The sequence below is a fragment of the Notamacropus eugenii genome, chromosome 4 (assembly GCF_028372415.1).
Source record: "Notamacropus eugenii isolate mMacEug1 chromosome 4, mMacEug1.pri_v2, whole genome shotgun sequence".
Lineage (NCBI taxonomy): Eukaryota > Metazoa > Chordata > Mammalia > Diprotodontia > Macropodidae > Notamacropus > Notamacropus eugenii.
The window spans coordinates 272,231,411-272,303,499 of record NC_092875.1 but is presented as its reverse complement, the minus strand read 5'-3'; the positions used below and the strand labels follow the sequence as shown (position 1 = coordinate 272,303,499).

The 72,089-nt window shown below is 38.8% G+C and overlaps 1 long non-coding RNA gene across 1 annotated transcript; it reads right to left on the bottom strand.

The window, feature by feature from the left end:
* Positions 1–16,643: 16,643 nt before the first annotated feature.
* LOC140501241 (uncharacterized) lies at positions 16,644–46,577 on the bottom strand. The gene is made up of 2 exons (XR_011966106.1): positions 46,273–46,577; positions 16,644–17,738 (listed from the first exon to the last, which is right to left on the bottom strand). It is a non-coding gene; the product is annotated as an uncharacterized lncRNA (long non-coding RNA).
* Between the last annotated feature and the right edge of the window lie 25,512 nt (positions 46,578–72,089).

The following is a 72,089-nucleotide window of genomic DNA, read 5'->3' as shown; positions in this document are numbered from 1 at the left end:
GTCACCCAATCTCTCTCTACATCAGTTCCTCATCTAAAAAAATGAAAGGACAACAAAATTTCTGTATCTCATGATTGTTATGTTGTTTCGGTCATTATAATATCATGATGAAAGTTTTAGTAAGTCAATAAACATTTCTTAAATGTCTAGCTTGTACCAGGCGCAAAGAAAATCAAAAGAGTTCTTGCTCTCAGAGAGGGTGTAGTCTAATGGGAGAGACAACATTTAAGCAACTGTATACAAACAAACTATATGCAGGATAAATTGGAATTATTCAACCAAGAAAAGGCATTAGACTTACAGGGGATAATGAAAGGCTTTGAAAAACTTTAAAGAGCTATCGTCATGGGGGCTCTGCTTAGGACCAGTACTGTGCCAGGCACCAAGGATGCAAAGATAAAAATTAAAGAGGTTCCTGCCCTCAAGGAGTTTTTATTCCACCAGGGAGAACAGATGCACATATTTAAGCATAGACAAAATACATACAAGATCATGTTACAGATCAGAAAACTGAGGCAAATGGTTAAATGACTTGCCCAGAGTCATACAGCTATTAAGTGTGTGAGGCTAGATTTCAACTTACGAAGATGAGGAGGGGAGGAAAATCAGAAAGTGTGGTCACACAGTAAAAGGAGAATCAAGAGAAAGAAGTAATATGAAAACCCAAGAGAAAGGTGGTCAATAGCATCAAACACTTCAGAGGGTTCTAGAAGAATGAGGGCTGACCCCATTTGGGGTTTTCTTGGCAGACACTGGAGTGGTTTGCCATATTCATCTCCAGCTTATTTTCCAGATGAGAAAATTGCCACAAACAGGGTTAAGTGACTTGCCTAGGGTCACATAGTTTTGAACTCAGGTCTTCCTGATTTCATCGTTAAAGTGATTAGAGACAGTGATAGCACTTGAACAACGAGGTCAGAAGGGAGAAAGCAACAGGTGGGGAAGGGCAACAGAGAAAGCTGAGAGATGATAGCTTAAAGAACAAGAAAGAATTACAGCTGAAACCCAAAGCGGGGAAATGTTGCTATCTGTAAAGGAAAGTTTTTTATTTCCACATCCCCTTCATTTCTAATTTATTTCTCCTACTCTCCCCTACCCAGAGAGTCATCCTCTGTAACCAAAGGAACGGGGGAAGGAGAAAGAAAGAAGAGTAGTCCAGCAAAACTACAATTTATCAAGTGAGTCTGACAGTGGATGCCGTGTTCTGCCCCCATAATCTCCCACCAATAAAAGAAAAGAGAGAAGTGCATTTTTTTCTTCTTCAGAGACAAGCACAGTTGATGATGATGATGATGATGATGATGATGATAACAGTAACATTTACATAGTGCTTACTAATGTTATAGAAGGAGCAGCTAGATGGCCCAGTGAATACAGTGCTGGGTCTGGAATCTGGAAGACTCATCTTCCTGAGTTCAAATCCAGCCTCAGACACTTACTAGTTGTGTGACCCTGGGCAAATCACTTAGCCCTGTTTGCCTTAATTCCTCATCTGTAAAAAATGATCTGAGGAAATGGCAGACCACTCTAACATCTTTGCCAAGAAAACCTCAAATGGGGTCACAAAGAGTTGAACACTACTGAAATCAATGAACAACAACGAAATGTTAAGGTAACAGCTAGGTGACTCCCTGAGTTCAAATCCAGTCTCAGATACTAACTAGCCATGTGACCCTGGGCAAGTTTGCCTTAAGACACTGGAGAAAAGAATGGAAAGACACATTATATTTGCCAAGAAAATCCCATGGGTGGTATTGGCATGTTATGGTGCCACTATGGGGTCACAAAGAACTGGACATGACCAAACAACAAATACTAATGTTATAGGTACTATAGTAAACGCTATCTCATTTCATCTTCATAACAATCCTTGGAGGTAGATGCTACCATTATCCCCATCTTAGAGGTGATGAAACTGAAGCAAAGAAATTAAGTGACTTGTCAAGGGTCACACAGCCAGGAAGTATTTGAGGCTGGATTTGAACTCAGGTCTTCTTGACTCTAGGTGTAGCCTACTATCTAGTGCACCACCTAGCTGCATTATTAATTATAATGACCGATGATAATTAAATAGCATTGTTTGAGTTTATTTTTATATAGTTGTATTCATTATTTATATCCTTTTCATGTTTCTGTTTACTTCACTCTGAAATCACTTCAGAGTTTTCTTTAGTTTTCTGATGCCCACTGCCAATATAAGTCTTTCCAGGGTTTTCTGAAAGCATCTAACTTGTCATTTCTTATAGCACATATTCCATCACAATCATAGCACAGCTTGTTCAGTCATTCCCCAGTTGATGGGCATCCCTTTGATTTCCAATTCTCAATCACCACGAAAAGACCTGCTATAAATATTTTTGTACATGTCGGTCCTTTTCCCTTTCTAAAAAAAAAAATCTCTTTGGGATACAGACCTGGCAATAAGGGTATATACAGTTTTATAGCCCTTTGGGCATAATTCCACATTGCTCTGCAGAATGGTTGGGTCACTTCACAACTACACCAACAATGCATAGTGTCCCAGTTTTCCCACATTTGCTCTGATATTTATCATCATCTGATAGGTATAAAGTGCTACCTTAGTGTTGTTTTAATTGGCATTCCCCTAATCAATAGTGATTTAGGGCATTTTTTCATGTGACTATTGATAGTTTAGTTTTCTTCTGAAAAATGCCTGATCATATACTTCGTTGTTATTGTTGTTTTGTAGAGGGCCAGGACTGATGGAGTCCAGAATGTGAGGTACTGTCCAGGTTTTACTTGAGACTTGTACTAGCATTAGGGCTGATGTCCTCAGGACTATCCCACTCCTGATATGCAAGGATGAGAACGTCCTGACCCTGACAGTGTACCCCGAGGTTGTTACACGGAAGGAACTAAGATTAGGAAGTAAAAGATGTAAGCTAAAAGTGTTCTCATGGGAATAACCTTACATGCTTGCTTGCTTAAGAGAGTATATAAATCTTGACCCTCACATCAATAAACCAGTCATGTACAGATAGTACAGGCTAACTTAGCCCGTGCTGCTGTCTCTTTCTTTTCTATCACCGCTGCACCTCTAATCCACCAGTTACTGGCATTGTTTAACCATTTCTGTCATGTCTAACTTTTTCTGACCCCATTTGGGGTTTTCTTAGCAAAGGCACAAGTGTTGTTTGCCATTCCCTTCTCCAGCTCATTTTACAGATGGGGAAACTGAGGTACAGAGTTAAGTAACTTTGCCAGGGATAAGTGACTGAGGCTGGATTTGAACTCAGGTCTTCTGGACTCCAGGTCTAGCACTCTATCCACTACACCACCTACCTACCCTTTATATGCTTTGACCATTTATCAGTTGGAGAACGGCTCTTATTTTTTATAAATTTGGATCACTTCCCTATATATGTGAGAAATAAGGCCTTTGTCAGAGAAATTTGCTATAAACTTTTTCATTCAGTTTCCTGCTTTCCTTCTAATTTTAGCTGCATTCATTGGTTTTGTCTGTACAAAAATCTTTCAATTTCATTTACTCAAAATTATCCATTTTACTTCCTGTGATCCTCTTTGTCTCTTGTTTGATCATAAAGTCTTCCCTTATTTTCCATGTTCCCCTAATTTGCTTGTGATATCAACCTTTGTGCATAAATCATGTATCTATTTTGACCTTATCTTGGTGTATGATTTGAGATGTTGGTCTATGCCTAATTTCTAGCAAATGATTTCCAGTTTTCCCAGCAATTTTTGTCAAATACTTAGTTCTTGTCCCAAATGTTTAGATTTTTGAGTTTAACAAGGACCAGATTATTATGATCATTTAGTGCTGTATATTGTATAATCTATTCCACTGATCCACCATGCTGTTTCTTAGCCGGTACCAAATTGTTTTTTATAATAACGACTTTAAAACATAATTTGAAATCTGGTACTGTTAGGCTGCCTTCCTTCGCATTTTTTCTTACTGATCCCATTAACATTCTTTTTTTAAAATTTTTTTCCAATTACATTTAAAAAAACATTTTTAACCTTTGTTGTTTACAATTTTGAGATCCAAATTCTCTCCTACTTTCTTTTTCCTCTGCCCTCTTGGAGAAGGCAAGCGAATTGATCAAGGTTATATTTGTGCAGTCAAGCAAAACATATTTCCATTTTGGTCATATTGTGAAAGAAAGTATAGGCCAAAAACCCAAAGAAAAAAATAAAGTAAAAAACAAAACAGTATGTTTCAATCTGGATTCAGATTCCATCAGTTCTTTCACTAGAAGTGGATAGCATTTTTAATCATTCCCTTAATATTTCTTACCTTTTTTCCTGATGAATTTTGTTATTATTATTTCTAGCTCTATAAAACAATTTTTGATAGTTTTATTGGTATGGCACTGAACAAGTAAATTAATAGGTAGAACTGACATTTTTTTTTTTTATATTGGCTAAGCCTACCCATGAACAATTAATATTTATCTATTTACTTAGATTTGTCTTCGTGTGAAAAAGTGTTTTGTAATTATGTCCATGTAGTTACTGGATTTGTCTTGGACGGTAGATTCCCAGATATTCTATATTGTCTGCAGTCATTTTAAATGGAATTTCACTTTCTATTTCTTACCACTGGGTTTTTTTTGGTAGTACATAGAAATGCTGATGGTTTGTGTGGGTTTATTTTATATCCTACAATTTTGCGAGCAAAGTTTGCTAATTGTTTCATCTGGTTTTTTAGTTGATTCTCTAGGGTTCTCTAAGTGTACTATCATATTACCTGCAAAGAGTGATTATTTTTGTTTCCTTATTTCCTATTCTTATTCCTTCAATTTATTTTTCTTGTCTTGTTGCTATCACTAGCATTTCTAGTGCAATACTGAGTAACAGTAGAGGTAATAAACATACTTGCTTCAAATCTGATCTTATTGGAGATGGTTATATCTTATCCCCATCATAAATAAGTCTTGCCCTTGGTCTTAAGTAAATACTACTTTCATTTTAGGAACATTTTTATTTATTCTTATCCTGTCTAGTGTTTTCAATAAGAATGGGTGTTATATTTTGTAAGGAAATAAAAACCTTTTTCTGCATCTATTGATATAGCCAGATTTTTAAAAATTATTTTTCTCATTGATATGATAGCTATACTTATAGTTTTCCTAACAGTGAACTAGCCCCATATTCCTGGTATAAATCTCACCTGGTCATAGTGTATGATTTTTGTAATATATTGCACTAATTCACTAACAAGTATTTTATTTAGGGTTTTTGCTTCCATATTCATTAATGAAATTGGTCTACAATTTTCTTTCTATGTTTTTGCTCTCCCTTGTTTAGGAATCATAACCATATTTGTGTCATAGAAGGAATTTGGTAGGACTCTTTGCCTATTTTTTTTTTCAAATAGTTTATATAGTATTGGAATTAATTGTTCTTTAAATGTTTGGTAGGGTTCAACCGTAAATCCATATGACCCTGGGTTTTTTTCCCTTAGGGAGATCTTTTTGACTTGCTCATTTTTTTTTTCTAAAATAGGATTATTTAAATATTCTATTTCCAATTATGATAATCTTGGCAACTTATATTTTTATAAATATCCATCCCTTTCACTTAGATTGTCAGATTTTTTTGGCATGTAATTGGGCAAAAATCTTCCTAATAATTGCTTTGATATCATCATCATTGGTGGTATATTTACCCTTTTAATTTTTATACTGATAATTTGGGTTTATTCTTTCTTTTTAAAAGTCAAATTAATCAATATTTTATCTATTTTTCCCCATAAAACCAGTTCCCTACTCTTATTTATTAGCATAATGGGCTTTATTTAGCTTTCAATTTTATTAATTCTTCAATTTTCAGGATTTAAATTTTGGTCTTTCAGTGGAAATTTTGTACTTGTTCTTTTTCTAGTTTTTCACTTGCACACCAAATTTATTGATCTATTATTTCTCTTTTCATTGATGTAAGTTGTTAAGAAATATAAAATTTCCCCTAAGTACTGCTTTAGCTGCCTTCTACAAATGTTTTCATATTGTCTCATTGTCATCATTATCTTTTGTGAAATAATTATTTCTACGGTTTTTTCTTTGACTTACTCATTCTTCAGGATTATGTTATTTCATATTTAATTAATTTTTAATCTATGCTTCCAAGGTCCTTTATCAAGTGGATTTTCATTGCATTATGGTCCAAAAAAGATATATTCAATATTTCTGCTTTTCTACGCTTGTTTGCGAGGTTTTAAATGCCTGATAGATGGTCAGTTTTTGTGAGAGTCCCATGTACAACTGTGAAAAAGGTATACTCATTTCTATTCCCATTCAGTTTTCTCCAGAGGGCTATCATATTTAATTTCTTTTAAATGCTTTTAATTTCTTTGACTTATTTCCTATTTATTTTGTGATTAGATTTATCTAGTTCTAAGAAGGGTAAGTTGGGGTCTCTCTCTAGTATAATGTTACTGGCTATTTAACTTTCAGATTTTGGAAGCTATGCTATTTCATGCAAACATGTATAGTAGTGATATTATTTTATTGTCTTTGGTATCTTTTAGCAAGCTATAGTTTCCATGGTTATCTCTTTTAATTAGGTTTATTTTTGTTTTTACTTTGTCTGAGATCATGATTGCTATCCCTGTCTTTTTTTACTGTAGTTGAAGCATGATAGATTCTGCACTAGTCTCTGATTTTAATTCTGTGTGTTCTTTTCTGTTTCAAATGTGTTTCTTGTAAACAACGTATTGTTGCATTCTGGTTTATAATCCATTTTGTGATCAGCTTCCATTTTATGGGTGAGTTCATCCCATTCACATTCATAGTTATGATTACCAACTATATATTTTCCCTCCATTCTATTTTCTTCTATTTACTTTCTCTCTCTCTTTTTTAAACTCTGTCCTTTCATGGAAATGTTTTCTTCTGATTATTTATTACCTTTCTTTATTCACCTTCCCTTTTATTACCTTCCCCCTGTTTTTTTCTTATTCCCTTCCCCTCCTATTTCACCTTTTGGATAAGATAGTTTTCTATCCCCAACGGAGTATATGTATACATATGTATGTATGTATACATTCTTCCATCTTTGAACCAATTCAAACAAGAGTAAATTTCAAGCTTTGTCCACTTTCCCCCTCCAATGTAAAAGTTCTTCCTTGTGTGTCCCTTTTTATATGAGATAATTTTCCCCAATATTTCTACCTTCCCCCTTCTTCCAGTTCATCCACCTTTCTCACTCCCCCTTTTTTTTTTTTAGAACATTGTAATATAATTGACTTGCTTCTGTCTGTGTAGACTCCTAACTGCCTTAATAATGATAATGTTCTTAGGAGTTACATGTATCATTTTCCCATATAGGAATGTAAAAAGTTTAACCTTATTAAGTATCTTATAATTTTTCTTTCATGTTTATGATTTTATACTTCTCTTGAGTCTTATGCAAAATTTTCTATTTGGCTCTGTTCTTTTCATTAGGAAAGCTTCAAAGTTCTCTATTTCATTAAATATACATTTCCCCATGATGGATTATATTCAGTTTTGCTGAATGCCAGCTCCTTTGCCTTCTGAAATGTCATATTCCAAGCCCTTTACTCTTTTAGATGGTAGCCACTAAATCTTGTGTGATCATGACTGTAGCTCCATGGTATTTAAATGGTCTCTTTCTGATTTCTTACAGTATTTTCTCCTTGACCGAGGAGCTGTGGAAATTGACTATACTATTCCTGGTAGCTTTCCCTTTGGGGTTATTTTAGGAGATAAAAGTTTGATTCTTTTAATTTCTAATCTCTCATTTGGTTCTAAACTATTTGGAGCAGTTTTGCTTTAATAATTTCTTGAAATATGATGTCTAGTTTCTTTTTTTTATTATGACTTTCAGGTAATCCAATAATTCTTTAATTCTCAATCTATTTTCAGGTGAGTTGTTTTTCCAATGACATATGTCACATTTTCTTGTTTTCTCATTCTTTTAACTTTATTTTTATTTTTTTTCTTCATACCTCAGGGAGTCATTAACTTCCACTAGCCCAATTCCAATTTTGGAGGAATTATTTTCTTTGGTGAGCTTTTGTACTTCTTTTTCTATTTGGTCAATTATGCTTTTTAAGGAAGTATTTTCATTAAAGATGTCTTATACCTCTTTTAGCATTTGACCATTTCTGCTTTTTAAGGAGTTCTGTTAGCTGTATTTTGTGCCTCTTTTACTATTTGTTCAATTCTGGTTTTAAGGTGTTCCTTTTTTCGGCATTTTTTTGTGTGCCTCTTTTGCCAAGCTCTTTGCCAGGCCTAGAGGCCTGTGGGCTACCCGAGTCTTCTTACCTCACCTCCCGAGGTCTTCAGTTGGCCAAACTGGATGCTCGTATGAGAGAAAGGACGTTCCAGAGTCGAACAAGGGTTGAGCTTTATTTCAGGGTCTAGTTACAAGTGCAGGGGAATTCTTCCTTAGGAGGGATAGAAGAATCTCCCAAGGAGGCAAAGATCTTACAATAAGAGATTGGAAGTAGAAGTACAAGCGGGGAGAGAGGGGGAGGGGAGAGAAGGAGAAGAGGAAAAGCGGAGCCTTGTGTCCTCTTTGGCTCCTCACGTGCTAAGAGAGCTTTCAGGCTTCCCTGATCCTACTTAACTCTCCAGTCGCATAGTTTGCATCTGAATACCGTGCTGTTAGATAACAATAGTGTGCCCAGATCCGGGACAATCTCGAGGGCGGGGAGATCTCTCTCCCATCACGTTTCTCACGGGAAGAGGCGGAAATACACAAGATAGCTCGGTTCACCTCGATTCCCAGCCGTTTCCTGGGGGGGTCTCGTGAGAGCTCTAAGATTTAGAAGTTTCCACCTTTACCCGCCCGAGACTGTCCACACGGAATTGAGCTTCCAACCCCAACACTCTTAATTCTCTTTTCATAATTTTTTTGTATCACTCTCATATTTTCTTTGCATTTTTTGGTCTACCATCCTTATTTGATTTTTTAACTCCTCTTTTTGCTTTCTTTAACTTTTCCAGGAATTCTTTTGGGGCTTGTGTTCAATCTGGATTTTTTTTCCTTGAAGCTTTCTTTATAGATGTTTTCAAGTCATTATCTTCTTCCGAGTTTGTATCTTGAGCTTTCCTGTTACAACAGTAGCTTTTTATGGTCAGTTTCTTTTTTGTTGTTTGCTTTCTGTTAAAGTTGGGCTTTGCTCATCTGAGGCAGGGTAGAGTTCTTCAAATTACTAATAATAGCAGAATGCACATCAAAACATCCCTGTGGTTTCACTTTATAATCAGAAAACTGGTAAAAATGACAAAAGAGGAAAATAGCTGATGTTGGAAGGGACGCTGGAAAGATAGGCACAAAAACCTATTTTGACAGAACTGTGAATTAGTATAATCGTTCTGAAAAGCAATTTCAAATTATGTGAATAAAGTGGCTAAAATGCCTATATCCTTTGACCCAGAAGTCATTGTTTCCTAAGCACTGCATATTTCCCTCTGCATTAGTTTATGCAGATCTTTCTATGCTTCTTTGTATTCATTGTAATCATAACACAGTAATACACCATGACATTTATCTATCACATTTTGTGTAGCCATTTCCTAGTTGATGTGCATCTCCTTTGGGGATCTATTCCCTAACCCTCCCAGGAAACCATCCAATATAACAAGATACCTTAATAGAGAAAAGGAAAAGAAGATGAATAAATTCTACAGTACTGAACAATACATGGAAAAATATATTTGGCAATATATTCAATGTGCCACATAAACATGACTGTCCCTTAAAACTAGGGATTCTTGACCTTTTTTTGTGCCATGGACCCCTTTTAAAAATGATGTTTTTAAATGTATAAAATAAACCATAAGGCTAAAAGGGGAACAATTATACAATAAGAGTTATAAAAAACTTAAAAGCAACAAATTTGTGAACCCCAAGCTATGAAAACCTCTTTGAAACTCAAACTTTGCCAAGGATTATGAGAAGTTCGTATCCTCCATTTCTCTGAAGTTCACTGGGTCCTCCTCACATGGAAAGGCAAGGAGGAGGAAATTAGACTGAGGCCAAGACCATAGCTGAGGGGCTCTCTTCTGCCTTCTCCCAGGAATTCCTCTCCAGGAACTTGGCTGGAAGTCTTCCACCCTAAGCTGCAGATACTTCTATTCTAAACTAGTTTTCTGTTTTTAACCAAGTGTCATAGGGCATAACCAAGTCCCTCAACCAATTAGAATAGATTTTCTGTTGCAGGTAGTTACAATTTAGAAGCCATTTCCGCACATAGTTCACATTTCTAGTCGATTTCTGTGTTCTCTCCTTATAGAGATATAAGGCTAAGTGGGTGATCATGGACCCTCACCCTCTCCTCAAAGGACATGGCGATCAACCATACAAAATATTTCCTATCTCATGGCAAAGAGATGATGGATGTGAGATATAGAATAAAATACACATTTTTGGATTTGGCCAATGTGTGGATTAGTTTTACTTGATGACGCTCATTTGACATAAAGTTTTGGCTTGTTTTTAAAATTTAGGGAATGTTTATTCTCCAGGGAAGAGAGGGGATGAGTGATTATAATAAAGTATTTCTCAAAAGCAGAAAAGAATAGAAGGAGCTTTAGAAAGAAATAAGCAGGATAGTATTGAAACCAGTATGCTGAATTTATTACATGCTTCCGAAAAGAACCAAATGATTCTTAGAGATTCAAGGTATTATTGAAAGTTTGCTGTCTCAGTGACTCCACTGCTCTCAGTTCTGCTTGTCAGTCAGTGTTGGGGCAGAGGTCACCCAGCGTGCACCTTGTAGCAGGTTATCCACACCTGTTAGCCAACAGGTACCAGCAATTGGGAAGAAACTGAGATGCAATGTCACATCCCCTGTTACTAATGTGGCCCTATCTGCATTGTCTTCATCTCATGATGAAAGTTATCAATAAAAACTGGCTCCATCTTGAATCCCTTGCTGATCTCTAGTGATCATCCCATAAACATTTTGCTACCTTGATGTATTTTTTAATAAATTCATTTTAATTCTCTTTTTTCCTGAGTTTTGCCTCATTAATCAGGGTGAAGACCTCATCAAGGAATTTTCCTTTTTTTGTAAAATTTTCCCTTTTTTCTAATTACATGTAAAGGTATTCATTTTTTATAAGATTTCAAGTTCCAAATTTTTCTCCCTTCCTCCTTATTTTCCTTTCCACCTCCCCAAGACAGCAAACAATCTGATATAGGTTAAATAGGTGCAGTCATGTTAAACATATTTCCTCATTAGCAATGTTGTAGAAGACGAATCAGAAGGAAAGGGAAAAACCATGAGAAATAAAAATACCCAAAAAGTGAAAATAGCATGCTTCAATCTGCATTCAGAATCCATAGTTCTTTCTCTGGATATGGATAGTAATTTCCACCATAAGTCTTGTGTAAATATCTTGGATCATTGTAGTTTTCCTTTTAACAGTTTCATATGCAATTCTTTTTATGTGCTCTCATTTGTATGTTGAAATGATCGTGTTAACCTTCATTAGTTACATACAGAATAACAAAACCATTTTTTTAAAAGAACATAGGACAAAAAGCAAAGAATTCAAGGGCAGAGAATATTGTAAAGATAAATTAGTCAAGATAGTGAAGGGACAAAAGTTGGGGTGCTAGAAAAAAAGGGAGGGGTGGAGTGGAGTGACTAGAATTCACACTAAGGATGATAGGTTTAGGAGGAGAAATAGAAAGGTTGAGGGGATATCAACAGGTATGCTGAAATCTCCAGGTCTAAGGGCAGCAATTGGGATAGAGAAGAAAATTGAAAAACAGGTGCCAAGTTCCTTGATAAAGGAAGAAACATAACCTGGAGACTGGGGGATGCCAGGAGCCATGACTTGTGCAAGGTAGTATAGACTGATAGAGGATACCTTCAAGGGAGAAACATTGGATGAATAATAACAATAGAAAGAAGATCTGAGTTTTGTGTATGTCAAAATTTTGATAAGTATATCTTAATTGACCCTTATAAAAATGTTAAATAGGTAATGGCCTAGGACAGAGTCCTGGGGCATTTGACTGAAAGTTTTCACAAGCTGATACTGATTTCTTGGTTAATAAAGAAATAGAATTACTTTTTTTTTTAAAGTAAGTCTTTTTGATAATAAAAGGTTTTTGCTTTTGTTTTTAATCAGAAGAAGGAAGATGCAGTTTAATGAAAAGGTGGCTTACCTCTAAAGAGGCAAAGAAAGGAATTGGCAAAGTGCATTTTAGCAAACGCCCTGAGGCAGCAAGGAACATTGCTTCATGGGATATTCGGTCATCAAGTATTAAGGTACTAATGGGTGTTCAGGAAAGACTAACACCTCTGGTGTGAGGGCTTGCTGAGCCCTTTTCAGGGTTGCTCATCTACCTTTGGCCTCTACCTGGCACTCAACTCTTATCTGTGGCTCAAAGAAGCTGTAGCGTATACAGCAACTACAACCCAGTAAACCATTTTGGCAGATGGGCCAGACCAGTTTGAGGTTAATAGACAGGTCTCAGACTCATTCGTGAGTTAAGGAATATGCACCCCAAACATGTAAAGATGTCCCCCAGGGGAATGGGTAGATGAGATGTGTTCCAGTGACTAAGAAGGCTCCATGGAGCTTGGACATTGAAGACACTAAGGTCATCCAGTACATCCTGGACCATCACCAGTCATCTTAATTTTTGTCTTGTCACAGGACTTTCATGACTCTGGAAGGGAGTGAGGCTGATGACTATGCAACTCTGCCTCACTTAAATCCAATTTACCTGAGAGTCAAGATGTCACTTCAGGATGTCTGAAAACAAAGGACAAACAACAAATGATAAGGTGGGAAATCACCATGAAAATGCTGCAGTTGTCAAGGATGAAGTGGCAGAGAAATTCTCTGAAGAACTGGATGAGACTCTCCAGATTAAATCTGATACTTATTAATTCCTGATAATTGATCACTTCAATTCAAAGCCCGGGAAAAAGTAAAGATGGGAAGAAATATGTGGGAAGTGCCACTCAGAAAGAATGAGAGACCAAGGACTTGTAGATTACACCAAAACCTCCAGACTCTATCATGAAAACTTTCTTGGAAAAAAGAATTAGTAAGCACTAGAAATGACTAAATAGCACCATAAAGAATATGATAAAATAAAAGACTTGGCAAATTGGATGCCCATTCCTGTCAGTCACTTTTATCATAGCTTTGGTTCATAAAGGTCAGAACCCTCCAGCTCATAAGACTGAATCACTCGCAGTTCAGATAAGTGAAACTATTCCCTTTCTAACAGTGAGATAATCACTATTAGTTCCCCCCCTTCCATCTTACAAGTTTTAATAAATGTTGGCTGAATTGAATCCTATCATGTACATATCAGAGTCTGACTCTGCCCCAGGCTACTATTGATTAGCAATACCTCCCCTCTTCCTCGTCCCTCCCCTCCCCTCACCTCCAGGAAGAATCCTCACCACCTAGGAGTGTCAAACTAGGTCTTTCCTTTCATCCTTGCAAGTCTCTGGCCTTCACTCTAGAGCTGAGTAGAGATTAATGAAAGCTTTTAGGCATATCTGAAACCAGACTAATTTAATTCAACAAGCATTTACTAAGCACCTTTGGTTACCCAGAGTTTTTATGGAAAAGAGGAGAAATAAGTAGTTTTATAGCATGAATCTTTTGGGGTGGTACAGGCCAGTCTAGGGTGGTTTGCCACTGTGGGGAAACTTAGAGCAAAATGAGGACTCTTGGAATTTAGCCAGCGGAAGAGGGATAACAAAGACAACTTCCACCTATTTCCAATTTTTGCCTGAGTCCAGCCCTGCACCCCCAAGAGGAGAAACTCTTCTACCTTCTTGTACCTTACGACACCCTGGTCCCAAGGCCCCAGATTCAGGCTATTATAGCCACGATGTTGTTGTTCAGGCGTTTCTGTCTTGTTCAACTCTTTGTGACCCCATTTGGGGTTTTCTTGGCAAAGATACTGAAGTGGTTTGCATTTCCTTTTCCAGTTCATTTTACAGATGAGGAAACCGAGGCAAACAGAGTTAAACGATTTTCTCAAGTTTCTATGCAGCTAGTAAGTAAGTGTCTGTGGCCAGATTTGAGCACAGGAAGATGAGATTTCCTGATTCCAGGCCCAGGATTCTATCCACTGTATCAATCCATTATGGTTTAAATATCCCTTTGTGGCCTAGCCTGGAAATTTACCTATCATAGCATTGGTTCTATGGCAAAATGTGTTCAAAATTGCAATTCAGCATTTGGAAACAATTTATTCCTAAACTGGTAACTGCTTACCCTTGGTTTGAGAGTAGAAGTCTTTGTCAAATTGTCCTTTGGGACTAAGGTACTGGATTCTTTCTAGGTATGTAGGGGTGAGGGAGAGGACAGGAGGAAGGAAGACTCCAGGGATGTCATATTTTTTTCCAAGCACTTTCACATATATTACTTCACTGTAGGAAGGCATTCCAAAAAAAAAAAAGTCTAGCATTTCATCACTCTCCTCAGTTTACCCAAAGGAGTGAAAGGACTTGCTAGGACTAAAATCTAGGTCTCCAGAGTACTAAGATCAGTGTTCTTTCCACTATCAACTTCACAGGGTTGTTGTGAAGAAAGAACTTTGTAAACTTCAAAGCACTTGACTATGCATATCATTACAAGGGCTTTGTTTTTCTTTTTTTTCCCCCCAGAGAACTTGGAATGAGTTCAAAGACTGCCTTAGACACTTACTTACTGTGTGACTCTGGGCAAGTCACTTCACTTTTCTCAGTCTGGGTTTCCTTCTCTGTAAAATGGGAATACTAAAAGAACATCCACCTCACAGGGTCATTGTGATTATTAAATGAGGTGATACATGTATAGTGCTTAGTAAACCTTAAAGAATTATATGAATAAAAATTCTTTACGATTTAAATGATTACTAACTAAATACATACAGAAGAGAGAGGAGGGAAGAATGATGGGTAAGAATATAGTAAACAAAAAAGAAAAGAGGAATCTTTTTTAAAAGCAGAGATGAGAACAGAAGGCCAGAAAGAGATATGCATGGCTTAGAAAGCTACAAGCTGAATTAAATGTATGCATAAAAAACAAAGCAGGCTTTCTTTAATAGAAATTTGCTGTTTCATGTACAACCTTCCTTTTTCTGTTCTACTATGTATATGGGAATGCTAATTTTAGTTGATATTTGTAAAGTACAGTATGAAAATATAAAAAACCTTTAAAGTACTGCGTAGAAGTAACTAATAATAACTGGTATACCATGTTGCTTTACTCTTTCAGAATTTCTTTCCTTTTTGATGATCTCTAAAGTCTCTATTACTGAAAGACACTATTTCCCCATTTTTCTAGCTTTTTCACATTATTCTAGCTTTACCCAAGCAGTTCATCTTTGTCTAAAATTGCTTGCAAAGGTATTTAGTGTAGTCTCTTGGATACAATGAATGTACTAAAGAATCATTGGTCAAGTTGGTGAGAATCCTTCAAAGATTCAAAGGAGACTCTGGGGATGGTCAGTCGTTTGTATTTTCATGGAAAAAAAAAACCCAGTTGGCAGATTCCATTATCCTTATTTGTGGTAAACTGCAAGCCATCATCTCTTAATGGCCTCTTCATTTATGCTAATTACTATAACTCTTGGTAATACAGGTATGAAGTATTTAATGCAGAGACAGTGAAAGGAAACCAGGTAGGTTTCAGATGATCTTGAGAGATAGCTTTAGGGGAATTAGTATTCTAAAACTCTTTGTTTAAAAGCACTGTGTTTATAGCCACTGGAACTGAAATCATTATATTATTGAATTGTTAGTAGGGTCAGCACTTTGACTCACTTTAAGAATATTCGTGTAAGAAAATGATTTAGAATTAAATCACTAACTCTAGGTCAGGGGTGAGGAAACTGAGTCCCGGAGTTCCCCTATCCCTGCTCTAGGTTATCAGTGGTTCTCTGTGATCTTAGCCCCCATTTCCTCCTCTGTAAAATGGGTACAATAATTTCCCTAAATATCTTAAAAGATGGGGGGGGGGGGCATCAAGTGAAATAAGGCATGGGAAATACGTTTGTAAACTATAAAATGCCAAAGGTGAATGATCACTCATTTCTATCCTGGAGTGATATATGCCTGATGAGGTTCAGCCTCTAGGAACTTCCTTGAGCTCCCCTGCAATTTCCTCACTGGACCTGGCTTTTCATACTCAAATTGAGCTTTCCTGTATCTCCTCACAGAATCTGGCCTTTCATACACAGATCTGTGATCATTGTCTGTTATCCCTTGATTGCCCTACCTGCTTCCCACTTAGGCGCCCCCAAGTCTGATATTTGTTGACTCTCCTCAAGACCCCTCCTAAACCCCTCCTCCCGTCACCCTGGACTACCAAACCCCCCACCCCCAGATCCCTCCTATACTCTTTTCTGTATTTAAGTTCCGTCCTGCCTCCATGAAGGCGCTCAGATCCAATCCAGCTCAGACTCTGTCTAGCTGGGATTGTGTCTGGCCCGCTTGTGAATACAAGCGTTACAAAAGCTTAGGCTCCTTAAGAGGCAACCCAATTAGGCAAATCCTTAATAAACTTTGTTTTCTGTGGCTTTAAGAAGGCTTGAGTCGAATTCATTCGAGCACGACCCGGACTGTCGGTATTTTGGGGTTCCGGATCACCCCTAAACCTCATCATGCCCACTGGTACCCTCAAAATCTGGAGAAGAAGAACACACAACAGGAAACAGGAAAATCTTTTCTGTAGGTTCATCTGGTTGGTATAAGTTACATGCCCAATTTTTTTAAAGTGGAAAAGTTTAGGTAACCATAGACCAAGGCTACAAAGAAGCAGGAAAAAGTAAGTAGCCATCCATTGACCTGGTCCATCTTCCCCAGGAGTTACACAGAAAAAGAGGTGAGTATTTTTTTTTTTCTCTAGCCCTTTCACTGAATACCTCCAAGTGAACAGAGAGCAGTTATACTGGAATGCCACAGTCTGCAGTTTGTGGAAAGACCATGCCTGTAAATGAATACCTCTCATCTCTGATCACTCCAGCACACCAAGACCACAACCTGAATCTTGTGACCACAATGTTTGCCACCAGGAAGGATTTAGAATCCTTTAGTGGTGGAAGTGGCCGCTTCAATGGTATATACTTCTTACTATCTCTGCAGTCTTCTCTTTTCCTTCTACCAATGTCTGTCCCATTCTGTTATTTTTTAAAAAGGGGTTTTCCAAAGTGACATTTGTGTGGTAAATTGATGTTGCTGAGCCATTTCAGCTGTGTCCGATCCTTTGTGACCCCATTTAAGGTTTTCTTGGCAAAGATACTGGAGTAGTTTGCCATTTCCTTGGGTAGCTCACTTTACAAGTGAGGCAAACAGGTTTAAGTCACTTGCCCAGGGTCACATAGCTAGTAAGTGCCTGAGGCCAGATTTGAACTCAGAAAATGAGTCTTCCTGATCCTAAGTCCGGTGCTCTATCCACTGCTCCACTTAGTGGCCTTAAATTGACATTACTTTTGTTTTTTCATGTGAGGACAAGAAGGCAGCCCTTAAAGAACCATTGGCTCAAGAGGAAGGGATCTTTAGGAAAATAATGTGATCTAGAAGGATGGGAGCCATCATGACCCTTTCCACCATAGGTTTGGGACCTTCTTCTGTTGGGAAAACACACACACACACACACACACACACACACACCCCTTGTTTCTTTGAGTATCTAGTAAGAAAACACCAAGTTCCTGTCAGAGGACATGAGATTCTCCAGATGTAATCCAATATGAATCCAGTTCAATCCAGTTCATTATGCAACCCAGCCATCTTCACTGAAGATATACTCCCAAGTCTGGAAAATTAAAAGATTTAAATTTAAAAATTTAAATTAAAAAAATTTATAGTTATAATATACATATTATATATAATGTGTATTATATAGAACATAATTATAATATATAATACAAATATATAATAAAATAAATATAATATGTGTAATTAGAATAAATCCCAATTTGCTATGCTCTTCCCCAATATTTTCTCAGAATAGAACTAGTGACTTAGTCTAAGATTGTTTTAAAGATGCCTTCCAAATGATCCCATCAAGACTTTCTAGGATTTTCCTTGAAATGCATACATCTGGCTTCACAGTTGACTTTGGTCAGAAATAGATGAAATACTTTAAGTAATTATGTGATATGCTGGGGATGTGGTATATGGATGGAGTTTCTGGTTTAGGATAGAGTTGTGAGGTCATCAAAAAGTGAGAGCAGATCAGTGCTAATGGCTCCCTCCTCTGTACTGTACAAATAAATTTATTTACCAAAAAATGAAACTTTTGGGAAAGAAAGTGCTGCAAACTCCATTTTCCTTGTTAATACACATGGAAGACACATAGAATCCATAAGAAAGAAGGAAAGTGGGCTTTTATGTATGTATTCTGGGTATTTAAACATGGTTTTCTGAGCACCAGTTGTCATTAGAGTAGCATTAGGTGAATTATTACTAGGCCAGTTTGTGGTTGCATGTGTTCTAATCTACTCCCTGCTACAAGATCTGTAAACATGAAGTGCCCTAGGAGACCAACTTTTAAGTTACCTTGAAGAGACAAGGTCCAAACCTGGTCTGGGAATGACTTTTGCAGGGCACTGGCCCAATTCCCTTGTCATTCTTTAGGAAGGCTGTGTGTCTGGCAGAGGACTTGCTTTCCCAGAAGTGCTTCTGGGACCTAACTCTGCACAAAGGGGTTGTTAAATGTGTTTCCCTCACTTCTGGCTCAGTTGGTTCCTGAGCCTCAGGTCACATACAGCTCATAGTTCCTATCAACTTTTTCCCAAAGGACTCCTGGGCTCCTGCAGTAGCCAGCACTTCCCTGAAACAGGAAACTCTATTTACACTGTCTTGGAGCCTGGTGCTCATCCATAAAAGGGAAAAGAGTACTTGAGGAAAAGGGCTGGGGACTGAGAAACTCTTTAAAAGTGAAAGCTTCTCATCTAGTTGATAGAGTTTAGAGGGTTTTCAGTTTTTCCTCCCACATTTTAATAATATTGAGCTATTGGATTAGATGGATGATGCTTCACACTCAAACAAAGAAAAATGATGGGTAAGTGCATTTTTGAGGCTCTCTTCTACTTCCTTATGTATATTTTCTCAGTTTTCAAATGTACATTTCCATTATAGTGTCTATTTCAATCTCCTAAAACATCCAATCCAAAATAATATGCATTTTATGAAGGCCCTACCATGTACAGACACTACCTACATACTGGTGCTGGGGATAAAATATAAAAACTGGGGAGAAAAGTTCTTGCCCTCAAGGAACATAAATTCTGCTGGGTAAGGGGTTGGTGGGGGTGGGTAGAATATAATTTACAGGGTGTCCCAAAAGTCTGGGGCAGCTAGGAGGCACAGTGGATAGAGTGGCAGGCCTAGAGTCAGGAAGATCTGAGTTCAAATCTGGCCCCAGGCACTTACTAGCTGTGTGACCCTGGACAAGTCACTTAATTCTGTCTGCCTCACTTTCCTTATCTATAAAATGAACTGGAGAAGGAAATGGCAAACACTCCAGTATCTTTGACAAGAAAACCCCAAATGGGGTCACGAGGAGTCAGACACGACTGAAAAGCAATAACAATCCCAAAGTCTAAGATTTAGACTGCATAAAACCTATATAAAAGGTTAAATATATACATGATCATTTGAGGGAGAGAGAATGTGCATTAACAACTAAGGGGATGAGGAAAGTTTTCTTGTAGGAATGAGTACATAAACTCAACCCTGAAGCAAGTTAAGTATTCTAGGAGTTATATGTGAACTAAGGAATAAGCTCCACACATGGAAGACGACCTGTGCACAGGGATAGATGTAAGAGATGGAGTGCCAACACTGAGTGCATAAACTTCACTGGTTCAATGGTTTTCAGGTGGGATATCCAGACCTACAGTTTACATTTATGTGGAAGGAGAGATGCCAAGCTTTTGAAGTGTAGCATTTTTGAGTTTGTAACCAAGCATTTATAATTCTTGGTTCCTAACCACACAAGCTCATAGGTAAAGTAGTTGTCACGCATAATCTAATTGATGATCTGGCAGGCATTCCCTAGGACAAATGAGCTAGAGGAACTAAATGATACTATGCATTTAAAGGATTAGAGAATCGAGTGCATTTAAACCACACAAACTCATGATGTATTGCTAGAGAAGCCAAAGACATTTTCTTGACATATAAATGCCAGAACTAAATTTGCCTGGGCAATTGCTGATAGAGTTTTCTAAATGACCATCTTTGAAATATGCTTAGATTCTCTTTTATTGTGAGGAACACAGAACCTTGAATGACCACACATTCATGAAGCAAAAGTCTGCAGAGCACTTTATTTCCTCAGCTAGAATGGAAAATAGAGGAAAAGGTGCAGTGATTTACACTGAGGGGGTGATGTTTGCATTTCTGCCACAGCAGGGTAATTGTTACATGTGTTTCAATTGTAAGGTAATCTTCCTTCTGAAGGAGAAGGTAAAGGGATCCAAAAGAATTTCCTGATACAGGCGGTTGTTAGGAATAATGAAGCATTCTTCAAGGAAACAGAAAAAGAAATGAGGCTCCATGGTAGTGGAAAGAGGATTTGGAGGAGGAGGAGGGAGGAGGAAAGGATCTGAGGTGAAAGTAGGGGAAAATACCTTATCAGGATGATTGTTACACAGAGGATAATTGGAAAAAACGGGACAACTGTGCACTTGAAGATTAGATAGTTCTACCAAACATGAGAGAGAACATTATGAAATGCAAAATGGATAATTTTTATTACATTAAGTTAAAAAGGGTTTGCACAAAAAAACCTCAATGCAACCAAAATTAGAAGAAAAACTGAAAGATGGGAAACTTTTTACAGCAAGTATTTTTGATAAAGGCCTCATTTCTCAACTATATAGAGAACCAAGTCAAATTTGTAAGAATATAAATCATTCCCCAATTGATAAATGGTCAAAGGATATGAATAGGCAGTTATCAGATGAAGAAATTAACGCTGTCTACTGTCATATGAAAAAATGCTCTAAACTGCTATTGATGAGAGAAATGAAAATTATTAAAACAACTCTGAGGTACCTATCAGATTGGCTAATATAACAGAAAACAAAAATGATAAAATGTTGGAGAAGACATGGGAAAATGAGCAAACTAATGCATTGTTGGTGGAGTTGAAAATTAATCCTCTCATTCTGGAGAACAATTTGGAACTATGCCCAAAGAGCTATAAAACTGTACATACCCTTTGATCCAGTAATACCACTACTGGGTCTACATCCCAAAGAGATCATAAAAAAAGGGAAAAGGACCTACATGTACAAAAATATTTTAGAAGTTATTTTTGTGGTGGCAAAGAATTGGAAAGTAAGGGGATGCCCATCAATTGGGGAATGACTTAACTAACAAGTTGTGGTGTGTGAATGTAATGGAATACTATTGTGCTAGAAGAAATGATGAGTAGGCAGATTTCAGAAAAACCTGGAAAGACTTACATGAACTGATGGTAAGTGAAGTGAGTAGAACCAGGAGAACACTGTACACAGTAACAGCAACACTGTGTGATGATCAGCTATGATAGATTTAGCTCTTTTCAGCAAGACAATGATCCAGGACAATTCCTAAAGACTCATAATGCAAAATGCTATCCAAATCCAGAGATAGGATTATGGAGTCTGAATGCAGATCAAAACATAGTATTTTCACTTTGGGGGGTATTTTGTGACTTTTCCCTTTTGCTCTGTTTCTTCTTTCACAACATAACTGATGTAGAATTATGTCTGCATGGTTGCACATGTATAACCTATATCAGAATGCCATCTTGAGAAGGGAAAGAGAAAAAATTTGAAACTCAAAATCTTATAAAAAATGAATGTTGAAAACTGTCTTTACATATAATTGGAAAAACATAAAATACTATTTACTGAAAGATAGCTCTACTTGAAGAATGGGAAACTGGATACTTTGAGGAGGCAACTGCTTAGCCTACCCTGAATTGTATGGTAAAGGATGGGAAGTTATCAAGTAAGAAGTCATCCAGCAAGTATCATGGGAGTAATAGTTGCAGTTGGTATTACCTGCTCAGGTGTTATAAAAGCAATGACCCTGACATACACAGGAGGGCCTGCTGTACAGATTCTTAGATCTGCTTTTCTAAAAGGAGAGGCAACTTTTGAGGGGTCAACGATCACTTTAATCAAGCACATATATTATTCCCTTAGTTCATGGGGAAAAGTCAGCACCCTGAACTTCAGAAAAAATACAAACAGAGAAACAAAGGTCAATGAACAGACAGGGCTTCCAGCTGCCTGACCATAAGCAATACATACATCACAGATCAACAGACAGACATCTGTCTGATCATACATACATAGTTACCAGAGAGAGAAGCACCAACATCTGGGTTTTCAAAGCCAGGGAGATCCTTAGTGACTGCCCAGAGTCTTATCTGGTCAAACAAACACTTCCAATGAGTAAGCCCCAAAGTAAAACCTCACCTCAGAGTATTTACACACTTTTCAGAGCCAGAGGGCATCACAACCCTTGAGAACCAGTGCCTCATTAGAAAATTAACGAAAGGTGTGGGCCTCCCCTAATCAAGCTTCCCTTAATGGGCAGGTCCATTAATGAGTGAAGCAGATCTTTAACTCTCTTAGTTACCAATACAGGTGTCCTAGAGCTGCTCTTAGAACACCTTATAAAAAATAATAAAAAGCACCTCTTTTATTTCTGGGCCACATATCCAAGACATGGCAAAGAACCTCTCCAGACATATCAAAATGGAAGATAGTTACCCACTTTAGGTGATTTGTGTTGGCACAAATGATACTGCCAGAATGAACCTAAACAGTATTGCCAACAATTTTGAAGTCTTTCTTGGTCAAGAAACTGAACCCAGGTTGTGTTTTGCTCGCTATTGACTATTAAAGTCAAGGGATACAGAAGAGGAAATTATTTTGGGATATGAACATCTGGCTAAGAACATGGTTCCTGAGAATGTGAGTTGCACTTCTGGACCATAGATTAAAATGGAAGAATGAAAGATTCCTGGCCAGAAATCAGGTTCACCTCCCAAAGACTGGTAAGAATGTATTTTCTCAGTATCTTGCAAATCTAATCAAAAGGATTTTAAACTGAAAACAATAAGGGAAGGAGAAGACTGCCTACGTATATTCCCCAATCTAGATACCATAAAGAATAGCTATAATGAAAAAGATAAATCATTATTGAGACAAATAAAAAGGAACCAGTAGGGGATTTAAATATTTATACACAAATGCCCAAAGTTTAAGAAACAAATAAAAGGAACTGGAGGGCCTAATAAAGGAGAAAACTGATCTCATATAGATTACTGAGATTTGGTAGGATGAAACCAAGGACTGGAATATAGTTTTAGAGGGACATCACTTATTCAAAAACAATGACAAGAAGAACAAAACAAGGTAGGTTAAAGAGGATAGGGTAGCATTAAATATAAGAAGGCATATAGGGGGCGGAGCCAAGATGGCGGAGTAGAAAGACGCACATACACATAGCTCTGAACCCACAACCCATAGAATGGCTACAGGGAAGTAACTCACGGCGAATTCCGCACCCAGAGGCCACGGAACATTGGAGCGAGGGAGATTTCTGTTCCAGAGAGACCTGCAAACCTCTCGCGGGGGGGTCCTTCGCGCTGCGGACTGGGCGCCGGGACTGGGAGCTGAGTGCAACCCTGCCGCGGCCGCGGCACCGAGAGGAAAAGATCCGAGCAGGCTTCACAGACAGGATCTCCAGCGGCCACGTGGGTCCCTCCACCCACAGAGGGATCTGCAAACCTCTCGCAAAAGGTCCGTCGCGCTGCAGACACAAAGCCCAGCCCAGACCTGCTGCGGCCACGGCTGCGGCACCGAGAGAAACAAATCCGAGCAGGCTTCAGGGACGGGATCTCCAGCGGCCGCACAAGTCCCTCCACCCACAGGTGACAGGGGTGGGTGAGAGAGTCTCTTTGGCGGGTCGAGAGGGGAGTGGGGTGCCCCCATAATTCAGGCCCCCCCGGGAGGTAGAAGCTGAGAGGCGGCTGCAGACAGGGGCTCCCCAAGCGGGCGGGAGCCTGAATCCATTGCAGAAGGTCTGTGCATAAACCCCCTGAGGGAACTGAGCCTGAGAGGTGGCCCTGCCCTGACCTCAGCACCAGAACATAATCTCATACTGAATAGCAGCCCTACCCCCGCCAAAAGCCCTGAGGCTGGAAGCAGCATTTGAATCTCAGACCACAAACACGGGCTGGGAGGATCAGGAGGTGAGGTGGGTGTGAGGAAAATATTCAGAGGTCAAGTCACTGGCTGGGAAAATGCCCAGAAAAGGGAAAAGAAATAAGACTATAGAAGGTTACTTTCTTGGCGAACAAGCATTTCCTCCCTTCCTTTCTGATGAGGAAGAACAATGCTTACCATCAGGCAAAGACACAGAAATCAAGGCTTCTGTGTCCCAGCCCACCCAATGGGCTCAGGCCATGGAAGACCTCAAAAAGAATTTTCAAAATCAAGTTAGAGAGGTGGAGGAAAAGCTGGGAAGAGAAATGAGAGACATGAAGTCAAAGCATGAACAGCAGATCAGCTCCCTGCTAAGGGAGACCCAAAAAAATGTTGAAGAAATTAACACCTTGAAAACTAGCCTAACTCAATTGGCAAAAGAAGTTCAAAAAGCCAATGAGGAGAAGAATGCTTTCAAAAGCAGAATTAGCCAAATGGAAAAGGAGATTCAAAAGCTCACTGAAGAAAATAGTTCTTTCAAAATTAGAATGGCACAGATGGAGGCTAATGACTTTATGCAAAACCAAGAAATCACAGAACAAAGAGAGAAGAATGGAAAAATGGAAGATAATGTGAAATATCTCATTGGAAAAACAACAGACCTGGAAAATAGATCCAGGAGAGACAATTTAAAAATTATGGGACTACCTGAAAGCCACGATCAAAAGAAGAGCCTAGACATCATCTTTCATGAAATTATCAAGGAAAACTGCCCTGAGATTCTAGAATCAGAGGGCAAAATAAATATTCAAGGAATCCACAGAACACCGCCTGAAAGAGATCCAAAAAGAGAAACTCCTAGGAACATTGTGGCCAAATTCCAGAGTTCCCAGGTCAAGGAGAAAATACTGCAGGCAGCTAGAAAGAAACAATTCAAGTATTGTGGAAATACAATCAGGATAACACAAGATCTAGCAGCTTCTACATTAAGGGATCGAAGGGCGTGGAATAGGATATTCCAGAAGTCAAAGGAACTAGGACTGAAACCAAGAATCACCTACCCAGCAAAACTGACTATAATACTTCAGGGGAAAAAATGGTCTTTCAATGAAATAGAGGATTTTCAAGTATTCTTGATGAAAAGACCAGAGCTGAAAAGAAAACTTGACTTTCAAACACAAGAATGAAGAGAACCATGAAAAGGTGAACAGCAAAGTGAAGTCATAAGGGACTTACTAAAGCTGAACTGTTTACATTCCTACATGGAAAGACAATATTTGTAACTCTTGAAACATTTCAGTATCTGGGTACTGGGTGGGATTACACATGCACACATGCTCACATACATGGAGACAGAGTGCACAGAGTGAATTGAATAGGATGGGATCATATCTTTAAAACAAAATGGAATCAAGCAGTGAGAGAGAAGTGTATTGGGAGGAGAGAGGGAGAAATTGAATGGGGCAAGTTATCTCTCATGAAAGAGGCAATCAAAAGACTCATTAGTGGAGGGATAAAGAGGGGAGGTGAGAGAAAAACATGAAGTCTGCTCTCATCACATTCCACTGGGGGAAGGGATAAAATGCACACTCATTTTGGTAGGAAAACCTATCTCACAATACAGGAAAGTGGGGGATAAGGGGACAAGCAGGGTGGGGGGGATGATAGAAGGGAGGGCATGAGGAGGAGAGTGCAATTCGAGGTCGACACTCATGGGGAGGGATAGGATCAAAAGAGAATAGAAGTAATGGGGGACAGGATAGGATGGAGGGAAATATAGTTAGTCCTATACAACACAACTATTATGGAAGTCATTTGCAAAACTACACAGATATGGCCTATATTGAATTGCTTGCCTTCCAAAGGGAAGGGGTGGGGAGGGAGGGAGGAAGAGAAGTTGGAACTCAAAGTGTTAGGATCAACTGTCGAGTAATGTTCTTGCCACTAGGAAATAAGAAAAACAGGTAAAGGGGTATAGAAAGCTATCTGCCCCTACAGAACAAAAGAGAAGATGGAGACAAGGGCAGAGAGGGATGATAGAAGAGAGAGCAGATTGGTCATAGGGGCAATTAGAATGCTTGGTGTTTGGGGGGGGAGGGGATAAAAGGGGAGAAAATTTGTAACCCAAAATTTTGTGAAAATGAATGTTAAAAGTTAAATAAATAAATTTAATAATAAAAAAAAAAAAAAGAAGGCATATAACATGAGGAAATCTAAGAAACTGGAGGAGGAAAATATGGTGGAGAGCCTTTGGATGAAGAAGGATAATGGAGGAAAGAAGAGAAAAGGTCTGATTATTTGAAAATACTATAAACCACCTAAACAGAAAGAGGAAAGAGATAAGGGGTTTGGAAAACAAATCACAAGGTTGGCACAGAGACGTGATAGAGAAGTGATAAGAGATTTCAAATATACAAATATGGAGCTTTGTCTGACTAATCTCTAGAGACAGAGCTGCTAATCATTTTTTTACTTTAATTATAAATTCATCATTCAAAACGTTGAGGAACCAAGAAAGAGAAACTCCACACTTGATCCTTGCTAACGTGTGTAACCAATAAGTGTTACTATGGACTATGAGGATTCTGTGCTTTCCTCATTTTCTCCTCCAATCCAGAAAGGGTAAAGGGCCGAGATCCTCAGAGACCAGATTAACTCCATGTGGGCCAGCTGGGAGGTATGACTTTCTCATCTAGCCTCTCCTGGTTACCCAATCCCTTCCAGGAAAAGAACAGATGGCCATCAGCATCACCCTTTAGGTTTGGCATGCAACTAGTTCATTTTTCAAGGGGAAATCTCAGTAAGCTACGAGTTCAAGTTGTCAGGTTCCATTTTTTGGAAGAGTTATAGAATCATAAGACCAAACTATCATTTATCTGGAGGCAAGTATCTTTCACTGCTCCCCCACCAAGGTTAGAATTGAACCATTTTAGCTAATGTATTCTGTTAAATATAAGAAACTCCTCAGTGAGAAGTGCATTCTGCAATGCACACTCTGATCACTAGAAACAAATGGCCATATACAATGAAAACAAATTCATTTATTAAAAAAAAAAAAAGAATTAGGCTTCCATACTATTCTAAGCATTAGAGAATAGGGGGGAAAGCACATTAAGATTTTTATTCTATCTAAATGAAGAGAAGAGGAAAGAAGAGCAGAAAGTAGAACTTTCCGTACCCATGTTCTATCCTCTCCAGGATCCTTTGGTTGGGAGTATTCACCAAGCTTGTCCTTGCCTGTGGTCTGGGATTATTGCTTTGGATGAAGCCTCTGGCCTCTATACTGTGGTGCTTGACATCATTCTGCCACCGTTTTGTCTCAGCTCATTCTCAGTGGCCATCCACTGAGGTCTCCCCCTAACGTTGTTCATTCTTTGTTTTTAAAGAGGACCAATGACATCACAGAGTGATGTCTTGATTTCCATGTGAATTAGATTTAATTGGGGAAAAGTTGCACAGAGCTGTCACCTTCACTCTCTCTTCCTGAGTCATTGAAATCCAGTGGCAAGGCAAAAGTTAAGATGACCAGTGATGACCCAGGATGCAGTGGATAACCCTGGTGTTTCTGATTTCTAATGAAGCTCTAAATGCTCTTGCTTCAGTTACCTTCATCACCATTAGAACAAATTGTTCTCATCTGCCCATTCTGCCAAGGAAAGGCTTTACATGCTTGGCATAAACATTGTGCTAAGTCACTTCAGGGTTTGAGGCCTCAGTTACCCTGGGTTAACCTGGTTCAGTTGAACCTGGTTTAGCTTATCTGCTGAGATGGTTTACTAGAATGTGGTGGCTGTACAAGCAACAGTTTCTTGGAGCCACAGGTTTCTTCACCTCTCTCTGTTCATATCCCATTCTGTTCCTCACATTTCATGTGCTCTAAATCCCACCTTGCTGGTTTACATTTCATCAAAAAGTCTCTATATTCTTCTAGCCTAAGGGTGGGAGGGGAACTATATATATATATTCCACACTATCCAACTTTTATTCAAAAGGTCACTGAGGTCACTAGCACTAACTCCACCCACAAGGATGTTAGATAGGAAATAATTAATTAATGTGATAGAAATAATAGGAACCCTGGGAGCAAGTGATTATTTATTCCATGAGCTTCTGCTAGAAAAGGAGAGGAAATTTAGGCATAGTCTGAAATATACTCTAAATTTTGAGAAAACAGATTTTAAAGAATTCAGAGGAAGCATAGGGAGAATTCCATAAACAAAAAGAAATTGGTAGGAGGTTATGGCAAGATGCTATTTAGCATGATTTTATATATAAAACTATGATTCTAAAGACACAAAGGGAAATAATTTTAATGAGGAAGAAAAATGGGATTTATCTAAAGAGGATGATACAGACACACAGGGATGAGCTCACTTCCCAACTGAGATTTTAGATAGAAATGTACAGATGATGGATTGTAAAATATGTGCTAAAAGCTCAGAATGAGCTGAAACTGATGATAGAAACTAAGAAACTAAAAAGATTGTTTTAGTTACAGTGGGAATAAAAGGAGAATCAAAGAAGAGATAGGACCTTTGCTTCAGGAGGAGAGTATAGAAATCACTAACAACAGAGAAAAGGCAGGGCTTCTTAGTTATCATTTATCTTTTGTCTTCTCTGTCAAGGAGAATGACCTTCGCACTAAAAATGACAGAACAATGCAAACAGGAGGTTGATAACCAAGATAAGAAAGATGATGATAAAAAAGCACCTACCTAGTTGCCTTTAAATACAAGGCACGTGGCCCTGATGAACTACATTCTTGGGTTCCAAAGAAATAGCAGATGTGATTGCTAAGCCACTGTCATGGCTATTTGAAAGATCATGGGAAACTGGAGAGATACAACAAGATTAGAGAAAGGCAAACATTCCACTTTTCATAAAATGGATGAGAAAAGAGTTTACAAATTACAGATCAGTGAGTTTAATTTACATTCCAGGGGAAATTCTAGACTTGATGCTTAAAGCAATGGTCGGTCAACATCTACAAAGGGAAGCCATGATTACAAAAAACCAGTATGGCTCCATCAAGAATAGGTCTTGTAGGACTGACTTCATTCAGTAGATGAGGGAAATGTTATGGATATAGTTCATCTCAGTTTTAGCAAAGCTTTTGACAAAATAGCTTGTACTATTCTGGTAATGAAGATGGAAAGATGTATTAAATAATACATATAGATGGATTCTGAACTAGTTGAATGCATGGACTTAAAGATTTGTCATTAATGGCTTAATGGCAGTGTGGCAAGAACTCTACAGTGGGATAATCCACGACCCTGTGCTTTACGACATGTTTATAAATGACAGAAAAAAAACATAGAGCATGCTTATTAAATTTGTAGATATCACAAAGCTGGAAGTGATACACACCAGAAGAATAAGTCAGGATCTGAATGGATCTTGACAAACATAACATTGGGTTGAATCTAATATGATGAAATTCAACAGGAATGAATGTAAAATTTTATATATGGGCACAAAAAAAGAGTCATCTTCCCAAGTACAAAATTCAGGATGCATAATTAGAGAGCAATTGTTCTGACAAAGATCTCCAAAGTTTTAGTGGACTGCTATCTCACAATGAGTTAGTATTGTGATGCAACAGCCAAAAAAACTAAGGCAATTTCATGTCTTAATAAGAGGCATAGCCTTCAGTTCTGAATGCCCTGGCTTAAGGTAACAGGTATCCAGAGGAGAACGACCAGTAGGGTGAAGGGTTATGAGTCTATGTGGAAGAATGACTGGTTAATTAAAGGGATTAAGCTGGAGAGGAGAAGACTGAGGTGAGATATTATCATTGTCTTCAAGTACTTGAAAATCAGCCATGTGGAAAAGGGATTAGATTTGTTCAGTTTGGCCACAGGGAGCAACTCCAAGAGCAATGGAAGAAAGTGGGAAAAGAGCATGTTTAAGTTGATGCCAGGAAGAACTACCTAATAAGTCTACATGGTCAAAGGTGGGATGGGCTGTACTGAGGGGTGGCAGCTTTCTCTTCCTTGGCTCTCTTTAGCCAAATACTGAATAATCACTTTTTAAGTATGTTATAGCGGTGAATCCTTTCAGGGACATATTGCAAAATGAAAAGTGATTGAACAACAACTATTATGCCATAATGCCTCCCAATCTAATCTAAGAAAGTGTGAATATCTGTCACAAAGCATTAGAATGTTACCTGAACACAATCCTAGTCCTAAAGACATAAAAGTCTTGACTTTGATTTTGGAACAGTTCTTTCCTTTTCCTGCCTTAATATTAGTACCTACCTTCTGACATTATTTCCAAATGATTAAGTATCTATCCTTTGGGGACGTAATTGTTTGCATGTTGCCTCCCTTATTAAATTGTGAGCTCCTTGAAGGTGGGGACAATTTTTGCTTTTCTTTGTATCGCAGTTGCTTAGTATAATGCCTACTACATAATAAATGCTGCTGCTTGTTATCAGCACCTAATGGACAGAAAGTATAAACAGGGAAGTCATATGTATCCCTTACCTCTTTTTCCCTTGCCTGGAGTGCTCTCCCTCTTCCACTCCAACTACCAAACTCCCTGGCTCCCTTTCAGTCCAAACTAAAATTTCACCTTCTGCAGGAAATCTTCCCAAAACCCTCTTAATTTCAGTGCCTTCCCTCTGTTAATTATTTCCTATTTATTCTGTATATAGCTTTGCTTTGAATATATTGGTTTGCATGTCATCTCCCTCTTTACATTGTAAGCTCCTCAAGGATAGGAACTGACTTTTTCTTTTTCTTTTTTTTATATCCCCAGCACAGTGCCTGGCACATAGTAAATACTAAATAAATGTTAATTGATTGATTTCCAAAGTTATTAGTGAAGGCATAAGAAACAACAGAAAAGGCCTAGGTAAAACACACACATACACACACACACACACACACACACACACACACACACACACACACTCAAAACAATTTCCTTCTTCAATGAATCAATGAGCTCCGTGATATGAGTACTTCCTCCAAGGGTATATATAGATCAATACCTAGTCATACTTTTTTATCTTGGGCTGCTCTTCTCTATGACATTCTCTAAAGCCTCCATACAGGGTTTAGCTCAATGTGCTGGAGGTCTTTCTCTAGGTCTTTTAATATTGAGTAAGTACCATTACTATCCACAGGCTGTTAACCTCTTAATCCTCACTCTTGCTATGGCCAGCCTCCTTTGACAAATAGACATTTTTCTCCTTTTCCTATCACATATTTCCTGAGTGATGTCTTTTATGGTGTATCTTTCCTTTTGTAATGAGCTGACATTTCTTTGCACATACCATATGTCTCTCTGTTGCCCTTTGGGTCACTTACAAGTTTCATTCTTCAGAGATCAAAATGATGCATGATTCTCAGCCATATGCCATTTATCCATGAAGTAAATACCCTTACCCTGATCAAAAGCAGGAGGAAGAATAAACCTAACCTATAATTACCAAGAAGCTATATCCAATCAGGATTGTGCTGTGTGACTTTGGAAATCACTCAAGACACAGTGTTAACTTTTGATTTATTTTTTTAAGACAGGATTCTTCTTCTTCTTTTTTAGACTAATATTAATAGAAATTCAGAATTTGAAGATAAGTTGTCTTGGCCTAGAACTTACCCATAATTTGAGAAGCCCCAGAAACACATTAGTTAATGGAGCCCACAAAAATTTCAACAGAGATAATTTTCATTTCTTCCTCTCATCATGGGACACTGAATCTATTTCTCAACAAAAACTACAAGATGAAACCAGTCTGGTTCAAGCAAACTTATAAAATCTCAGAATCTCAGAGTTAGAAGACCATCAGATGCCACTTAGATCAACCTATAAATGAACAATAAGTCCTCTCTACAACAAATAATAACTCAATCTTTGCTTAAAGAACTTAAGTGAAAGAAAATTCACTATCTGCCAAGGTAGTAAATTCCAGGTTCAATTAGTTCTAAATTTCCCCTTGCTTAAATGTGTCTTTTTTGCAAGTTTTACTGTTGCTAGTAGTTCTGTACTCCTCGACCATGAAGAATATATCTATAGTTTCTTCCTTTTGGTTAGGCCTTCAAATACTTAAATACAATTATCAAGTCTTGACCAAAGTCCAAAGTCCTTGTCTTTTTCTATCTAAGCATTCCCAGTTCCTTCAACTGATCTACATGTGGTCCTTCATCATCTTGGTTGCCTTACTCTGGACATTTTCCAAACTATCAACGTCATTCCTAAAGAACATGATGCCCAGATCTAAACAAAAGTGTCTAATATATGATCTTGCAAGGGTGAAATATAGTAGGATTATCACTACTTTGGGCCTAAACACTGTGCCTATCAATGAAGTCAGCCATTAGAAGAATTATTACTAACATAGATGTTATGTATTCCAAGTCATCCATTTTATAGATTAGGAGACTGAAATCAGGTAGCTGCCCAGATATACATAGGCATATCGTTAGTGGAAGAGCTGAGACTGGAAAACAGGTGTGTTGAGTCAGGAACTCTGTGCCAGTACACTACTCTGGCATTCCTTGGGTTAACTGTGATTAAGGTAGGTTTCCCCTAGATAATATGTTTATTCTAGAAATGCCCTTACATGATACATATTGGTGCAATCCATTCAACATTGAATAAACATCTATTAAATACCTATGCTAAGCTCTGGGTGGAGTTATAAAGATTAGATACAATAGAGTCTCTGCCTTCATGCAATTTGTAGTCTAGGAAGGAAATAAAAAAGAAACAGATAGCTCAATGTCACATAAGTGCATTAGAGAGTTGCCAAATTGAGTGCTATGAGATCTTAGAGGGAAAGATTATTACCAAATGGGGATAAGGAAAAGCTTCATGGAGAAGGTGCTATTTGAGTTAAACTTCAAAGAAAGAATGGGAATCCCAATGGCAAATGGGAGGAAGAACATGTAATAGCTCATTTCTAAATTTAAGGAAGAAATACCTAGATCTCAAGGAATAGGATTGGAAAGGAAATGGTGGGATAGCAAACTCAGAGCAAAGACCTGGGTTCAAGTCACCTCTCTGACACATATTAGCCATGTATGTGATCTTGAGTAAGTAACTAAATTTCTCAGTGCTCTGAGGCAGTGCTCAAAGTGTGTTCTGCAAGTGCCTAGGCATTTGTGAGACATTTTCAGAGAGTCTTTCAGATCAAAACTCTTTTTCATAATAATATTAAGATATAATTACCTTTATCATTTTCATTTCTTATGAGTATACAATGGAGTTTTCCTGAGAATACATAATTTGTGAATTAAAGATTTAACTGTGAACAGGAAGACTCAGTCAATATCTTGTCTGAAGAATTGTTCTTTTACCTTATAAATGGACAAACCTACAGACATGACTGGACTTACTTCCAACACCAACTAATCATCATTATTTTTATGTGAATGCTTGGCAACAAAAAAAAAAAATGGTGCTAAAATATTCAAAGTGTAGAATAACCTTTTTGAATCATATGATTTCTCTTGAAATAACTGTGTTAAAAATTATAACAATGGAGCAAAAGCAATGATGGGTAAAACTTCTGGTATCTTAGAAAGAATTGAGACAGGGGACAGAGCCAAGATGGCAGAGTAGAAAGATGCACATACTCTAGCTCTTCCCCCACAGCCCATAAAATACCTGTAAAAATGACTCTCAACAAAATCTAGAGCAGCAGAAGCCAAAGAATGACAGAGTGAAAGAAATTTCTAGCCAAAGGTAACCTGGAAGGCCAACAGGAAAGATCTATCCCACAGGATGCTGAGTGGAGTGGAGCCCAGCCCTGGCTACACACCACCAGGAGGAATAGGACCGGAATAGGCCTAGCAGGAGGGTCTCAGATCCCTCAACCCACAAGCATCAAAGAAAGCTTCAAAGGTCAGTGAGAGGGCTTTTCCCAGCTGGGCGAGAAGGGAGTAGGGTCCCCCCCAGCACTGGCTCCAGGCAGCAGCAGTAGCAGCAGCAGCAGGACGGCAGAGCTGTGTGGCAGTGGCTGAGTCGGGCAGCAGTTTCTGTTGAGGGAGCTGCTCAACTTAAAGCCCCTAGGGGAATTGAGCAGCTGATATGAACCTCAGCTCTGAGTGGCTGCCCTACTCCTGCCTAAAGTCCCTGGGGGAATTGAGCAGCTGATTTGAACCTTAGCCCTGAGCATGGTCCTAGGGGGAGGAGGAGCACTAGGACCCTTCTCTTGACAAAAGATTCAGAAGTCAATTAACTGGCTGGGAAAATGCCTGAAAAAGGAAAAAAAATAATACCATAGAAGGTTACTTTCTTGGTCAACAGATATTTCCTTCCATCCTTTCAGATGAGAAAGAACAATGTATACTGTCAGAGCAAGTCAAGGCTTCTGCATCCAGTACCTCCAAAATGAAAATGCAATAGGCTCAGGCCATGGAAGAGCTTGAAAAGTGAGTCAACAGCTTGCTAAAAAACCCCAAAAAATGCTGATGAAAACAACATCTTTAAAAATAGGCTAACTCAATTGAAAAATAGGTCCGAAAAGCCAATGAGGAGAAGAAGGCTTTAAAAAGCATTATCAGCCAAATGGAAAAGGAGGTTCAAAAGCTCACTGAAGAAAATAATTCTTTAAAAATGACAGCAGAGCTGAGGGAAGCTAATGGCTATATGATAAACCAAGAAATTACAAAACAAAACCAAAAGAATGAAAAAATAGAAGACAATGTGAAATATTTCATTGGAAAAACAACTGACCTGGAAAATAGATCCAGGAGAGACAATTCAAAAACTATGGGAGTACCTGAAAGCCATAATTAAAAAAGAGCCTAGACATTATCTTTCATGAAATTATCAAGGAAAACTGCCCTGATATTCTAGAACCAGAGAGCAAAATAAATATTGAAAGAATCCACTGATCATCTCTTGAAAGAGACCTGAAAAGAGAAACTCCTAGGAATTATTGTGGCCAAATTTCGGAGCTCCCAGGTCAAGGAGAAAATATTGCAAGCAACCAGAAGAAATGATTCAAGTATTGTGGAAATACAATCAGGATAACACAGGATCTGGCAGCTTCTACATTAAGGGACTGAAGGGCTTGGAATAGGATATTCCGGAAGTCAAAGGAACTGGGAATAAAACCAAGAATCACCTACCCAGAAAAACTGAGTATAATACTTCAAGGGAAAAAATGGTCATTCAATGATATAGAGGACTTTCAAGCATTCTTGATGAAAAGATCAGAAATGAAGAGAAAATTTGACTTTCAAACACAAAAATCAAGAGAAGCATGAAAAGGTAAACAAGAAAGAGAAATCATAAAGGACTCTCTAAAGCTGAACTGTTTACATTCCTATATGGGAAGATAATATTTGTAACTCTTGAGACTTTTCTCAGTATTTGGATAGGTGAAGGGACTATACACATACACGCACACACACACACACACACAGACAGCACAGTTTGAGTTGAATCAGAAGGGATGATATCTATAAAAAAAACTTAAATTAAGCAGTGAGAGAGGAATATATTGAGAGGAGAAAGGGAGAAATGGAATGGGGAAAATTATCACTCATAAAAGAGATAAGAAAAATCTTTTTCAATGGAGGAGAAAAGGAAGGAGGTGAGAGGGGAAAAGTTAAGCTTACTCTCTTCACATATGGCTTAAGGAGGGAATAACATGCTCACTCAATTTGGTATGAAAATCTATCTCACACTACAGCAAAGTAGGGGAGAAGGGGACAAGTAGGATGAGGTGGATGATAGAAGGGAAGGCAAATGGGGGAAGGGAGTAACTAGAAATAAACACTTTTGAGAAGGGACAGGGTCAAATGAGAGACTAGAATAAAGGGGGACAGGGTAGGATGGAGGGAAATATAGTTAGTCTTATAAAACATGGCTATTATGGAAGTCTTTTGCAAAATGACACGTATATAGCCTGTATTGAATTGCTTGCCTTCTCAGTGGGGATGGGTGGGGAGGGAGGAAGGGAGAGAAGTTGGAATTTAAAGTATTAGAAATGAATGTTGAGAATTGTTATTGTGATAGAAGGGAGGGCACATTATGGGGTGGGGTATAGAAATCTATCTTGTCCTACAAGAAAAGAGAGAAGATAGGTATAAGGGAAGGGTGGGGTGTGATGGAAGGGTGGGGTGTGATAGAAGGGAGGGCACATTGAGGGAAGGGGAAATCAGAATGCAAGGTGTTATGGGGTGGGGGGAGGGGAGAGATGGGGAGAAAAATTGGAACTCAAATTTTTGAGGAAATGAATGTCAATCTAAAAATAATGAATAAATAAATAAAAAGAATCAAGGCAGTAGCACCAAAAGTCCTAGTAGTTATCAATAAAAAATGATTAATTTTATTAAATCCTGACCCTTGAGTCTGAAGCTTTTTAAATATTCTGTGTGACAAAATGAGAAGTACACATAAAATATTTGTACTGCATGCCAAAGTATAATGGTTGTCTTGAGGTTGTCTTGCCTTTATATAGTTGTTTGAGTTATGAGGTAAATTAATTGCTTTTTTCATGGAACACCATTTTTACCTGAAAGAACGTAGTACAACTTTAGTCATTCCAATTTGGGCATTTGTCAAACATTATCTCAAAAATGAACAAGATGGGTCTCTCACTTCAAAGGAAACAACTGACAGTATCTGTTGCCAATGACAATATGTGAACTTTCACATGAAAACTGCAACTTTGGAAAACTTGGATCTGCCACCGTAAGTTTGACACTTTCCATGACTTTTCTAATGAAATAGATGGTGATATTAAAGAATGATACCTCCAAATGAAATGTGTCAACATTCAGTTGACATAATTCAGTGAACCAATATTTTCCAAATGACCAATGCACGATGTTACAAAATCGTGCATGGGTAAAAGATCCTTTTAAAGAGCAAAATAGACCAATAGATTTTCAGGTAACAGAGTACGAACAAAAAGACGATTGATAGAGTTTCAAATTCCATATTGCAACTAAATTTCAAGAACTACCACTTGTCAAGTTTGAATGTAGTATCAAAGAATATCTTCAATTCTCTGGAAAGGCCATTAAAATATTCCTTCCCCTCGGAGCCAAGATGGCCAAGTAGAAAGACGCACATACACATAGCTCCGAACACACAAACCACAGAACGGCTAGAGGGGACCAACCCAGGGCGAATTCTGCACCCAGAGACCACGGAATATTGGAGCGAGGGAGATTTCTGTTCTGGAGAGACCTGCAAACCTCTCCCGGGGGGTCCTTTGCGCCGTGGACTGGGCGCTGGGACGGGGAGCAGAGGGCAGCCCTGCCACGGCCACGACACTGTGAGGAAAAGATCCGAGAGGGCTACGGGGACGGGATCTTCAGCGGCCACGCGGGACCCCCCACCCACAGAGGGACCTGCAAACCTCTCGCAAAAGGTCCATCGCGCTGCAGACGCGGAGACCAGCCTGGACCTGCGGCGGCCCCGGCTCTGAGAGGCACAGATCTGAGAAAGCTCCAGAGACGGGATCTCCAGCGGCGGCACAAGCCCCCCCACCAACAGGTGACTGACGGGGGTAGGTGAGAGAGTCTCTTTGGCCGGTTGAGAGGGGAGTGGGGTGCCCCCATGGCTCGAGCCCCCCCAGGAGATAGAAGCTGAGAGGTAGCTACAGACAGGGGCTCCCCAAACGGGCGGGAGCCTGGATCCATTGTGGAAGGTCTGTGCATAAACCCCCGGAGGGAACTGAGCCAGAGAGGCGGCCCTACCCCTGACCATCTGAACTTAATTCTCACACTGAATAGCAGCCCTGCCCCCGCCAAAAACCCTAAGGCGGGAAGCAGCATTTGAATCTCAGTCCCCAAAAGCTGGCTGGGAGGACCAGGAGGCGAGGTGGGTGTGAGGAGAACATTCAGAGGTCAGGTCACTGGTTGGGAAGAATGCCAAGAAAAGGGAAAAGAAATAAAACTATTGAAGGGTACTTTATCGGAGAAAAGACACCTCCTCCCTTCCTTTCTGATGGGGAAGAACAATGCTTGCCATCAGGCAAAGACACAGAAATCGAGGATTCTGTGTCCCAGCCCACCCAATGGGCTCGGGCCATGGAAGAGCTCAAGAGGAATTTTGAAAATCAAGTTAGAGAGGTTGAGGAAAGACTGGGAAGGGAAATGAGAGGGATGAGGGAGAAGCATGAAAAGCAGATCAGCTCCCTGCTAAAGGAGAACCAAAAAAATCTTGAAGAAATTGGTACCTTGAGAACCAGCCTAACTCAGCTGGCAAGGGAGGTGCAAGGGGCCAATGAGGAGAAGAATGCTTTCAAAAGCAGAATTAACCAAATGGAAAAGGAGATTCAAAAGCTCACTGAAGAAAATAGATCTTTCAAAACTGGAATGGTACAGATGGACGCTAAGGACTTTATGAGAAAGACAGGTATCTCAGAACATACCGCGCAGATTCGAAAAATGGAAGATAATGTGAAATATCTTATTGGAAAAACAACTGACCTGGAAAATAGAATCAGGAGAGACAATGTAAAAATTCTGGGACTACCTGAAAACCATGATCAAAAGAAGAGCCTAGACATCATCTTCCATGAAATTATCAAGGAAAACTGCCCTGAGATTCTAGAACCAGAAGGCAAAATAAATATTCAAGGAATCCGCAGAACACCGCATGAAAGAGATCCAAAAAGAGAAACTCCTAGGAGCATTGTGGCCAAATTCCAGAATTCCCAGGTGAAAAAGAAAATATTGCAAGCAGCTAGAAAGAAACAATTCAAGTATTGTGGAAATACAATCAGGATAGCACAAGATCTGGCACCCTCTACATTGAGAGATAGAAGGGAATGGAATAGGATATTCCAGAAGTCAAAGGAACTAGGACTGAAGCCAAGAATCACCTACCCAGCAAAACTGAGTATAATACTTCAGGAGAAAAAATGGTCTTTCAATGAAATAGAGGACTTTCAAATTTTCCTGATGAAAAGACCAGAGCTGGAAAGAAAATTTGACTTTCTAACACAAGAATGAAGAGAACCATGAAAAGGTGAACAGCAAAGAGAAGTCATAAGGGACTTACTAAAGTTGAACTGTTTACATTCCTACATGGAAAGACAATATTTATAACTCTTGAAACATTTCAGTATCTGGGTACTGGGTGGGAGTACACACACACACACATGCACACATGCACACATACATAGAGACAGAGTGCACAGAGTGAATTGAAGAGGATGGGATCATATCTTAAAAAAAAAAAAAAATGAAACCAAGCAGTGAGAGAGAAATATTGGGAAGAGAAAGGGAGAAGTTATATGGGGCAAATTATCTCTCATAAAAGAGGCAAGCAAAAGACTTATTAGTGGTGGGATAAAGAGGGGAGGCAAGAGAAAAACATGAAGTCTACTCTCATCACATTCCACTAAAGGAAAGAATATAATGCACACTCATTTTGATAGGAAAACCTATTTCATAATACAGGAGAGTGGGGGACAGGGGCACAAGCAGGGTGGGGGGGAGGATGGAGGGGAGGGCATGGGGAGGAGAATGCAATACGAGGTTGACACTCATGGGGAGGGAAAGGACCATAAGAAAATAGAAGTAATGGGGGACAGGATAGGGTGGAGGGAAATATAGTCAGTCCTACACAACACAACTAGTATGGAAATCATTTGCAAAACTAAACAGATATGGCCTATATTGAATTGCCTGTCTTCCAAGGGGAAAGGGTGGAGAGGGAGGGAGCTAAAGAAGTTGGAACTCAAAGTGTTAGGACCAAATGTAATGTTCTTACCACTGGGTAACAAGAAATACAGGTTAAGGGGTCAAGAAAGCTATCTGGCCCTACAGGACAAAAGAGAAGATGGAGACAAGGGCAGGGAGGGAGGATAGAGGAGAGAGCAGATAGGTCACAGGGGCAATTAGAAAGCTTGGGTTTGGGGGGGGGGGAGGGGAGAAAAGGGGAGAAAATTTGTAACCCAAAACTGTGTGAAAATAAATGTTAAAAGTTAAATAAAAAAAAAAATTCCTCCCCTTGCTGACTACATACATGCATGAGGCTGGGTTTGCAAAACAACAGATCACAACAGATAAAATGCAGACACATATATGAGAATCCAGCTATATTCTATTAAACCAGGCCTTAAATAGGTTTGTAAAAATGTAAAGCAATGTTACTCTTCTCACTATTTATTTTTGCCTTTACAAAATATATTTATTTCTACCCCAAAAAAGTTATTTATGTTAACATATAGTGGGTTTGTTATTGTTATTTTAAATTAATTAAAAATTTTAAAATTTTATCAGTCTAACTTCTAAAATGATAAATACTGATAGATATGATCCACAAAATCAAAGCTCTGTTGGGTCCTTAATAAATTTTAAGATTGTTAAAAGGGTCCCAAGACCAAAAATTTTGAGAACTGCTAATCTAGGCAAATGTCCTCAGGGGTGGGGAATCTGTGGTCTTGAGGACATATGTGGTCTTCTAGGTCCTTGGGTGCCATCTTTTGACTGAGTCCAAGTTTTACAGAGCAAATTCTTTTATTAAGGGGATTTGTTCTGTGAAGTTTGGATTCAGTCAAAGGGCCCCACTTGAGGACTTAGACAGCCACATGTGGCCTTGAGGCTGAAGGTTCTCCACCCTTACAGTCTAAGACTATAAGCTTCATATAAGGTATTAATATGCATTCATAGAATGCCAATTAATAATGAAATCAAAGGTTCAATCCCTCTCCTAAAGGAGTTTATCAACCTATTTTTTTTTATATGAAAACAAAGTATATGGCAAGGACATGTGCCAATGCGGTCCACAGACAACTAGATCTTAACTTTGTGTCCTGATAGCAGACTGACCATGGGTGACTGTCCAGGCTCTCACAACAATATTCCTTTTTTCTTTTATTATTTTTTAACAGCAGCATTCCTTTAAATGCTAATATGTGAAGCATCTGTGGTTTCACCAATACTAAAAGGAATATTGTTTGTGGGAACTCCTTCCACAAATACATACCAAAGTTAGCTAGGACACAGAAATTAAATGGCTTTCCCAGGGTCAGAAAATTGATAAATGTCAGAGGCTGGATTTGGTTCCTCACTCTATCCACATTATTACACCTCTATATTGATCTTATTCCCATTTTACAGATGAGGAAACTGACAAGAAGTTCAGTACCTTACCCAGAATCACACAATTAAAATAAAAATCCAGTGCTCTTTCAACTTACCCTGCTTCCTTTTGATAATATTGCCTTATACTCCAGAATAAACAAATTACTTAGGCACATTTTATAACTATAACAGTTTACAGCAAGAAAATCCAAGGGGTTGAAGAATATATTAATTATATAGAATAAGGCATATTTTTTGTACATAGCCAATGCAGAAATTTGTTTTGCTTGACTGTATATTTATCACAAGGACTTTGTTTTTATTTTCTTCTAATTTTTGTTAAGTGGAAAAAATAAAATTTAATATTTATGTGCAACACACATGTATATAAATATATTTATTTATATATATATAAGTATACACAGAGAGGAAGATCTATTTCTGTATCTATCCATCCATCTCACCAATAGTAAATAATCTTATTAAGAACACATATACAGGCTGGTAGAATTTCTCTGGTGTTCCATGCTTATGCCTACAGATGTACGGCTCACTCTGGCTATTCCCTCTTTCCTAGGGGAAAGGACACACTCTTACTAGCCTACCTCAGGAAGATATTTCAGAGGGAACAATGAGCAAAGACATGTGGGAGAGCACCGTGCTCTCCTACAGAAAGAAATGCAGTTTGGTGATGAAGATGTAGCGCTTGGAGAGGAAATAAATAATATGAGATAAGCTTGATAAGATAGAGCAGACACTCAATTGCCAAATATGACCAAAAACTGCAAGCAGTCAAATGGAGGAAGTGTAGACAGTAACACATTGCTGGTGGAGCTATTAATTGGTTCAAGTGTTCTTAAAAACAGTCTGGAATTATGAGAAAAAAACTCACTTAATTTTTCACATTATTTGTCCCAGAGCTTCCATTACTGGGCAAATCCCACAAAGGACAAAGACAGAGATGATACATAACAAAAATTTTATCATAGAATTTTTTGTGTTACCAAAGTACTAAAGAATGGCTAAACCAATTGTAGTGTAGCTTAAATCTTAAATAAGCTCTCAGGATTTTTATCTGCAGTCCTATTTATTTATCCATTTTGATAATCAACATTTACTAAATTTTCTACAGACTTCTTTTTAAATTTTTAAAAATTATTTATTTTGGTTTTCAATATTCACTTTTATCAGATTTTTAGTTCCAATTTTTTTCTCCCTCCTTTCCTCTCCTGCCCCCTCCCCAAGACTACATGCAATCTGCCATAGGCCATATATGTCCTACCATATTAACATATGTTCAATATATTTAGTCATGTTGTAAAAGAAGAATCAGAACAAAAGAGAAAAAACATGAGAAAGAATAAAACAAACAAAAAAAGTCAAAATAGTGTGCTTTGATCTACATTCAAACTCCACAGTTCTTTCTCCGGATGTGGGTAACATTTTCCATCAAGAGTCTTTTGGAATTGTCTTAGACTTAGATCACTTCATTGCTGCAAAGAGGCAAGTCTATCAAAAGTGATCACCACACAGTGATGCTCTTACTATGTACAGTGTTCTCCTGGTTCTGCTCACTTCACTCACCATCAGTTCATGTAAGTCTTTCCAGGTTTTTCTGAACTCTGCCTGCTCATCATTTCTTCTAGCACAGTAGTAATTTCTATTCCATTCATATACCACAGCCTGTCAAACCATTCTCCAATTGATAGACATCCCTTCACTTTCTAGTTCTTTGACACCCCAAAGAGTTGGCTATAAATATTTTTGTACTTGTAGGTCCTTTTCCCCTTTTTATGATCTCTTTGTACAGTGGTATTGCTAGATCAAAGAGTATGCACAGTTTTATAGTCCTTTGGATATAGTTCCAAATTGCTCTCCAGAATGGTTGCATCAGTTCACAATTCTACCAACAATTCTGCAATTCTATTTAATAATAATAGTTAACATTTTTTCAGCACCCACTATGTGTCAGGCACTGTGGGAAGTGCTTTACAATCATTATCTCATTTGACCCTCATAACAAGCCTGGGAGGTATGTGCTATTATCCTCATTTTTGAGATGAGGAAACTGAGAAACAAAGATCAAGTGACTTATCCAGGTTCACATAGCTAGGCAATGTCAGAGTTTGAATCTGCACTCAGATCTTCCTGACTCTGGGTCAAGACCTCTATTCACTTCATGAAATAGCTACTCCCCTTGAACACATGAATTAGTTCTGCAATAGACTCCTGGCTGCATCTTCTGCTCAGGGATCTAGGGGTACTCGTGAGGGATTGACACTATTGAAGCTGTTGGCTCAAGCCTCCATTCCACTGTGTTCTCCCCAATATCAATCATCAATTGGTTTCTACCTCTCTACCAACAATTAGCACTTCAAATATCATTTAATTGATTGCTACCAATTACAAAAAGACATTTAGACAAAATATAGTAAGAACAGAAGTACAAATATATTCAGTTGTTTCAGTTGTGTTTAGTTTTTTGTGACTCCATTTGGAGTTTTATTGGCAAAAATACTAGTGTGGTTTGTCATTTCCTTCTCCAGCTCATTTTACAGATGAGGAAACTGAGGCCAAGAGAATTAAGTGACTTGCCCAGGGTAACACAGCTAGAAGATGTCTGGGGCCAGAGTTGAACTTGGGAAGACATCTTTTTGACTCCAGTCGTGCACTCTATCCCTGTATAACGTAACTGCCCCTACAATATATCCTCTCCCTACTCCACCATCCCCAAATAAGGAGCACTATTTCCTCTGTACCTCAGTCTCTGGAGAACATGAGCTCAAACTACCATTGCTACAAAGCATTCATTCCACTAAGTTCATTTCTGAATTCAGCTTAGAAGATGGAAAAAGTTGCTCCTTTGATAAATTAATCCACTGCAGGGTTGGATACTGAAGGTTACTCCTATGGACTGAACTCTTCCCTAGGTTCAGTTGCCAGCAGACTCTAATATGGATTTTATTCCCTGGACCTCTGCAGTTTCACTCTTTCAAATTCTGGAAATTCACAAGGTTACACCCATCTCCAATAGTCTTTCCCCTAACAGAAGGAAAGAACAGACACAACTGAGACAGAGACTACATCAAGATCAAATGTTCATGGGCCATGTCCTAGGTGACTGAGAACTCCTGAAGTCCCTCTCTGACCTGGAGGCCAACCTTGGTTTGGGCCAGAGCCAGCTTGACTGGTGAATGCCATTTGTATGTCTCATTTCTCCCTTGGTAGTAAATCAAAAGACTCCTCTTTTCCCAGAGTAAGTGGACAGGAACAGTCATAGAATACCTAAGCAGGATCTGCTATCCCCATAGGGAAATGTGTTGAGAAGAGCAATTTGAGTATGTTCTGAGGCCATTGGAAAAATTGGTCAGTTCCCCCTTGTGCTAGTATAAGAAATCAGTGGGATATTATTGTAAGGCCAATGTCTCCCACTGCATCCAGGGCCATCTCCAGTTCTTATCTATAATGGTTCCAGAGGAGTGAGTGAGGCTGCTGACTTTAGTGTATAGCCTTCCTCACTTAAATCCAATTCACTTGCAAGTCATGACACCTTCCTGATATCATTGGTCCTCCTAGATGAAGGACAAACAGTAATAATCTCCAAGGCTATTATTGTGCCATAAGAAGTAATGGATATGAGAAATTTAGGGAAACAAGAAAATTTATATAAACTGATAGAATGAGATAAACTAAACTGAGAAAACAGTATATACAATCACTACATGAAAGTAAATAGATAGAACACTGAAAGGAAGTCAAACTCTAAGTAACCATGGTGACCAAGCCTGGTCCCAAAGGATGAAGCATCACTTCCTCCCCTTACCAGAAAAGTAGGGGATTATGGGTACAGAGTGTTGCCTACATTACCAGATATAGTTATGGTATTAGTTGTTTTTGTTTAACTGTTCTTTGTCACAAAGGAGGATTCCATTTTGGAAAAGGAAGGAAATGGCATGGATTGGGGGTGTAAAACTCAAAGGTACCAACAATTTTTTTTTTTAAAAAAGAAAAGGGTTATGTCTCAGTCCTAAGAATTCCAAGGAACCATTTGATTCTTTTCCCTCCAACATGTCAGGTTATTAATTACTCATCTAGACCTATGTAGTGCCTTAGTATTTGAATTTGTCCCTACAGACAGTATTGGTGGTTGATAGAATCATAGAAGCTCAAAACTGGAAGATATTTCAGAAATCATCTGGTCCAATCTAGGAACCCTATTCAAAATCTCCCTGGCAAGTGGCTATCCCCTCAGCCCCAGAAATGGGGGATTTGCTATTTCTGGAAGTAGTTATTCTATTTTCTAAACAACTCCCACTGTTAGGAATTTTTTCTTTATGCCAAGCTGAAATCTGCCTATAATGATCCTTTAGGATGTAGGAAAGAGAGATAGGCTCACACTCACAAGAAACTTAGTTATAATTTATTGATATTAAAACAAAGAACTCAGTGAGGTCATGTACCAGTCTGTGACACAGAGACCCAGGTCTCTTTTGTCTCAGTCTAGGACATTCCACAGCACACATGAAGTCTGTCCAGGAACTAGTCATCCTAGCCAGGACTGTAGACTGACCTTAGTGTTTCCTGAACACTGAGGCTTTCAGTTTTATAACCAAAAGGTCAAAATAAGCTGGCACCTTTTAAAAAGTACACCAATGTTGGGTAAGCAGACCTCAGACACCTTTGAATAAGCCAACCATGAGTAAATTGGTCAATCACGAATACCTGGATTGGTATAATTCCTTTGCCTTTCAGTGGTTAGACGTAGAGATTCATCAGTTACTGTAATATTTTCTGTTATGATTTTTTTCTACTTCCTCTGGGGGGAAAGAGCCTCATGGGTCCAATCTGCCTTGCTGCCTTTATGTAACTTCCATTTATTTCTCCAATTTTTGATTCCTTGATCTAAGAAATGCACATCTAATCCCTATTATATACAATAGCCTTTAAATCTAAACTGTTGGAGACACTTACCATGACTCACCTATTTTTTCTGCTTCTCTGGGTCAAGCATCCCCAATTCTTTTAGTCAGCCCTCATATGCCATAGCTTTATTAGCCTTTCTCCTAGCCACCCTTCCCTCGATGTGTTCTAGCTCATCGTGCTGGATAGATTCACTTACCTTGGCAGTATACTTTCCAGGGATGTACACAAAGATGATAGAGTTGATACACTACTTCAGTGTTTGGGAGGCTCTGAAAAAAAGAGTGTGGGAGACAACAGGTTTTAGGCTGTTCACCAAACTAAAGGTTTATAGAGCTGTTGTGCTCACCTTACTGTTGTATGCCCGTGATGCTAGGAAACTGAATTGCTTCCATCTGAACTGTCTCAGGAAGATTCTGAAGGTCATCTGGCAAGAAAAGGTACTGCTCACTGAGATACTTTCTCAAGCTGAACTGCCAAGCATTCCAACTCTACTGCAGAGAGTGCAACTCTAATGGACTGGCCACATTGTTCAAATAAACATTTGTTTAAAACACTAGGCAAGTGCTCACACAGAGGTCAGAAGAAGCAATACAAGGACACGCTCAAGGTCTCTCTGAAGAACTCTGAAAAGGACTGTGAGACATGGGAGTCACTGGTACAGGACTGCCCAGCATGGTGTGCCCACATCAAAAAAGGTGCTGTGTTCTATGAATTACAATTGCTCAAAAGAAACGTGAGACGTGCAAGTTTAGAGACATCTCCATTCCAAATGTTCATGTAAACTGTTTGTGTGGTAGAGCCTTCTGAGCTCATATTGGTCTGATCAGCCACAGTTGGACACACCATACCTTGACCCTGACATAGTGACGTTATTTTGGTCCTCTTCAAGCACAAAGGACAGCAACCAACCAATCTAGCTAATCAATGTCCTTTGAAAATGTAACACTCAGAGCTGAACACGAAACACTAGATGTCCTCTGTCTAACAAGGAGAGCAAACAGGCACTATAACTATTCTGCTTCCTAAAAAATAGCCTTAAACCACATTAATTTTTGGCTGTCATCATGTACTGTTGACTTGTGTGTAATAGAGTTACTAAAAGCCCAAGGTCTTTTTCACTGGAAATATTTTCCAGCTATCTCTTTCCTCATCCTATGCCACTACAGCTAATTTTTTTTTTTTTTACAGAAGTATAGAACTTAACATTAATCTCATTAAATTTCACCTTGGTATCTTCTCATCATTACAGCTTAACAAGATCTTTTTTGATCCTGATTCTATCATCCTACATATTAGCTATCCACTTAGCTTCGTATCTTCTATAAATGTAATAAAACTTGGCATCCATATGTTGATGTAAATCATTGTTAATACTATCATAAGAAACATTCCTACGTAATAAAAAGATTTCCATGCCAGCTGATGATCCACTTACTCAAAGTAGTATTCTTCATTTATACATTCAACAAGTACGCGTTGAATATCATCTATGTGCAAGGCACCAGACTGAATGTTCAAGGGGTATACCATGAACAAAATAGTTTTAGGGCTAAGATATCACATATAATATTTTTACATGTTGTAGCCATCTAGCTTTAATTTTATATCACTCTGCATTATGATCTTTCTGTTCCAGTCAAAGAGGGTTGTTGCTTTTTTCAACATATGCCAATCCACCTCCCACCTCTGTGTCTTGGTACAAGCCATTCCTTCATGCCTGGAATGCACTCCCTCTTAACTTCATCTTTGTAGAACCGATTTTCTTCTTATTGTTGTTGTTTATAGTCATTTTTCAGTCACATCCAACTCTTTATGACCCCGTTGGGGTTTTCTTGGTAAATACAATGGAATAGTAAGGAAACTGAGGGTTTAAGTGACTTGCCCAGGGTCACACAGCTAATAAGTGACTGAGACAGGTCTTCCTGGCTCCGGGTCTGGTGCTCAGTACACTGTGCCACCACCTAGCTGCCTTATAGAATCTGTAGTTGCTTTCAAAGCACATCCTGGGTGTTATACGCTACCTTACCTATTTTCTGATCTATACTTCCCCCAACATTCCCATCATTAGGAATTTTTCCCCTCTAAAAGTTACTTTGAATATACTGTGTATTTGCTTATTTGTGGCCATGTTATATCCCTTGAGGCAGAATGGAAACTCCTTGACCACAGGTATTTTTTTGTCTTTGTGTCTTCAGGACCTACTACAATGCCTTATATATGGTTGATTTTTAATAAATGTTTGTTGAATTAAAAGAAATCATTGGCTGAATTGATGCAATTCAATTATCCTTAAATTCAATTGAATACGAGAGTCTCATCATAATAAAATTCCTCGTTATTACATGGGCTGGTTTATAATAGACATAAATGATATCAGAACCCTTAAAAGTCTATTGCAGTTTCCCAGTGGTGATTCCATTATATTTATAAGGGGAAAAAATCCTCTTCACAGATACCCTACTTTGAAAGGACAGAATTTTAGTGCGTAGAAGAAATTAAGACAAAAACCAATCCCTTAAATTCCCATTTAAATGAAAATAAATTCTTGCATTAAGAAAAAAACATTCTAATTCATTTTAGAAGCAGATAGAAGATACTGGAGCCAGATGAAAAATCACTTTACAAGACAGAAGTAAGCAAATACCGACATTTGTTGAATTGAATAATACCCTTTCCAGAGACATAGCATGCATTTATTCACAGGTGACCACACCTCATCTTTTCAAGAGGCTTACTCATTTCCTACATTTCAGATAAGAAACTCTCACATTTTCATCAACTTTCCAAATAAATTCATGGGAATACTCTGTCATCACATTATTTTTTTCCTGTGTCTAAGAGAGAAAGAAAAGCCTTCTAATCCTCTTGAGGCTCAAAGATGATGAAACATAAAAATAGGATTATGCCAAGCTGACTCACTGGGCTTTTCTATTAGGTAACCTCCAGCTACTTGAAATAAATAAATAAAAATCAGGTGATTCATGGAATCCTGGGCCCAGAACTGGAAGGGACCTCAGGCCACTGGTTACTTTCTAGATGAGAAAAATTGAAGCCTAGCAAAGTTGAGTGACTTACTCCAGGTCACAGAGATAGTAAACATCAGAGGGAAATTTGAATGAAAGTTCTCTGATTACAGACTAGGGGTTTTAATATGGGATCTGTGAACTTCTTAAAAAATAGATAAAGGTGGGGAGAGAGAGAGAGAGAAACAGAGAGACAGAGAGAGAGAGACAGAGAGTGTTTTAAAATAGCTCTTTTATAATTCTATATATTTTATCCTATGCATTTAAACACACTATTCTGAGAAGGGATCCATAAGCTTTACAAGACAGCCAAAGAAGTCTATTACGTAAAAGAGATTGAGGATCTCTTCTCTGGAGACAAAGTCCTTTCCCTGAGTACCATTAGTCACAACATGCCTTGCACACACTACAAAGCTCCTAATAAAACTCTTTCCAAATCCAAAGCACACATTTTGACCCTGCATAGCCAATTACATTCTGGCCATAATTCTAAAATCTTTTCCCTCACCTTGGTTGTAAAAGCACAAAACTGAGACTTAACATAGGGACATCTGGGAAACTTGCAAAGCAGATCTTCTCATTTTATTATGTGTCCCTGCATCATTATCTTCTCGTACTTGGTTCAGGGCAGCCATGCCTGGGAAAATGTTTAACTCTTGGCTGTTAACTGGATCAAGACAGCTAGCAAAAAGGGTCCATGAGGTCCATGAGCACTAAAATGTGTTCTCAGTGATTAATTTAATGCTTCTTGCTTATTTATTTTTGCCTGGTTATGTTTTGTAGAACCAGTGTCAAACACTTCTGTGTGATTGAAATGGAATTTCATTACTTCTAGATCAGGAAATTCACTTTGATTGGAATGGAATATTTCAAAGTAATCCCCTTTTTGAAAAGCATATGGATGTACTATAACTATTCTCTGAAACCACTATGGGACCCTTTGTTTGACAAAGAACTTTTAGTCATTCAGAGTACTCCATGCTCCTGGGAATTTGACCAAATAGGTTACTAATATGACCCACTCCATTTTACCCAAAAGACATAGAAAAGTGAACTGATGTCTTCAAGGACAAAGGATAAATGAGATCTAGAATTAAGACTGAATTTTGTGGTCTTTTGCTTAGCACAATGAAATTCATTTTGCATTAGCAAAGCAAGTGCATACTTGAGATGATTATGTTGGAAAATGGAGGTAGGGAACGGCAAGTGGTTGAGACACTTTTCCAAACTATATAGATGATGGTTTCAGTTCTCCATATTCTGGGGACATGTCCTCAAAGCTGTAACTAATTTGGGACAGCAGGTGTTCTCTCCTAGGGTAACATATTTGGAGGATGAACACAAACAGTTATAGCATCTTCCTGTCCCTCTCATACTTGGACATGATAATGGTGGTATCAGTGGCAGATGAGTTCATCCCCTGACTCCCTTTCCTCCCTGCTCAGCCCTCTCTCTGGTAGCTATAGTGTCTCCCCATCTCATCTCCATCCCTGATACGCAAATGCTTCTCTGTGGCTATATTTGCAGCAGGGCAAGAAAATTCAGGGTTGTCCTAGAGTGAGCTTCCTCCCCACTCGCATTTCTATTTCTCAGTATTATTTGCTATTCTCTTTATGTCCTGAATTATATTTCCTTCATAGTACATGCTTCACCATGTTATTAAAAAATGTAATGTACATTTTTATATTATTTTGAGGCTTATGAAGATCCTTCTTCAAAAATCTCCCTATGAGGTAGCTAGGGGACAGACATATTATTCCCGTTGATGTAAAGATAAGGGTGGGGAGAATGAAGTGATTTTACCAAAAATCATAAAACTCATGTTTCAACCCATTTGTTCCCGAGGCCTAGTCTAACACTCTTTGCATTACCCTAAGGAGCTTTCTCTAAGAAAAAATAAAAGAGGCAGCAGAATGTGGAAAAATCACTAGATTTGGAGTTGAAGGACTTGGGTTTATTTATCAAAATAGAGAATAACTTATGTGTGACATTGTCCTACTTCTCAGCTTCTACATCTATAAAATAAGGGCTTTAGACTAGATTATCTCTAATTTTCCTTTGAACTCAAACTCCTAGGATGTTATGACTGGAATTCAAGTCCCAACTCTGACATTTATTAGCTATGCAACTGTGTGGCATTGAACTTCTGAGAGTGTCAGTTTCCTGATCCTAAAAATTAGGAATAATGATACATATAAAAACCTAACTCTCAAGTTTGTCATGAAGATAGCTGGCACTTACTAAATGAAAGTCTTTCCCCAGTCTCGGTTTTTCTGAGGCAATGCCCAGTCATTGCCTAAGGGCTGGGTTGTGCTTGTCCTTCCTTTCCAAAGAGGACCATGCCATCAGAGAAATAATAACATGACTTGCACTTGACTTTGTTTTGAGTGAGGGAGGACTGTGCAGGTCACCAGTCTCACTTCTCCTCCAGAGCCATCTGAATCCAGTGACCAGATATCCATCAGGATGAATAGAGAAGGTCCAAGATGTAATGGGAGCCCCTTGCCCTTTTAGGCTAAGGCCTTTTCAGATACTCGCTTAAAGTGAGTCAATGGCCATTCAGGGGCTCACGTCTTTAGGAAATGAGTTAAGAGTTGGGCCCTGCAATGAAAAAGAAAAAAAATCAAACTGGGAGGGGAAGAGCCTCAGCGTTGCTCGTCAAAAGGGAAACAGTTACTATTCACTCGGAGGCAGGAGGGCCCAAAATATAGCCATGAAGTGGTGCTAGGGCAAGGACCTATTAAAGTCTAATTTGTAAGCTCCAGAGTGAAAAGGAAGAAAGGAAGGAAGGACGGAAGGAAGGAAGAAAGGAAGGAAGGAAGGAAGGAAGGAAGGAATCTAGTCAGTAAACCCCAGGTTAACGAGGCAGATTCCAGACATCAAAATTTGCCTTCCTTTGGAGAGGGAGAGGGCGAACTGAGTTAGTTACCCAACTAGCTAGGTTCCCATTTAGGTAGCTCAGACTACTCCCAGGTTACATTTGTCCTTTGTTTCCAAAGAGGACCATGATATCAGGGAAGCTCCCTTACTCAAATGAAAAGTTAAGTGTTAGGTAAGAATTGAGAAAAAAGATGGCCTAATTTACCATCACAAAAATATCACTGCATTTTGGGTCATTGTCACTTGTCTTCACTAGTGTCCTGGCCCTGGACTTCAGTGACTCTGGAGAAGAAAGTGAGGCCCATGACTTAGTGTAGCTCTGCCTCACTTAAATCCAATTCACCCACAAGTCAAGACATCCCCTTGTGGTGTCACTGCTCCTCTTCAAGAAAGCTATCACTTAGTAAACCATAAGTCTTGATGAAGAGGTAACTTGGTACAGTGGGAATCAAGCTGGATTTGGAGTCTGAGAACTCTAGTTGAAATTTCCTTCTGCCATTTACTGCCCATGTCACCATGAACAAGTCACTTTACCTTGATGTATCTCTTTCTTTCTCCTGGAAAATGAAGGAGTTGAGTTAGATGCAGTCAGGAGTCAGGAGGAATTGAGTTTTAAGCCAACTTCCAATTCAACCTAACTGTGTAATCCTAGCCAAGTCACTTAACCTTTTTGCCTCAGTTTCCTAAACTGTAAAACAGAAACAGCAGTAGCTCCAACAGGGTTGTTGTTAGGATCAAATAAAATAATAATTGAAAGAACTTAGCACAATGTGTTGCACATAATAGGTGCTTACTACATGTGTGTTCCCTTCCCTTCTTCCCTTAGATGGCCTTTTAAAATCCCTGTAAGCTCTAAATCTTTGTTCCAATTAAAACATTAAAACTATATATAGTTGCCCCTCACCTCCAAAATTTAAAAAGGCAAACCAATAGTAACTCTCCTTAACTTGTGCATTTAACACTGTTTCCTAAAGTCAGGCTTCATCTGTTGGTATTCTATTTATATTTTACCCTCCCCCCAAATGCTATTTGCTTCTGGGCACACCCTCTAGTAATAGTGAGAGTCAACTATCACTGCACATTTCCTTTCAGTAAGGAAACCCCCAGTGTTAGACAGTGATCAAATGATGTGCAATGGCAAGGATTCAAAGATTCCTTCATTGTCAGGAAGTCTTCTTCATCTGAAAGATTTTTTTAAACTTCCCTGGTAGCAGAAATAATCCTCCTGAAATAAGTTGTTCATTTTGGGCATGAAAATCAAGGGAAAATGTAAGAGGATATTTATTTAAGATACTACTGCTGATTTATCATTGTAATTTATTTAGGAAAAAATGACTTTAATGAGCCAGTCCTTTGTGGAAAATAAAGTAATATCGGTCTTGAGCAATATGAGTTTTGTGATAGTTTAACTTTTTGCAAATATTACCTTAATTAAAGAGAACTATTTAATAAATCATGTTGGATTGAAGGCAGTTGAGAACTGGAGTAGTTTTATCTCTGAGCAGTATTTTTCCTCTAATTCTCTAGGGTTACCTCTGCGTAAAACCAAAACCCAAAATCTTAGACAGGAAAAAGCCAGTGAATTGAACATCAGGACCCTTTAAGATTAATCAGTCAATTGACAAACATTAATTAATCACATGCAACATGCTGGGCACTGTTCTAGGTGCTGAGAATATAGAGATAAATGAAATAGACAATGCTCTCAAGAAGCTCATATTCTAATGAAGGAGACAATATGTATATATAGAAATGAAGACAAAATTAACAAAATAAGCACAAGGTAATTAAGGGAGGAAGATATATATAGAAAGAGAAGGCATTTGGCAAGGTTGTGTTTGTCCTTCGTTCTTAAAGAGGACCATGACATCAGGGAGATGATGATATGACTTGCAGTTGACTTTGATTTGAGTGAGGGAGGGCTGTGCAAGGTCACCAGCTTCACTTTCTCCTCCTGAGCCATCTGGGTCTAGTGACCAGATATTCATCAGGATAACTGGATGCAATGGGAGCTCCTGGTCCTTTTAGGCTGAGGTCTCTTCAAGTTCTCATTTTGAGTGAGGTAAGGGCCATTCAGTGGCCCTTCTTTAAGAAGTGAGTCAAGGGATGGCCCTTTAGAAGAAAAAAAATCAAGCTGGAAGAGGAAGACTCTCAGGGTTGCTGGTTCCCAAGAGCAAGTTACCATTGACATTCACTGTAAGGCAGGAGAGTCCAAAAAGTAGCCATTAACAGGAGCTTGGGAGGGACCTATTATGGTCCAATCTATGAGCTTCAGAGTGAAATGGGAGAAAAAGAAAGAAAGAAAGAAAGAAAGAAAGAAAGAAAGAAAGAAGGAAAGAAAGAAAGAAAGAAAGAAAGAAAGAAAGAAAGAAAGAAAGAAAGAAAGAAAGAAAGAAAGAAAGAAAGGAAGGAAGGAAGGAAGGAAGGAAGGAAGAAAGAAAGAAAGAAAGAAAGAAAGAAAGAAAGAAAGAAAGAAAGAAAGAAAGAAAGAAAGAAAGAAAGAAAGAAAGGAAGGAAGAAAGAAAGAAAGAAAGAAAAAGGAAGGAAGGAAGGAAGGAAGGAAGGAAGGAAGGAAGGAAGGAAGGAAGAAAAAGAAAGAGAGAAAGGAAGAAAGAGGAAAAAAAGAAAAAGAAAGAGAAATGGGGAGGGAGGGAAGAAGGGAGGTAGGAAGAAAGAAGGAAGAAAGGAAGGAAGAGAGAGAGAGAAAGGGAAGGGGAGAGGAGGGGAGGGGAGGGAAGAAAGAAATCTAGCTAGAAAGAAAGCAAGCGAGAGATCAGGAAAGACTCCAAGTGAGAAGGTGGTTCTTGATCTGAGCCTGGGAGAAACTGAGGGAAGGACTCTCTAAGTCAGGACCAAGGAGGGAATACATTACAGACAGAGGGGATGGCCAGTACAAAGGTTCAGAGGTGGGAGCGGGAGAGGGAAGAACAGAAAGAAGAGCAGTCTGGCTTGTCCATAGAGTGTGGAAAGGGGAGGCCTGCACATATAATGAGGTGACAAAGATAGGCTGAGACAACACTGTGAAGGACTTTAGAAGCAGAAGAGAGATGTTTAAATTTGATCTGAAGGGTAATAGGGAGCTACTATGAGTGACTGAGGAGGGGAGTGACATGGTCACAGCTGTGCTTGAAGAAAACCACCTTGGAAGCTGTGTGGAGCAGAGAACAGAAGCATGGGAGCAGAGAGGGCTGAGCCAAAGGTCCACATATAAAGTGATGAAGGCCAATTCAAGGTAGCAGCTGTGTGAGTAGAAAGGGATAGATGTGACAGATGTGGAGGTAGAAAATCAAAATTTGGTAACAGATTACATACATAGAATGAGAAGTTAAGAATAACTGCAAGATTATAAACCTGGGAGACTGGGGAAAAAAATAGTGATCCCCTGATCAAAAATAGAGAGCAGCTCTCATGATCTATGTGACAGAATAACTTAGAGTTTTAAAAGTAGCCTTTTATGATTTTACATATGTATATATATGTATATTTGTGTCTAATGGTAGCCATCTCTAGGAGGAGAAGAAAAAAGAAATTTACATGATAACTTTAACATATATTTAAAAGGAAGAGCAAGTTGTACATATTAGATTTGCATTTGCATGTACAATCGACATTTTTTCTATTCTACCACATTATAGAAATGTCTGTCTTATTTCTTAAGTTCAGAATAAATAAATTTGTTTTTTAAAAAAACAGTATTTTAGTTTGCATCTTTCTTTTCTTGTCATTTTACACATTTGTCATTTGGGCAAACTAACAATGTGTACTTCTTAATTTATAACTCGACAACTAAATCAGTGTGTGTGTGTGTGTGTGTGTGTGTGTGTGTGTGCGCATTGTTTTAAGTATGTAGCAAGACATTGGAGACTAGTGTCTGCTGGCAAACATAAATTCCCAGAGTGTTTATCTATTTGAGTCTCATAGAGCTATTTGACTGTGACTGATAACTTAGCGCTCTCTCATGCCTACAGGATGGTGGGGAGGATAGCAGAAATCTTGCAAGAAGCAATTCTATCAGATGGTGTGAGAGGTGAGGTTCACAGCAGCAGAGAAGTCAAGAGTTGCTGCTTCAGAGACTTTACCATATAGGAAAGGGAAGTGACCACAGTGGGAAAAGGCATCAGGGTAGCTGGCAGCAGTGCAGTAAATACCTAAGGCTGCTGCTGACATAGGGGTACAGGGCAGCTACTACTGCCCCCAAGCATCAAAACAAGACACAGGCACCAGCCTGGAAGCAGAGAGGACAGGACACTGAGTCAGCAAAACAGACTATGTGACTAAAAACTAAAATGGTGATTCCCTGTTCTCTAACTAGGACAGCTAGGTGGCACAGCGGAGAGTGCCAGGCCTGGAATCAAGAAGACCTGAGTTCAAATCCAGCCCCAACTACTTATTAGCTGTATGACCTTGGGTACATTACTTAACCTTGTTTGCCTCAGTTTCCTCATCTGTAAAATGGATGAGAGAAGGAAATGACAAATCACTCTAGTATCTTTGCCAAGAAAACCCCAAATGGGATCATGAAGAGTCAGATGCGATTGAACAATTCTCTAATTACTTCCCTTCTGCCCCTCCCCATCTCTTAAGGGAGATATCTGATTTTCCAGTCTATGTTATTTAGGGATTTGTTTTCTGTTAATAATAATAGCTAACATTTATATAATACTCACTACTTGCCAGGCACTGGGTTAAGCACTTTATAATTATCTCATTTGTTCCTCACAACAATCCCAAGAGGTAGGTTCTATTATTATCTCCATTTTACAAATGAGGAAACTGAGACAAACAGAGATTAAGTGACCTGCCCAGAATTACACAGGTAGTGTCTGAGACTGGGTTTGGATAGTTCTGACCCCTTTCCCAGTGCTCTAGCCACTGTACCTCCTAGTGGTCCATTTTGACATCTGTTCAGGAAGAAACTAATATCTACCTGATCACTGAAGCACTGATTTTTATGTATTAACAGGAATTAAATAGAGCTGGGAGGCAGACTTGCACAGGGAAAGAGATCAATAGGTTTTATTATCGAAAAGAGACACTTCCTGACACAAAATTGGAGGCTCCAAGCAACAAGACATTTTATTGGTATATATCTTTATAGTTTCCCAAAGGAGAAAAGAACATATGAATCTGGACCAATACATAGATCCAATGAGCTTAAGTCAGTCCTAGTAGAGGAATGGTCATAAATACACCAAAATAGCCTGAGGCAGTCACAAGCATATTCAATTTCCTTTGTTTTGTTTCTGGCTGGTTTGAAAGATAACCCATCCCCTGAGAGGAGGAGTTGAGGGCACTATCAAAAGTTATACCTGGAGGGAGGAACCTGGGACGGGGGAAGGCTGCTCACATGAGGGTGGGACCAGAAAGAAAGAATAACTAGTTCTGCTCACCAACCTTTGCCCTCTATCCCCACTCACTACCAGATGCATTCTATCACCCCAGTTAGATGTAAGCATGTTAAAACATTTTAGAACTCTTCAAGATGAGATAAACTACCAGAGAGAGATGGTAGCACTTGTCAAACTCACAGCAACTAAACAGAATCCTACCCATTTTCAAATATATTTAAGAAGTTCTTTCTCTAGTTCCACATGTGCTGACAGATGTAAAATTATGGCAAACTGTGATAAGAATCATAAAATCTCAGCATTTGATGACACCTCAAACAGCATCTGGACCAACCATATCTGAAAGCCATATCTCCAAGCCATATCTGAACACAAATCCTCTTTCCATACTCGGTGAGTGGTAATCCAATAATCTTTGGAAAAACTCTAGTAAGGTAGAGCTCACTGCTTCCCCAACCAGTCTGTTCCACCTCTGGAGAACTCTAATGTTGGAGAAGTTTTTCCTTACTATCAATCCTAAAGTTTCTTCTCTCCAACTTACACCCATTGCTCATAATTCTGCCCTCTGGGACCAAGCAAAAAAAAAAATCTAATATACTTTTTCCATGATAGCCAGCCTTTTAGGTACATGAAAATCATTATCATATCCCTTCCCCATCCCACTAATCTTCTCCAGTCTGAAAAATCCTACTTCTTTTAACCAGTCTTCATGTGTCATGGTCAGCAGTTCCATCACTACTCTGGTCACCGTTCTTGGTATGTGTTACAATTTTTCAGTGCCCTTCCTAAAAATATCACTTAGTGTTAGAGCACAATAAACAAAAAATGATCTAAACAAGGCAAAAAAAAATCCCATCAGATTATCAGTTCCCTTGTTCTGGATACTATATCTCTCTTAGTACAGCATAAAGGTAGCATTTGCTTTTGCGTCTGTGGTCTTGAACTGCTGACCATTTTAAGCTTGCAGTCAATCGATCGATAAACATTTATTAAATGCCAACTCTGTGCCAACCACTGTGCTAAATGCTGGGGATATAAAAAGAGGTAAAAGATAGTACCTGCTCTCAAGGAACTTATAATCTAATGGGTCCAAAAATCTTTTTAACATGTACTGTTGTTGATACATGCTTCCCCCTTCTGGTACTAGTGAGTCTGATTTTCCTCAAGAGACTTACATAAAGTAGGGGAACATAAACACAGAGAGACAAGAAAGGCCAGCCATGAAACAGTTCCCTCCAGGGAGGGCATTGTAAAGGCGTATCACCTAGGTTTCTTTTTCACTCTCCTTCCAATATACTCAGCTTCAAAATTAGAGTAGAAGAGCCAGCCTGATGTCATCCAGCTCTGTTTTTTAAAAGCTACCTAAAGCATACTCAGTGTTAGAAAAAGGTTAGTGCTCTCATTAGGGTAGCTAGCCATAGTCTCTGCCATTTGTCTCATAGCTCTATTGACATGGCAATTGGTATAATAAAACAGCACCAAATAAATTGGACTCTTTTTTCACTGAATCAATTGTTTGTTGTGGCACCAGACAGAAATAGTCCTTTGTAGCATCATTCAGGGCTAGGGAATGTGCCCTGAACTAGGAACCAAGAAAGCTGTCAACAAGTCTCAGTTTTACTGCCAACACATAAAATGATATTAGGGGTGTCATTTCCCCTCCCAGAGCCTCAGTTTCCTCGTCTATCAAATGAGGATCTTGGACTAAATAATCCCTAAAATCTGTTCTCAGATAGGTCTGGGTTAAAATTTTGAGAACTTCAAGAAACAATAGACCTAGGCAAAAAGGACAGGTAAGGTCATTTCTATTACTACCAAGGTCTTGGAAGGTAGTGAGAATCCTCTCCCATGAGTGGGTTCTGTTCATGACATTCAAATCTTCTCAGTAGCAATGTGAACACTAAGCACAGGAAGCCACAGAAAGATTATTATTTGTAAGCAGGGTCAGAAACATCTTTCTCTCCACACACTACATATTTCTCTTTGTAGGAGTGGTTTTCATTGACCAGTTCCCACTAACTTCAAAGGGCTTTCTCAGCTTTGACCAAATAGATGGGTGAGAGGCAAAATCAATAAGAACCTAGCACAATGAGGTCAAAGGATTGTAGTGTTAAAAATTGAATGTACTTTAGAAATCAGGAGGAGAAAACTGAGGCCCAAAGAGATCACTTGTCCAGAGAACACAGAAGTACTAAGCCAGCAAAGCCAGAATTCTAACCCTGTCCTTGGACTTGGTTCTTTTCATGGTACCTACATTACCTTCTGACACAGTTTCTTGGGGGAGCATATGTAACTTTCAGTGAAAAATCATTCTGATAAATTGAATAAATTGAATAAATTGATAGATTGAAAAGTCAAAACATCCCAGGATTTTCCTGTCTTTATTATTTTTTAAAGTGGTGCTACAGTGTGTAGCTAAGAGAACTCAAATACTCAAATGGGTCACATGATACAGATTTCAACCTATCCAAGTCTCCCCAATCCCATGATCTTTCCACACATTTGTGGAATCCCATGTCTTTCCACACATTTGCTATGGAAGACTCATCCAGTGCATTTTCCTTGATTCTGTCTAACTTCCCTAAGATATCAGTGGAGATCTCAGGCAGTCCACTGTTATCTCTGCACTTCACCATATGACCAGACCACAAACTTTTCTTATCATACATTTCCCTAAGGCAAACACACCAATTTGCTGTGTTCAATTGTTTCAACTGTGTCAGAATCTTCACAACCCTATCTGGGGTTTTCTTGGCAAAGGTACTGGAGTGGTTTGCCATTTTCTTCTCCATCTCACTTTATAGACTTGTCTAGGGTCACATAGCTAGGATGTATCTGAGGCCACATTTGAACTCAAGTCTTTCTGATTCCAGGCCTGGCACTCTATCCACCGCATCACTTAGCTACCCGAAACAGAACAATAGTCTTTCATTAATGTCCCATTGTGTGAAATGCAGTGATAAGCATGTTAGATTTGGAGTCATAGGACCCAGGTTCAAGTCTTGACTTCTATCCACTACTTATTTGATTTTGGCAAATAAATTCACTTTTCTGTTTCTCTGCTTCCTCGTGTACAAAATAAGGTTTCTGGGCTAACCATCCATCTAAGACCTTTCTATGTCTCAATCTATTGTTCTAATATGTCATTTAAAAGTGTAATACCAAGACAATTTCTGAGTTATATCTGTAATCTGGTTAATTATTCATCAACACATTCTCATCCTGTGTGTTCTTTTTTCAATAAATTCTCCATGGCACTGTAGTAGATCTCAGAGGAATGCAAACTGTGAATGATCCAAAGAGAAGATGAGGGCATAAATAGATTGCAGCATATTACAAATGATAACATATATGTAAGAAGTGGCATTTAAAAATCATCAAGAACAGGAATAATTTAAAAAATGGAGTTTAAGTGGTCATGCATCAAGAGTATGATCTGATGCCCTTTTTAGATCATTGCTAGAGTCTCTATGGGAGAACTGACCCTTCACACCAAGATCTTAACCAAAAGAATCATGTATAAACTATTTGAGAGTACACATAGGAATTATATGAATACAACTACAAAACAGTCATTACAGAAAGAGACCCTAAATAACTGCAGAATGACTAATTACTCACAATCAGGCCATGCCAACATGATAAAAATGACAATACTCTTTAAACTAATTTACTTCTTCAGTACCATACTAATTAAAGTGGGCACCACTTTAATTTAGAAATAGTGGTTTATTAGAAATAGGAAACATTTTACCTGAAAGAATAAAAAATTTAAAAATCTCAACATTAAGGGAAACAATGAAAAAAGTGAGAGAGAAGAGTCTAACTATATCATATTTTAAACTATACTACAAAACACTAATCATCAGAAGTATCTGGTACTGGCTAAAAATTAGACAAGTTGGACAGTGGAATAAGTTGGAACATAAGATTGAGGAGTGAATCAATGTAGGAGCATAATATTTGACAAACTCAAAACTCCCATGCCCAGCCTGGCATAAGAACTCATCATTTCATAACAACAATAATAAAACTGCTGTAAAACCTAAAAAGCAGTCTTGCAGAAATTAGGTCTACATTAACACCTCATACTGTATGCTGAAGTAAGCTATAAGTGTATATTATGATCTAGATATAAAAAGTGATACTATAAACAAATTAGAAGGGGAGAGAATGAGAAACCTTTCACAACTATAGATAGAGGAAGAATTTTTGAACAAACAAAAGATACAGCATCAAAGAAGATAGAATGAGCAATTTCGATTACATAAAATTGAAACGTTTTTTCACAAATAAAATCAATGCAGTTAAAATTAAAAGGGAAACAGTTACTGGGGGGATCTCTTCAATAAAATTCTCTGATAAAGGTATCATATCTAAGCTATGTAAAAGACTGATCCATATATATAATAACAAGAGCCATTTCCCAGTAGATAAATGGTCAAAAGATATGAACAAATAGTTCTCAAAGGAAGAAAAGAAAGCTACAAATAACTTTATTAAAAATACTCCAAACACTTTTAAAAACAGAAATGTACATTAAAAAAAACCCTAAGGTTTACCATCATATCCATCAGATAAGTGAAAGTGACAAACAGGGGAAATGACAATTATTGGAGAAAATGTGGGAGGTCAGGCACACTATTGCATTGTTGGTAGAATTGTGAATTGGCTCAGCTATTCTAGAAAGTATTTTGGAATTATACCCAAAAAGTCATGATACTGCATATATCCTTTAATCCATGGATACTTGAATTAGGAACAGCTAGGTGGTATAGTGGATAGAGAGCTAAGACTGAGTCAGGAAGACTTCTCTTTCTGAGTTCAAATCCAACCTCAAATAATTTCTAGCTGTGTAACCCTGGGCAAGTCACTTAACCCTGTTGGCTTCAGTTTCCTCATCTGTAAAATGAGCTGGAGAAGGTATTGGCAAACCAGTATCCTTGTCAAGAAAACCTCCAATGGCGTCATGAAGAGTTGCACATGACCAAAAAATGATTGACCAACAGTAATTTGCAGTAATCATATATCTCAAAGAGATAAAAGGAATTAAAAAGGAGAGAGAGAGAGAACTCTCTGCCCTCAAGAGACTTAAATACTCCAGTATTAATACACATAAGTAAATACAAGATGATGTGAGGAAAAAGAAAGTACTAACAACTAGAGGGAACTGGCATACGTTTCCTGAGATGACCCTTGAAGGAAACTAAGGATGGTAGAGGTAAAGGTGAGGGAGCAGTCCATTCCAGATATGGGAAACTTTGTTTACAAAGACAGAGACATAGTTGGTGAATGTCAAATAGACTAGGTTGGCTGAGCTGTAAAAAGTATGAAGTGCTATAAAATGAAATAAATTTGAAAAGATAGGCTGTAGTCAAATTGTAAAGGGTTTTAAGTGCCAAGCTGAGAAGTTAGCATTTTAATTCATAGAAAGTAGTGAATCACTGAAGATTCTTGATCAAAGGAATGACAATGGTGAACCTTTGTTTCAGGAAGAGTATTTTGTCAGCTGTTTGGAAAGTAGGTTGGAGAAGGGAGCTACTGGAATCAGAGTGCAATTAAGAGTATGTTGCAATAGTCTAGACAAGAAGTGATAACATTCACAAATAAAGTGATAGTCCTGGGAATGGTGAGAAGAGGACAGATGTTGGAGAGGTTAGAAAAGTGGAACGGATGAAATTTGGCATCTGATATCTCATGGGGGATAGTGAGAGTGAAGAGTCAGAGATGACTCCTAATTTGTCAATTTATACAATTGGAAGGACAGTGGAGTCCTCAAAAAAAAAAAAGTTGCTGTTTGGTGGTTTTTGGTTTTTTTTACCAGACTCTTGAATTCTCAAGGAGTAAAAGCTCTACTAATGTATGCTTTCTGCAACTAATCAACTTAGCTTTCTAGGAGCATTAAAAAGTTAAATAACTTGCCAACATCATGTTTCTAGTATGTGCCAGTCAGTGAATTAGGATTTATTAAGTACCTACTATGTTTCAGGTACTGTGCTAGGTGCAGAGAAGACAAAGAAAGGCAAAAAAACAGTCCCTGTCTGCAAGGAGTTCACAGTCTAATGGAGGAAACAGCAAACAACTGTGTACAAACAAGACAAATTGAGGGTAATCTTAGAGGGAAGGCACTAAGATTCCTGAGAACTGGGAAAGGCTCCTTGCAGAAGGTGGGACTTTGGCTGATACTTGAGGCAAATCAGAAGCAGAGATGAAGAGAACATCCCAGGTATGAGAGACAGCCAGTAGAGATGTTTGGAGTGGAGAGGAGGGTCATGTAAGAATAGTTGGAAGGTCAGTGACTTGAACTCAGATTTTCCTGACTTCAAAGCTAGTTCTCTATTATACACACTGCCTCTCTCTCTCTCTCTCTCTCTCTCTCTCTCTCTCTCTCTCTCTCTCTCTCTCTCTCTCTCTCTCTCTCTCATTCTGTCTCTGTCTCTCTCTTTCTCTGTGTGTCTCCCTTTGTGTCTCTTTCTTTGTGTCTCTCTCTGTGTCTCTGTCTCTGTCTCTGTCTCTCTGTCTCTCTCTCTCTCATCCAAGAAAAGTTAGAAGAGAGGCAGGTTACAGGAGGATGAAGGGTCCTACTTTGGACATGTTGAGTTTGACTGTATTGAGTTTATGAGACATTCAGGCAAAGATTTCTACCAGGCAACTGGTCAGGTGGGATTTAGAAAAGAGATTAGTACTGAATAAGTAGATTTGAGTATCATCTGCATAGAAAAGATAAGTGAACCCAAGAGAATTGATGAGATTACTGAGAGAGTATATTTAGAGAGAAGAGGACTCAGTGAAGAGCCTTGTGTACACTTTTAGTTAGGAGGCAGGACATGCAAGATAATCCAAAAAAGAAGATAAGACAGATTGGAGGAATAAGAGAAGAGAGCAGCATCAAGATGAGGACGATGAAGGTAGAGTAGGGGATAGTCCAGAAAAATCAAAGGTTATAGGTAACCTTACAGAGAGATCACATCTAAAAATTCAATATCGTTGTAGCAGGGGTAATGTGCAAAACTGTCTACTTTCTACCAATCTTATGTTCTGAATTCCACACTAAGGAGGCTTGGTAATTCAAAGCCCTTGGATGCTGCTGGCCATTTGTGATTCAGCACTGCAAATACTTTGGGATGATATAGAAAACTGTGAGTGATCCCTTGGTCCTCCTAGATGGGGAGTAGGTACTGAATCAATTAAAATGAGACAGCTTCTGACTCTCTCCCTTTGACCTTCCAGGTAGCATTATATAATCCTCAGAGGATGGCAAGTGCTCTTCCCCCACCATGACCACTTCCACATGGTAAGCTAGAATAGGGGTACTCAACTAGGCAAGCTTGACCTTGGTCCACTGACTTTCTTCTTTCTTTCCTCAGTTAAGTGACCAAAGATTGATAAAACATTGGTAGATACATCCAAGCTTGGGGATGACTTTGTGAGTCTGAAAGCTGTGAAGCTTTGAGGTCCTTTTGGTCGGCACTGACTATTAACAAGGAGATTTCTTCACTGGAGAAGATGACCACTGGTAGGAGGATGAGTGAGGATTGTTTGGGCAATGCAGAAGCTAGATAAAATGTGGTCATGCCTATTAGATTGTTTTCTAAACTGTTTTTTTCTTCTAATACTTTTTTTAAAATTTGTTTATTTTTAGTTTTCAACATTCATTTCCACGAGATTTTGAGTTCCAAATTTTCTCCCCATCTCTCCTCTCTCCCACCCCAAAACACTATGCATTCTGATTACCCCTTCTCCCAATCTACCCTCCCTTATATCACACCCTTCCCTTCCTTTATCTCCATCTTCTCTCTTTTCTTGTAGGGCAAGATAGATTTCTATACCCCGTTACCTATGTTTCTTATTTTCCACTTGGATGCAAAAACAATTCTCAACATTCATTCCTTAAACTTTGAATTCCAACTTCTCTCCCTTCCTCCCTCCCCACTCATCCCCACTGAGAAGGCAAACAATTCAATATAGGCTATATATTTGTAGTTTTGCAAAAGATTTCCATGTTGTGAAAGACTAACTATATTTCCCTCCATTCTATCCTGCCCCCTATTTATTTTATTCTCCCTTTAGATCTTGTCCGTCCCCTAAAGTGATTACTTCTAATTACTCCCTACTCCCATTTGTCCTTCCTTCTATCATCCCCCCACCCCACTTATTCCCTTCTCCCCTACTTTCTTGTAGTGTGAGATAGATTTTCATACCAAATTGAGCATGCATGTTATTCCCTCCTTAAGCCAAATGTGATGAGAGTAAGCTTCACTTTTTCCCTCTCACCTTCCCCCTTTTCCCCTTCATTGAAAAAGCTTTTTCTTGACTCTTTTGTGAGAGATAATTTGCCCCATTCCATTTCTACCTTTCTCCCACAAAATATTATCTCTCCATGTAGGAATGTAAAGAGTTCAAGAATACTTGAAAATTCTCTCTTTCACTGAAATACCATTTTTTCCCCTGAAGTATTATACTCAGTTTTGCTGGGTAGGTTGTTCTTGGTTTTAATCCTAGTTCCTTTGACTTCTGGAATATCATATTCCAAGCCCTTCGATCCCTTAAGGTAGAAACTGCTAGATCTTATGTTATCCTGATTGTATTTCTACAGTACTCAAATTGTTTCTTTCTGGCTTCTTGCAATATTTTCTCCTTGACCTGGAACTCTGGAATTTGGCTACAATATTCTTAGGAGTTTTTCTTTTTGGATCTCTTTCAGGAGGTGATCAGCGGATTCTTTCAATATTTATTTTACCCTCTGGTTCTAGAATATCTAAGCAGTTTTCCTTGATAATTTCATGAAAGATGATGTCTAGTCTCTTTTTTGATCATGGCTTTCAGGTAGTCCCATAATTTTTAAATTGTCTCTCCTGGATCTGTATTCCAGGTCAGTTGTTTTTCAATGAGATATTTCACATTTTCTTCTATTTTTTTCATTTTTTTATTTCATTTTGTAATTTCTTGGTTTCTCATAAAATCATTAGCTTCCATCTGTTCAATTCTAATTTTTAAAGAACTATTTTCTTCAGTAAGTTTTGAAGTTCTTTCTTTATTTAGCTAATTCTGCTTTTTAAAATTTTCTTCTCCTCATTGGCTTTTTGGGTCTCTTTTGCCATTTGAGTTAGTCTATTTTTAAAGATGTTATTTTCTTCAGCATTTTTTTGGGTCTCCTTTAGTAAACGACCCATTTTTCATGATTTCCTTGCCTTACCCTCATTTCTCTTCCCAATTTTTCCTCAACCTCTCTTACTTGATTTTCAAAATCCTTTTTGAGCTCTTCCATGGCCTGAAACCATTGCATACTTATTTTGAAGGTTTTCAATGCAGAATGCTTGACTTTTATGTCTTCCTCTGATGGCATGCATTGTTCTTCCTCATCCAAAAGGATGGAAGAAAATGCCTGTTCATCAAGAAAGTAACCTTCTATAGTCTTATTATTTTTCCCTTTTTGGGGGCATTTTCCCAGCCAATTACTTGACTTTTAAGTCTTTTGTCAAGAGGAGGGTATACTCTGGGGACCTGCAAGTTTTCAGTTTCTCCAAAGTGGCACAATCAAGAGAGATGAGTTTACTCTTCTCCTGGCCTGTGCTCTGGTCTGTGAGTAGAATTCCCTCTCCAGAGCCTCCACCAGCTCCACCAGCCAGTGCTTTTGCTCACCCCAGGACTGCCACTCAGGGCTGAAACCCAGATCAGCAGTTTGATTCCCCCAGGGTCTTTAGGCCAAGGGCTCCAAAAATGGATGCTGCTTCTGCCCCTGCCTGGGGCTGGAACTGGGGGAGGATCCTGCTCCCTTCTCATCCAGGTGAAAGAGCTTTCTCACTGACCTTTGAAGCTATCTCTGGCATTTGTGGGTTGAGGAATCTGGGAACCCCAGCTGCTGCTGGTGATACCCTGAAGCCTGCTCCAGTCCTGTCCCTGCCATGCTGCATGGCCAAGGTTGCACTGTGCTTTGCTCCAAGTCCGGTGTGATAGACCTTTCCTATCAGCCTTCCAAGCTGCCTTGGGCTGGAAATCTCTTTCATTCTGTCATTTTATGACTTCTGCTGCTCTAGAATTTGTTTAGAATCATATTTTACAGGTATTTTATGGGCTGAGAACTCCTACAGGTCATCCTTCTACTCTGCCATCTTTGCTCTGCCTCTTCTGATCCTTTTTAAGGAAACAGTTTCATAAGAGATTGTAATAGCACTTATAAATTAAGTTACTGAATCCTTTTTCAAGTCAGTATATTATTATGGGTTGCTTTTTGTGTCTTTGACTTTTCTTTTATCTAGAAAATATCTACCTGGCCCATACCTGATTGATATCGTACATTAAATACCTTTCTATAGCCCTCTTTTGAGGCAACCTTAGACATAAGCCAATACCTAAGCTACAAATAATTTGTCCACAGGGTGATAGGGTAAGAATTTAACGAACCAAAAATATGGAAACCTTCATGGTTTCATTAGAGTCCAGGCTTCCCCATGACTGACCCTGTGAGTACTAATCTGAGAAGGACTCCTAAAACAAGTAGAGGGGGACATTGGTCCAGTCCCATAAACCAAGTAGCAGTCTCTAAAGTTAGACTGTCATAAAATCTTAGAATACAAAAAGACTGCAGAGGCCAACTGTTGTTCAATTGTTTCCTGACCAACAGGGAAACCTTTACATGGGCAGAGGGTTGCCCCTGAACTTCTTGTGTTTGATGAGCAAAGGAGATCATGAAGAAGAACAGAGTACTATTGAGAAATGCCTAGCATTTCTGTATCCTGCTGTCCCCTCCGCTAGTTCACGGGCAATAAATACTAGAAGGACCAAGCATATCAGTTGATATATAAAAAAATTATAATTTTACATTGAAATAAAAGTTTTAATCCTATTGTCACTAATTTCTTTGCCTTATGGATTAAAAAGAAATCGTTATGTCAATTGAGGTAGCTTAGTCCTTCAAAGTATTCTTAAATTCTAGTCCTTCTAGTATTAACAACCTATTTTTACTGGCTGCCTTGATACTGGTTGTCATAGCTACACCCAGGAATACTTAGGATGGACATTACTCTGTCATTCCTGTGAACAGCGTAGGTTGACATAAGTAGTCATCATCACCAATAAACATAGAATTGAAATTACAAGATGAACTTCAGTGGAGTATGAGAAGGATTATGCACAAGTGTCCTGGAGCAAGTGAAGAGGCTGTATTCTAGAGGCATCCTATCCCTAACCATGACTTGAGATTCCTTAGCCTAATTACATTTAGCCTCGCCAAGAAACTCTTTGGGTAGCAAAGTCCACAATCCACAATAGAATTCCCTGACTTTGGATGTCAAAACTAATGAAAGTTTATTAGCCAGAGCAATGGTCCATGCCTGTAATCTGAGCTACCTCCAATCTCTGAAGCTTGAGAGGTTTGAAGTGCACTGGGCTATGAAGAACAGATGCTTACTCTGAGTTCAATATCAGTATAGTCAGTCAGTCAACAAATATTTTGTGAGCCCCTGAGAGTAGTTGGGCACTAGGATTGCCTAAGGAAGGATGAACCAGGCCAGATCAGAAATGGAGTAGGTCAAATGTCTCAAGCAGATTGTCTCATGAATGACAAAAAAGGAAGGAAGGAAGGGAAGGAGGGAGGAAGGAAAAAGAAAGAAAGATAGAAAAAAGAAAGAGAGGGAAGAAGGGAAGAAGAAAGAAATAGAGAGAGGTAGAGAGAGAAAGGAGGAAAGAAAGAAAGGGAAGGAGAGAGAGAAAGAGGGAAGAAAGGGAGGGAGGAAGGAAGGAAGGAATGAAAAGGAGAAAGACAAAGAAAGAGAAGGAAGAAGAGAGAAAGAGAAAGGAAGGAAGGAAGGAAGGAAGGAAGGAAGGAAGGAAGGAAGGAAGGAAGGAAGGAAGGAAGGAAGGAAGGAAGATTAAGACAACTGGAAGGACACCTTTATGTCCTTTCAGTTGGTTTTGCAAAGCAGTGACTTCCTCTTTTGACATCTATTTAGTTATGCCATTGAGGACATAATCCCCCTTCCTTAATCTGTAGGCAAAGGAGAACAAAATAGCTGTGATTGAGATCTTATAGAGACAGCCCCAAAACTGGAAATCCCAAAATGAACAAAGCCTTCTCCCTACCCTCTCTGTCCTTTTGACTATAAGATCAGGATGGAGGATCATAGATTTTGAGCTGGAAGATAACTCAGAGACCATACAGTCTGCTGATAGGCTAACTGAGGCAGAGATGATGGCTTGTTCGAGGTCAATCATCCAATCCAATACTTAGTGGAGTCAGGTTTCAAACACAGGCCCTCCAACTCCTAATCCCAAACTCATTCCTTTAGCCAACCTAGATTTTCAATGCCATGCATGTGTGTAAGGGCCTCAAGCTTTTTAAAGCCAGATTCAGCTTTAAAATATATTGAAAACAGTTGGACAAAGCAAAAAGGAAAATTTCTCCATCCCTGACCACTCCCTGCCATACAAAGTGGTTTTCTCGTTCATTCTCTCTTTTTTTTTTAATTTAAAAAAGTCCAGGCTTTTGAGAGTGGGAAAGAGTTAAGCTGGAGGAAGGTGATGAATAAGTGACATGCGGTGTACATGATGCTAATGCAACCTAAAATAAGTTTGTGTGTGCATGCAGGGGTTTTTTCCTGTCCACTTTTGCTTACATTACAGAAACTGTCCTGGGAGTTGACTCCCTTTCCCCATGTGACTCATGATCCCTGCTGGTCTTTTCAGGAGGGGCTAACAATACAATGGGTCACACAGCACTGCAGTGTCTGCAATTCCCAAGAAAGAAGTGGCTTGAGACATTTATATAGCAGGTCTGGCGACCAAGGGCTGGTGAGGGTGTCCGCAAAGGAGCTGGAAGTCAGACAGTTTGTGCTGCTGCTGCAAGGACAGGAAGCATTGAGAGTTTCTGCAGCAGCGGCTGGCCTGAGATAATACCATTGTATAACCCAGCCCAGCGACCTCTCCCAGTGCTGAGAGCCCAGGGCCTGGCGTCTGACTGCTTGGCGGCCAGCCAGTCCTTAGGTCCTCCAGTCTGGAGGCAGGGTGTGTGTCCCTCCCGGGCAGTTCCCCACACAGTGCAGGCCACACCTCACCTTGCAGAGGAAATCTGGCCTGAACTCCAGACTTCATGACTTCTCCTTTATGAGTCCCAGCCCCCCCAGCCCCCCCACCCTGGTCCTTTTTTTTTTCCCTCCACTTCAGTGCAGAAGTGGTATTGACCCTGAGCTCAGAGGGAGCTATTTAAAGTCACAAGTGAGAAACGAACCGGTGACAGAGTTATTGGAAAGATAACTGCATCTTTCTTTGCTTTGGTCCCAAAGGATGGACTACCCAGGCTGCACCCTCTCACTCAGTACACCGTGCCTGGCCTGATGCAAAATGCTATTTTCATAGACTTGTTTCATCCAGTGTGAGCATCTACTGAGGATTTTTTTAGACTTATTTAGCAGCAATATTGTTTGATTTTAACCAGACATTGTTCTAAACACACAAAGGAGTTCAAGGATATGGCATTGGATTTGGTTCTTCCCCTATCCCCCTCCTCCATCCAAGCTGTCAGGTTTCTCTGGGAAAATGGGATGAAAATGTTTGGGGACATTTCCACAATAAAACACTCTTAAATATTTTTTAAGATTTCCTTTCTGGTCATGTCAGGATTATAACTCAAATCTCCAGAAGCCAGGAAATTACAAATTTATGTTGACACTTTCCCCTTAAAACTCTCACCAGATGACAAACAATGTAAAATAAAAAAATAAAAACACCCCACTCAAATGTCCTAAATGTGACACAGTGGACCAAAGTGTTCCAGTACAGAAGCTACTGCCTTTCATTAACCTTTCAAAGGTTGTTGTTCAGTCTAAGGTGTTCACAAATAACTAACCTTTTGGTAAGATAAATAAATTTGAATAGGTGGCTTTAGGATCATAGGAGCATGATCTAAAGCCAGAAGTAACCTCAGAGGCCACAGAGCTAAATATCTTCTTATGTGGAGTTGGTTCTTAAAATAAAGGAGATACTTGATCAGATTTTTAAATGGATGGAACTGATATCCACTTAATGATAACAAACCTAAAATCAGGACAGAAAACAACGTAATAAATTTTGGACTTTGGAAGAATGTATTTCAACATAAAAGTCAGAATGTTGTAGAGATTAGAAAGCTAGCTAAAGAATCAGATAGGCCAGTGTTCAAGACTCAACTCTGCCACACACTGACTTTGGAACCAAGGTCAAGAGCAAGTCACCTCACTACTCTGCATCCCAGGCAATCAATCAATCAATCAATCAAGGAACATGTATTTATTTATTTCCATATTAGTCATGCTGTAAAAGAAGACAGACCAACAGAAACACACGCATACACAGTGAAAAATAGTATGCTCTGATCTGCATTCAGACTCCACTGGTTCTTTCTCTGGAGGCACGTAGTATTTTTCATCGTGAAACCTTTGGAATTGTCTTGGATTGCTGAGAATAGCAACTCACAAATGATCACTGTACAATATTGCTGTTACTATGTACCATATTCTCTTTCAGTTTGCATCAATTCACGTAAGTCTTCCCAGGTTTTTCTGAAATCATCCTGCTTGTCATTTCTTTTAACAAAATAGTATTCCGTTACAATTGTATACTACAACTTGTTCAGTCATTCCCCAATTGATGGACATCCCCTTAAGCTTCCAGTTCTTTGCCACCACGAAAAGAGCTGCTCTAAATATTCTTGTATGAATAGGTCCACCTTTCTCATCTCTTTGGGAGACAGATCCAGTAGTGGTATAGCCCTTTAGGCATAGTTCCAA